Source organism: Mercenaria mercenaria, chromosome 4, assembly GCF_021730395.1.
Source record: "Mercenaria mercenaria strain notata chromosome 4, MADL_Memer_1, whole genome shotgun sequence".
Lineage (NCBI taxonomy): Eukaryota > Metazoa > Mollusca > Bivalvia > Venerida > Veneridae > Mercenaria > Mercenaria mercenaria.
The window spans coordinates 67986805-68058893 of record NC_069364.1 but is presented as its reverse complement, the minus strand read 5'-3'; the positions used below and the strand labels follow the sequence as shown (position 1 = coordinate 68058893).

Below are 72089 nucleotides of genomic sequence, written 5' to 3'. Positions count from 1 at the left end.
AGTTAGGTTTTTAGGTCAGTGATGTGTTTGTACTTTTTATAAGGCGTATAAATTTTTTTGTTTCCGGTATCCCGACCTACCCTAAATTTTTGGCCCGACCCTAAGTTATTTTATGGCCTTGGAGAATATGTTTTCAGCTTTTTAACAAAAAGATGTGAAAAATCAACTCGAATTGGGGGGGGGGGGGGGGTGCGGATGGGGGCAAGGAAGTTGAAGGGGAAAGTAGAACAAGGATGAACATACAAAGGGAATTTTACGTTCCTTAATCACAGTCACTTTAAAACGTAAGCCACAATAGCGCAGACACTCGTGTACCAAAGATAAACACACAACTACACCCAACACAATAACATAGAAAAACAAACAAGCAAGATACAAGAACATAGTAGGGCACCGCTTTAGACTCACAAGCACACATACGTACCTATATAAGCTGGAAAAAACAATTGTGTACCGCCTTAGGATTCCGGCAGCCAAAATAAAGGGGAGCCACGAAAACAGATTCAAAGTAAAGGGGGAGGGGATGCAAAAAAAGGAGCGCTAATGCAAGGGGAAAAGAGGGAGGGGTGGGGGCAATAGGAGGAGTGAGGAGGAGGAGGAGGAAAAAACGCTTACAACAAACAAGAAAACATACGCAACAGACAATACAAGACAGGCAGAAAACCAGTTGAAAATAGGGGCACCGCCTTGGAACGGTCAGTCCACGTTTTGTCAAAACTATTTGACATATGGCTTTTAAACTTTGAATACTTGCTTATCATCATGATTTGTATCTTTAGGCAAGAGTACAAAAAACTGACAACTATTTTGGCTGAATTATGGCCCTTTTTGGACTTTTAAATTGGTTCAGTTTTTCGTACAAGTCAGCGTTTTGTCAAAACTATTTGACATGTGGCTTACTTTGAACACTTGTATATCAACATGGTTTCCATCTGTAGGCAAGAGTGCATTTATTACTCTGTCAACTATAATGGCTGAATTATGGCCTTTTTTGGACTTGAAAACCAGTTAAATTGTTCATACCAGTCTATATTTTGCCTAACGTCTTTCACATATGGCTATGAAACTTTGACCTCTTGTTAACCACCACACACTATATTATGTAGGTAATACTTCATATGCAGGCCTTGGACTTTAACTCAGTTAAACCCTTTTTTAACATAGAAATAAGTTAAGTTTCTCATACCATTCCATATTATGTCTGAACTATTTGAAATATATGACTTTGAAACTTTGAACACTTTGTTACCATCATGGTCACACATTGTCATTTAGTGCAAGACTTATCCAAATCCACAAAAAGAGGAATATTGTTTGTCTAATCTATTGTTTTCTTTTGTCTGAAAATCTGTGGCAATATTTTGACCACATTCTTCCATCAATTCTTCGAATAGTCGAGCGTGCTGTCATCCGACAGCTCTTGTTGTTTATTGTACTTCATTTTTTATCGGCTTTTTTTATTTTTCATTTGTCATTTTTTAAAGATTTAAATTTATTTTTTCACACATACGTATTTGTGTATCTATTTTTTAACACTATGAAAAACAAACAATCCTATTTCTATTCTGAGGTGAATTGAGCTTATTATCAAAGTTTGTCAGCAAATCTTCCTGACAAAAAAAAAAGAAAGTTGTGTTGTTCAGTAAAAATGTCATGCTAACTGAAATGACAAAAAGTATGTTTTAATGCCGGTATAATTCTGGTGCTTATTTATAAAGGCGTAAAATACACTGTGATAGGTATTGACGCTCACAAAGTTTACTTATCAACAATTTTGCACTATGTCCGTACTTTCTTTGAGAGAATGCCAAGCGAGTTGATACTACATGTTCATATAGCTAGCAGGGGACGCGTAAATATGCGAAATTGGCCTTCACGAATGACATGAACATGCATATTACAAATACAATTCGTGCGTGAGGCATCATACAATTTTGTTGTTGTTTCTATCGCCAAAGTTCATTGAAATATTATTTGTGCTAAGCTTTTTGATATTGCATGGTACAAGTTAAAACTTCTACACGAGAGTTTTGTATTACGTAATTCATTGTAATGTTAGTATAATCTTTTTTTAAAGAACCTTGGTACTAATTTTACAAAAAATGGATCGTAATTGGAAACACTGGCTATCTGTGACACTTCAAAAAGGTTTTGCCCCTGGCGAGCTTTGAACGCTTAGTTGAGCCGAAAGTGGAATCAGCGACTGTTACTCGCAGGTACCTCAGAAAGTAAATAGCAAGACTGCAAGGTTCAAATCCCAGACGAAGCTGTGCTCTTCATCATATTGTAATGAAGGCTATATTTTTATTTTTCATGTTTTGTTTTATTTACCGATTGTATCTGGAATCTTTTACCTATATAACCCCCTCGGTAGTATAGTCGTAGAATGTCTATTTAGACTAATAATGGGTCGTGGGACGTAAATTTGAAACATGCCTAACTTATCTTTTACCATCACGGAAACAACCATAAACTAAATCTAAGTGGTTATAGACATTGCTCATGAAATACTTTTCCACTCAGTTTGAGATATCAGTTCAACAGTTCTGTTGGTTGCATTTGAACAGTCCACTTGAAAGACTTAAATGCATCATTGGAACATTTCTTAAAATAGGTTAAAGTTAAACACTCGGAAATGAAGAACACAACTTAATCGCTGCTTTCAGGGGCATAAGTGTACAAGTCAATATATGAGGTATGCCTATAGCGTGATCCCTGTGTTGCAAAAATGTTCGAAACTAATAATGAGAAAACTTCGAAAATAAGACGGTGACCTGCTGCTTTTTTATTATTATTATTATTATTATTATTATTATTATTATTATTCCACGTTCCTAGTATCAACTTAAAATACAAGAATTTTTAAACGATAATTATCGCGCCTGACAAATTGGCAAAGGCTTATTGTACTCACCTTATCATTTTTCGAGTAAAATATACACACTTAATTTAAAACTCTTATAAACGTTTTTATTTCAGTTTCCATATGTTTTTGTGAAGATCATGATTTGTTTCATCTGTTTAAACTGAAAACTGAGCTATAGTTGTAGTTGTAGAATTATAGTAGAATCAAGGAATTGCATATTAAAATCTCAATATTTTAGATATAAATTTGTCCAGTATACCCGAGAACACCTCACTCAAATGATTATATTTTTACTTTGAATCTACCGATTTTATAATTTATACAGCATTGTGTTGCCAATAACTTGCTCTACAATTTGCCGAAAACCGCATCTATAAATGATAAGCGGTTACGGAATTACATACGGAGTAACATTATATACTAAACGCCCCTCGTATTCTGCGGAATAACGTATGGGCGCCCAGACGTGTAATGATTTATTCTTATCACCTTATAATCGATGCAGTTTTATATCACCGTTCTGTGTGAAGTAAATAATCACCGTTCTGTTCTAACATTTTGGTTACAATGTAGTAGATAGATTAAAATGTAGTAGCACCCTTTCTCAGCGCATGTAAAGAGCGAAATAATACTCAACATTACGTCAGTATTGCAGTGTTTTAATGGAAATATTTAAAATATCCAACTAACATAACATGTGTGCTTTATGTATAAAGTTAAGCATGTTTTAAATGACAAATTGTAAAATGTGTTTAAATAATGTAAAGTACATTCATATATAAAATCAAATTTTGTACACAGACAAAGATCTAAAACACTCATACAAGTTTTATGAAAATACAAATCTTTTCAAGAAATTTACAGGCGTTATTCGAAAGTTTATATGAAACAAAGATGCACCATACATTATTAAGATGACATATTGAAATGAAATAAAAAGATTTTGTTATTATTTGGAGGTACCGTTAATTACAACGTTATATTTCAGGACATGCGTAACAATATTAAGTTTAAAATGAAACACGATTATTTCAAATAGATAAAATACTACCCTTAATATCAAATATTTATTAACGAGAATATATTCTTGTCCAAATATATCACGTTTTATTTACAAATCCTGCATCATTTTATATTTGGTGTCTGCCAACCTGACACTAGTATTATTTGTAAACTAATGGATACTGCTACATAAAACAAAGTTAAATATAAATCAAAGTTAATGGGAGTCAATGTTATACAGTAACCAAACTGGTTTAGTTTTCTCAAAACTGTGTTTTAAACAGAAAATATTGCAGGTAATGTTTTATTTAGGCTGGAATTCATACATAGTATTATTTGTCTGAATCATTTTCACCCTTTAGATTTATAAAAGTATTAAGGAAAAGAGCAATATATGTTCTGTCACTTAACCAAAAAGCAATGCTTACATATATACGAAGTTTAGATTATTGTTCAAAACTTAAACATATCCATCTCATTCAGTAACGACGCAATGAGTTAGTCTAAATTTGAAGTAATTTTTAATTTATTTAACTAATTAGATAGACATTGCTGACTGCCGTATTAGATGTTGATCTGTTCATAAACACTGCATGAAACTGGAAGCTTTTTCTTGCAAGTGTAATATGCGTTGAAATTTGATTGAGAGAAGTAATAAACTATGGAAACGTAACATCTTCTGTTTAAAATACAGTTTTGCAATAAATTATAAACAACTGTGGTTACTGTATACTGATACATCAAAGTTGAATATAAAAATGTCAAGTAATATTGTCAAACTAACAAATTACTTTGTTTGTTTGTTCTAAAATAAAATTACTATTATTTCCAGTTAAAAATAAAATTACTATTGTTTCCAGTTAAGCATTGCAGCTTGGAAAAAACATTACATGGTCAACATTCTGCTGCGGTTGTACATTTGAATTCTACAAATAACTTAGTACACTAACATATACGTCAAAATGTTCTTCAGAGGCATACGTATCCCTTTTATTCAATGTGGTTCCTTTGGCCTTCCTGTTAGTTGCAACGGACAGGATTTTATCTATCATCTTCGACGACTTTTTCTGTTGATGTGTCAATTGCTTTATCTCAGTTTCGCTACTAAATTTCCTTTGCCGTATTGATGCCCAAGCGCCTCTATCACTTAAGTTTCGTTCAATTGAACTGGGTGTGCACTTATCAATTCTTTCAACTGATGCATATCATGTCTGTATCATTTTCATACCTTAACCTGTATCTAGAGCAGTCCCTGAATTAACATTCGCTTTACCTCTGAGTCTCCTTTCAGTTCACTGCAAATGCCTGTGAAGTGCTACCTCTGAATAATCCACGTTAATTTACTTTTATTCCCTGAATTTTTATTGACATGGGATGAAGAATACATTACCTTTACAATTCTCCCTCTAAATTGTCTTTGAACATGCAGTGTTATCATTTTCATTTAGACACATGGAATTCCTTTCACTTCAATAACACATATAATTATCTTATAAGTTCGATCACTGAATTTACTTTCATTTAAAGCATAAAAATACTTTTAATACAACTTTTGAACTGTCTTACATTATTTTCGATGACCACATTCTTATTTGTTCAGTGTGGCCGCTTATTGTCATATTCCTTTGCTAATACATGCAATTTTAGGACTCAGTCTAGACATAGGTACAGGTTATTATTCTTTTTGTTCGGTCTTCTGTTCTTTATCTCACCTGACATGCATATGTATTTGAAGCTTGTATATGCATTGACTGTCAAGCAAGGTATACATGCAATTATCTTTTCGGATTGTCTCTAGCGTTTCCTGTATATTTTTAGTCCATCATTTGAATATACTTTGTCCTAAAGCACACAAGCGTTTTCACTTCAGCTCTATGGGTTTTTTATCCACAAGTAAATGAATCTTGCTTACATTAGAATATAAATGATAAAAACGTAACAATAAACTGTGAAGACAAAACTGTTACAAAATGATTATTTCTTATCACTAAAACATTTGATTATGTTGAAGTTGTATTATTGTATTGTCGATATATCGTTTTAAGAGGGTGAAACAATTTGACATGTGTACTTATATCAATTGCAAAGACACTGGAAACTATATAACGTGTTGCGTAAGAAACTTTGTTGAAGTTATACACTCTGAATATCACTAACCTAATCTATTTCGGGTACAGCGGATTTTCATAAAGCAATTTGATCTTCAAGTCTGTTCGATCGTCATCATTATGTAATTGACCAGAAGCCTCTTCCGAGAGTCTTTGCAAGTTCTCCGTAACAACTTCCAAAGCATGTTTTAAGTCTTGTTCAGTGAAGTACACAGTCATTACTTTATATGCCTTTAAATACACGCTGTTAGTTTTAGGCGATCGCGTATACTGGTTGCTTGAACTTTTATGTTTATCTCTGAATGTTTTTGTACATTTTAATTTTGAATTTTTATTTTAACGTTTTACATTAACTTTACTGTCATACTTTTTTGTATGGAAAATGATACCATTCTTTTTCATAAACTTCAGAACCGGATCCGTCATTGTAATTGTTCTTTCATTTTCAAAATATGTATCGAATTCGTAAAAGTATTATCCATTTTTGAAATTTTCTTCAGCATAGAAAGATTTCAGCTTGTTTCAACATCATTGTCGTCATATTTTTTAATACTCGGTAATTCTCGGTTGGTGATATTTCACTCTAGCAAAATGCCTTTAATAAAAGTTTTAAAACAAAATATTTTCTTTTCATGATACTGCTGACTGTTTTTCATTGATAGTTACAACAATAACAGTGTACAAATTGTCTTAATAGCAAGAAATGTTCTCACTGTAATTTGTATATTCAGTGCTGTATTACAAATCTTCTATAGAGTTATTTTTTCTTTCGAGGGAGTTCTATTTTCCTAGAGATACATCTGTGTAACTCTTTTTGTCGACGAGACACTCCCTTATTATTTTCATTTCGGGACTTATTCCTTAGTGATGCCCTATGTTCAAACGTGTCAGTTTCAGTATACAAAGAACAATGTGGACAAACAATTAAAGCTTTTGAATCAGTCGTTTTCTAGAATACTTTGCCATCATTGGCAAATATTATGATGTCCAGTACAGCTGTTTCACAATAAATCTATGCCCGCTGATGTTTAAAATTATTACAATGATAACAATACCAGTCAATTGAAAGATGTCTTAGGACTTGTCTCTTCGTGATCGATTACACACCTGGTTGATTTGGTCAGACAATCTACAACAAAAAAAAGTAACAATAACAACTACATACAATTGATCCATCAATAAAACAAAACGGAAATAATGCACAATCAGAGCAAATTCAATGAAATCATTTTAACTGAAAATATTCATAAATGTTGAAATCTTATTACAATTTTTAAGACTATTTATCGATTGAAGCAGAAATAAGAGTACTATCACATGTGGAAACATGTTGCCAATGCTTAAATGCGATTGATCAAAATTCCGTTTAAATAAAGAAAAATCAATTATTAGTTTAAGTATTCATGAAAGTAAAAGTCTATACAAAAACAACAAAAACTTACCTTAAACTAACAAATCTCTATTATACAAAGAACTCTTTCCTCTGTTTTCCAACCGAAGAATGCAGACTTCTCAATCTTGTTTATAACGTTACTAATGTAATCAGTTAATTCCTGAAAAAAGATATAAACTTAAGTGTGGCGATAGATTTACAACAACAAATAAAATACATAAGACAAAAGCAAATGACACTGTTCGTTATTTACAAACCATTCGCATACTACGTTGTTATACTTAGGGTTATCATGAAGACAAGTAACAGGCCGTGAGATTTGCTTCTGACGTTTATTCACGTTTATTTAACACTATCTGATTTTGCTCTGATAGTATAATACCAGTTCTCCCTGAGAATAACTATTTTTAGGTATATGAACACTAAAAGATAATAAGCATATAACAGCTAAGTCAATAGTCCCTGACTACCGAAGACACTACATAAGACTATGCGGGTATTTTGTTATATAATAAAAACGTCAATGAAAATACTGTAGTAACGTCTGTGAGCCTCAGTTTATCAGGTTGACAGTGTAGAGCAAAATAAATATAGTCTCAGATGTATCCATATGATCCGGGATGCTCTTCTGCCACCTATCACCTATCATGTATTAAGAAGACGTTCTAGAAATACAACGATTACATTCATAACACAGATTGTTTTCAAATTACCACCTTAAAAACGAAAGGTGAAAGGAAAACCTACAAAGTGCATATAAATAAACAAGAATATATACTACTTCCGCTTTCACTTATCGTTACCTTCAGGAATAATTAGAGGACATATTGTGAATGGGTTTATTTTAAGTATGATAATAATATTCTAGAAATATGTAGTCCAAAATGCCTCAATACTGTCATTATAGAAAAATGTTTATAAATATTGACACTACTTATACTCTGAAAATTTATTTAAACACTATATTATATCGCCGGTAAAACATATGAGACGTTAAGTGTTTACAAACTATAAACAGCTAATCGAAACCGAAAGTATTAAAGTGACAAATTTGTTTTATGTTTTTTTGTAATAATTGATATTTTCTAAGAAGTTTGCCTTAGAAAAACATGTAATCATTACCTTTTGTAATAATTCTACTAAAACTCCACTAAATTATTACCAATGAATAATCGTTAAGTTTAAGTACTGATTTGTTTTTTCCCCCGATATTTGACAGTTGTATACACGTCCTATTGACACATACATATATGTATATTTCGTTAAGATTTTAGACGGGTTTATTTTGAAAGGGTAGTCAGACATGTGGACTGACTGTCATATTCTGAATGCAATATACGGTATACTGTTATCTGGACAATGATGACATAGCTTAGGAGCTTATTTTAAAAAATGGTCTGGTTTTAGATCAATCTCAAACATGTTCAAATCCCGTCCTGATGAACATTTTCTTTTTAGTATTTCATGCAGTATATATCTTTATTTTCAATCAGAATCTATGAGATTTTACATTTTGTTTTGTGTTATCATTATTTTCTTCCTTTTTTTTCACTAGATAATTAATTATTTTCAGATTTTCATCTCATTTCCGTTTCATGTGACTGATCATTTTCAAGTTTTTATTCTACTTTTTCTTGCTGTATCTGTGTCATCTTTACAGAAACTACAGGAACATCTTCAATGCAGTATCTGTTTTCAATGTTGTGAACATTTCTACCCAGTGTTTCCCATTCAATAGCGTTAATCGTAATTTATATCGAATCAAATAAGTTAAAACGTTAAAACAAATGTTAAAACGCTAAACCAAATAATAAAGACCGGGTAAATATGGCGGATTTTGTTGCCAAATCATCACACCAAGGCGGATATTTTGCCAAGTAAGCGAGTGTTTTTTTGTTTTTTTTTTACTGTGGTAACATTGCATATCAAGCCTAAGACAACAGCTATTTTTACTGTATGTTCTATATAGGCACTGGACAAAAATCCAGCCATAATAAACATGGGGTTGACCGACTCTTTTTCCACCATTTTGAACCAAATCACATCCGTATGAAGACTACTCCCTATATGCCCTAACAAAAAGTCATGTTATGCATATTCTGACATTCTCATTCAGTCAAATTGTACATGTACTTACTATCTCATATCTCCTCTATTAAATTATGCCATTTATTGCAGGCAGGTCTTTCAATCAAAATTCACTTATATTCACCATAAAACAGAGGAACTATTTTCCGCGTAACCACTTCCAACCAAGGGCAAATAACTGTGATCTTGTGCCTGCATGCATGGATATTTTGACCACGCTATTTATCTCCTCGCGACAATTAACCCCCGGGTCTGTATTTGGCGTCGTAAAAAATGTTATTGAACGCTATATACGGAGATAAATAATTCATGTCCTGCTCAAAAGATAATAGGTAAGGGTAGATTTCTTGGACAAACAGGGCACCACTAACACAGCCTCAGAGCCAGGCATTTGCAAAGCAGGTGCTGTAACAAAATAACAAATACAGACGGGTTGCTTCAAAATTCCAACGCGTACATTTTAATTATATACAAAATATACATTGAGGGGAAGGAGTCTAAGTCCACTTTTCCCACAACAAAATGTGCAAAAACAGTACAAGGCCAACCAAATTTACAATAGCCAAGGCTTTAGTTATATAACAGAAATTCAGGTTCTCCTTTTATGGACATGCTTCATTTAACCGAGTCTACTCTTATTTTATACTATGTGCTCATAGATGATCTCCTTATTAATTTATAGAAATTAGAAATTTCTGCTAAAAACTTGCCATCTGGAATAATAGGTATGTTGTATTTATTAGAAGGGGGACGGACGTGTGAATATTATGTATGTTCGAAAAGCATTCAATCGTTTAGGGGATTTTGTTTATTATAATAAGAAGGATTCAGTTTAAGAAAAAAACAAGAAGACAAAACGTTCGTCATTTATTTATTACGTTGGTTTTAACGTCGCATCGACACAATTACAGGTAATAAAAGTCGGTATCAGTTAATTTTGATATGACAAACTTTTGTCAATGCCTACCTATGTCAGTAATAATGAATTTACTGTACATTCGTAAATGCTTGTACAATGACTGTTTTTTATTGATTTTATGGTTGCCGATTTCCTGGTAATTTAATCAAAACTAATAAGCAAAAGCACCATGCAATTTTATGCCCGCGATATAAATTGATAACAGCCACAGGCAAATAACATTGTACAACACTCTTTCATTATACGGCGTAACAGGACATCTATCTAATTCAATTTGGAAATCATAGGAAGGTATTCTGAATTTTGCTGTTGCATTTTGTTGTTGCATTGAGGTACAGTTTTGGTTGTAGGGTCTTAGGGGCCTCTTTGGGCGAGTGGTTTATGGTGTCGACTTTGCATCACTTGCCATGTACCACTATTGGTTCGAAAACTTTGGTTGAAATATTCTTTTAAGTGCGGAAGCCATCCTTATTGGTTACGGAAGGTTGGTAGTTCTACATATGTCCCGTGTCTGAAGTACTAGCAACAATCAATTTAATAATGTAGGGATAATACACGTGTATTGTCGCTATTCTTGCATAAAAATATATTTCACGACGATTTATGTATTGTTTTCATACGTGATGACTTGACGATTCCGGTACATTTTTTATTTGCCATTCCAGTTGTTCTTGGAAACGGTAAACATGTTTTAAATATCCGTATCCAGGGCCCGGAAATAAACAACACTATCAAAAGCACATCCTGAAGGTTTTTAAGCGATTTTTTTATCTCTCATTATTACAAACATAAAATTACCAATAATTGTTCATATCATTTAACAATTTGGCGGACTCGATCACAATTTCAAGAATAATAACTTAACATTCGAGTTATATTGAGTACGGACACGCAGTTGGAGGACGGATGAGTACGAACGTAGTGTCAAGTTTCCAAGCTGTTTATATAAATTCTTCGAGAAATTAAATAAAAACGTACTGACTGATACTTACCGAAATCATAGATATGATACCTAAAAACAAAGAATCGCACAGGTAAACACGCGATTCTTCAACATTCATGGTTGTCTACAAAATCTGAATTGACGCAGAGTTCTAAAAGGGAAGTAAACAAGGGAAGAAACGAGTACGAACAATGTTGGGGGCAGCGCATTTGGCGTTAGTTACTGATACGGTAAAACATTCTATGGTTTAGACTGCATCTTTAATGCTTTAAGAAGAGGTTTTTATGAAAGAAAAATGACGCAGATATCAGATGTCAATCTGCGCAGAATTACATATACGTCCCTGGGAAAGCATTTCAAAAATAAAAATCGGGTATTAACAGCACGTGAATTGCCTTGTTTGCACACGATTTTTCTCCCGTTAATACATGGGCGGATCCAGTGAAAAAAGAAGTTTTTATGCAAGAATACGAAGCAACACTGGGCTTCCCTTCAAAAACTGAAGAGGCGTGTGTCGGTGTGACGTATCTACAACAAATGGTATTTTGATAAACTTTTGAGATTGCAGGTTATGCATGCTATCAGCTACCGAATTCATTTTTTGTTCATGTTCTTCAGTTTACTACTTATCGTGTTTGCTTTTATTTTCGTTGGTTGCATTTGTGCTTACAAAAAATCTTCCAAAGGATCTTTTTATAGAACTGTTGTATGATATAACGGTAACGGGAGGCTGTATTTGTATCACCCAATGCTTTAAACGTTTGAAGACTCCCACAATCGCTAAGCCATACATGGACGCGAAAACAATTGAATAAGCTGGCTGGATGGCTTCATCACCTGAAAGAATTCTACACCCCATGCCTCCTTCTAAATCCCCAAAAGAATATTTCTTTCCTGATTTTAACATTGCGACGTCATAATATTTGCCAAGCACGTTCCGTTTAGTGTGTAATAAATACTAGTATCATTTGTTTAAACAACTGAAATGAAATTAAATAAAAGAAAAAATGCTTGTTTTACATTTACATCAAATTTTAGCTTGCATCACTCGTAAAAATAGTATATCTAATTGTCTGTCAATGAAGGATATGTTTCATCTTCTAGCACTGTCTTAACTGTTGAACGTGTGCTATAGGAAGGAGTTCGTATAATTAGTGCGGATATTGAAATAGAGCGAGTTTAAAAATAAAAGAAAACAGTCAGAATGTGACATGTATGGATAACACATCATGTTTTATTTTCGTATTTTTTTTTCGAATTATAACACAGTCTATGCAGCGATCTTGCGAGCCAGTTGCCAATTTGCGACATGTTTCAGAATGTATATGTTTCGTGTTTTAAGGTAAAAGTCATACAATTTAACGCTTAGTTTTCTTGATAGAGTCTTAGATGTCAATATTTAACACTTTCAATATACATTTTTTTAATATATCTGTCTCCAAAATATTTAGGATAACAACTTGCCAATTCGCGTGCGAATTATCTACTGCCTGTGGTTACTCGACATTTTTCAAGAAATCATTTTTTAGTGGAAAATAATAAAATCAACCATTTAACTACAGTAAACCTCGCCTATAAGTAACAGCTTGGGACCTCTAAAAATTGTTCCTTATAACCGAGGTTCCTCATATCCGTATAAGCTCCATGTGGTTCTGGGACGATCTGTGTATGAAAAGAATTGGAACCACTGCCTTACCCTTGCATGATCGTAAGAGGCGATTAATAGGGTCTTAACACTTGGTTTTGCTGTAACTCTGTGATTCCAGCAGGTATACAAATTTTGATTCCATACCTCATGTTTTTATTTCGATGTAAATGAGATGTGAAACCAAAATTTGTAGTCCTGTTTGGCGCCATATAACCTATACTGTGTTGGTGCGCCGTAAACCCAAATAAATAAATAAATTATATCCGTATAGCGAACTAGTTCTTTGTAACCGAGGTTTGTATAATGAACACAATTTGTATAGCAAACACTATTTGACTGACGTTTGAAAAGGGCTCACCCTCACACTCCGGACTGACCATGAATCTTTACGTGAGAAAGTTGCTTATCTAGTACAGGTCCTTTCCTAAAGAGATGGTGAGGTCTGCATGTATATGACTGAGATACTGTTGAAACACGTCGTTAAACCTAAACTAAATCAAAATGTACGTAGGTGAGAATGGCCGTAATTTGTGTTTATTTTTTGTCGGTTATTTCTGTCTTCTTTTTAAAAGAGCGCTTCATTATGACATACTGTCCATTTTAGCACTTGCTTTATTTTTTACAATTGGAAATTTGGTTAACTGGACTGTTTGTCATTGTTAATCACGCGTAATTAGCACAATTGTTCAGGATAGTATGACCGTGACGGTGACTGATTTTCGTTCACTATTATTAACATGAAATACCCCAATACATGTGGCCCTAGTACATAATTTTGAGTAAATAGTCTATTGTCTTCTAGTATTTGGTAAATGTTAATGATGCTGTTATATATATATATTTTATCGCATCCATGAATATCGTAGAAATGAAATCCTTTGTGTTTATTCCTGTGCATGAAAGCGCGTTAAAGTGCTGGCGTTACTCTGACGTCATCAGCGATTCTGCTGTTTATTTCCAATTTTCAATTATTTTTATTCTTTATGTCTGTTCGCTATAACCGAGGTGTTTTCCATTGAATTTCATACTTTGGGACGGGAAAAAGTGTTTCTTATAACCGAGTTCCCTTTAACCGAGGATTTTTACATTAAATAAAGAAGGAATTAGATCGGGGAATTCTGTTCCTTATAACCGAGTGTTCCTTATATCCGAGTTCCTTATAAGTGAGGTTTACTGTATAGTTAATTTGTGCCATTTCGTTCTGTCGGTGCGACAGAATGACACACGTTGTTATTGCTCCCCGCTGAACGTCTCGATTGTCAACCTAAGGAACGTCGTCCCGCCTATTGCCGCCCCGCAGAACGTCGCCCCGACAAAAACATCGCCCCGCAAAACGTCGCCCCGCTGACATTCGCCCTGCCAAAAATTTAGCAACATTTAGTAGTGCACTTGTTTGTCCCTAAAAATGTGTTAAGAGAAGAAATGTCTCACTTTTATCCTCAACCTCTTACAACTACCCCACCCTTCACTCCCTTACCCCTACTATCACTATTAATCAATCAGTGTGTCTATCAGTGTCTGTGCCAAAATGATTTGTATATTTGACATATTGGTATTATACTTGAGCACAGATAGTGCTTGACTCCCTTTTTATTCTACCATTGCTATAATTATATTTGAACTGCTGTAAATAATAGGATTTAGGCCATTTATGGACGATTCAATTTGGGGTTATACCAGTATGGTAGTTGAATGCTTCATGTGATAGCATATAGTCGCTGAGTATCCAGGGCAAATATATTGAGTTTCAGCGTTAATTAGAAGGAACTAGTCTGAGCGTCTATGTGGTAGGACTCGCACGTTGTTGTTTAAAGACATTGACTGACGGGAACTCCGACAAAAAGACAAGTCAAGTATAGTATCTTCAGCCTATAGGAGTTTGAGCTGATTTAATTAGTCGAAAGTTGATAATTGAAACATTGAGTGATTTTCCCTGATCCCTGAAATTATCTAGCTCATAACTGAAATCAATTAAGAATCATTGGTGCACGAATCGTTTGGGCAAGTTAGCCGAAGGAAAATTTTATATATGAGATATATGGTCCCACCAGCTATACGCTTTGAGAATGGATATTCTATTTCGTTTGTCGGCTGGTCTAAGACGTAGTCAGCTTAGCGATTGGACCAGTTTCATTGTTCAAGATTCTAAAGACATAGGCACTTCCCTGGGTCATATAACTCGTATCCTAATAGTCTGTCTGTACGTCAGTCCGTCCGCCCGTCTGTCTGTCTGTTAATTTGAAACATTCAAGTGTGGTATGAGCAATTGGAAGGTTATTAGTAATCCAACATTTTTCAGAAAATCAGTGTTTCTGTCGAAAATGGTAATAAAAGTCATCCATTTTACTCTTGGCTTGTTCCTAAAGATTAGTATTACACCATTTCAATGCATTCAGCAATCTTCGAACTGACCTTTAGAAATAGTTTTCAATTCATATGTCAGAAAATCTATTTTTCACAAGGTCAGATTTTAACGAGAAATGTCGAGCATTCCCTGTTTTGATTATTGATTGTGTCAAAGCAGTGCCCTCAAATTGGATTGTCTCCCTTAAATTAGCTACAGTCGTATCATTTATTGACCATATCAATAGTTCTGTGTCATAGAGTTTGCATTGATCTTGAGATTGACTTCTGCAATACATTGAAATAAAGCTCGCATATTACTCTATGGAACAAATTACACTTTCTGCATCTAGGTCGTTTTCAAGATAAATTATTATGTTGTTTGATGGAAATGTTATTTTTCTACAGAAAAACATTTCTGTAAAAGCATAAATATTATGTTGGCTTATGATATTATGAAATTTGTGTTTTCGTGTAACAGAATATGAAGGCATTTATATATTGTTCCTCCCTTTGTTTCGCCATAGATTGAAATCCGAGGATTATTTTATATACGAGCTTTCCCGAAAAAAAAATGTCTAGTAATTTTCTTTGAGAAAAACGAGACTGATGTGAAGATACATGCATTTCCATTTTGTTTGAATGCTCTAGTCCATATAACAGTAGTTTGCTCTTTAAAACATGATGAAATGAAGTAATTTATCCTACCTTCATGCAAAATAATGTCAAAATTCAAGACATGATAAATTTTGCTTTATCAGGTCAGTGACTTGATAAAGCTTGGCGAACTAATTTTTTGAACTGTTCAAAAAAATAACAACGCCATCTTTTTTCTTTTAGAATAACTGCTAAAGACATATTTATGCAATTATTTTTATAAACATGTTTTTATTGGCTATGTGAGACCATGTCATATGCTTACCGTATTTGCAATTACCACAAAAGGTTTTTATAACGTAAATGCTTTGAGAAACGGAAAATGACTCATCTACAGCGTTTGTTCAGAATTTCAGATTTCTGCACTTAAAGTATTAGATCACTAATAGAGAACCTCCTTTTTGAAGAGTATTCAATTCCTACCATAAACCTACTTTTACTGCAATTCTTAGGGGTGCGTAGGTTCAAGCCCTACTGGGACCAAATTTTTTCCTCTTATTTTCCTTTTTTACTAATAAGTTTTTACTTCTTTCAAGACTTATTATTGATTTTTTGTACAAAAATGGAGATGGATCTTATAAGCGATTTCTTGGTGTTAAAAGTGAAATATATTTAAAAATATTGAGTTAACGCGGTGAAAGTTCTCTATTTTGCTTTCATTCTTAGATTATATATTGTGGAAGAAATTTAGGTAGGTGTTACATCTTCCCTAAGGTTATTTTTAAATGGAGTTAGCAAAATTCAAAATAGAAACACATCAATCGACCTTATTTTTTTCAATGTTGAAGTATGAATTCTGTCTCATTAAATCTGTTTACTTGAGGCACCATAGAAAAAATGATATTGACATTTATATTTTGTGTTTTATAATTGTTAACCAACAGTTTGATGTTTCTTCTGTTGAAATTAATGGTAAAATGAGTTTTCTGCAAACGTTTTGGATAGTTGCTTTCACTTTGAAATTTGTCTCTACTTGAGCTTGAGGAGACACCATAAGTTGTTCAAAATTTATAAAAAAGGCACGGTAAAAGTTGTTTAAAATTTGCAAAATAGTACAAAACACGGTTACTTTTCAGAATATACCAAGCAAAGGCCATTTTGTAAACATTACTATTAGTGACCTAATACCTTAAGGTATATTCTATAGCCAAAATATCGACATTTTAGTGCCTTTCTTTACTACCATTTTGCGAGTTTTTACTGAAGAATTTCACAATTTGATGAATGACACGCCTATTGAAATTGATTTAGCTCTCTTTTGAAGTATGTATCTTGAAAAATAAATGTCAACTTTTACCTGAAAACCGGACAGAAGACAGAAAAAAATATTTTTAGGAGGTCATGTTTTTTTTCAAAATCGACAGCTACTATACGCAAGCAGTATTCTGTTTAAAATTGTGTCCAAAACCTACCTAGATGAATGATTTACTTATTGCGAGCAATCATTTTTTAAATAAATTTGATGAAAAGGCCTGTTAGAGTCGATCATTTCAGATAACTTTTATTTTCTCTTTTTTTCATACATACATCACCATTTCACTATTGATTTGAAATAAACATGTGCATTTATGATAAAAATTCATAATATCATTACAAGGCCAATATACATAAAAGTCAGATGTGTCAATTTTATTTTTAGAAACGGTTGCGGTCACAAAGTAATTGACAGAAATAAATGTAAATTTCAGCATATTTTTTTACACAAAAATGTGTTTGTGCGTAGAAATGTGATCAGGCTAAGCACATGGTCTTATGGATTACATAATTTTCGGCGCTTAACAAAAAAACACTTTAAGGACGGGATTCACAAACATTCAATTTATGCTTAAATGTATATGCGATACATTATGCATATGAATATAGTTCACGATAGTATGGCATATGGAATTTACTGGAATAAATTTGGACTATTTCCTCCGGATGTTTACATGACTGTGCTGTCAAAAGGCCTCCCATGTGTTTACATATTTTGACAGGTCGAGTTGCTCTTGCAGGAACGACGATAAGGTAAATTTATAAATTAATTATTTTGCAACGAGTACAAAACAAGGTTGATAATCAGTCGTCTGTATTTCAAGACCTGGAAACAATTTGCCCAGTCATTTAAACGGGTGGAGAACATAGCATGCATGCAGCCTACTGTCACCAGAGTTTCTAAAGTCTAGTAAAGATAAATCATTAGATGCAGAATTAACGCATTGACCCATTTGTTTATACCCATATATAGTAAATCGATCAGAATGGGTCATTGTCATAGCAAATAAAACGTGTATGCACTTGTATCATTCGAATTGACATAATTTGAAACTTAGAAAGAAGACGATCAGAAACCCTTTGCATAAATTAATACATGTGTGATTGGACGTGAGCCTAAATCATACGGTTAGCTATGACGTCTTGTGTTTGTTTCAGATGAATACCTGCACCATGGAAATATTGTAGATCTAATTTGTAAACTGTCGTGGAACCAGTGTTCGGCTCGCACATTTCCTATTCAACAGGAATGCATGATGGAGACCAACAGTACAGAAAGGTAATTGTCAATATTCATAGAGTCTACATACATTGTATATATATTCTTGTATGAAAAAGAAACGATGTCTGTGAGTAAGCAAACGAAAGGATACCTCTGCATAGCTGAAAAGGTCAATGGTCTGAATGAAGCATGGTTTAAATATTAACAAATTGATACAAGTTGACTGACAGTAACATAGATTACACCAGATTAATAAATAGTTATTTTTTATGGCATGCATGAATTGTTCAACTACATCAATTGTACTGTAGGCCTAATTAAAGAAGTGAAGCTAGATCTACATGAGTAGTTTCAAAATACATTAATTCACACTTGTCTAGATTCCATTTAATGTTAATTTCTAATATGCATGCATGAATTGTACAACTACATTAAAGTTTGTACTGATGCATTGAACTGTGCTGTAGGCCTATTTAAAGAAGTGAAGCTACATGAGTAGTTTCAAAATACATAAATTCACACTTGTCAAGATTCCATATAATGTTAATCTTTAATAATTATTTTTCATATGGCATGCATGAATTGTACAACTACATTAAAGTTTGTACATCAACAGTGCTGTAGGCCTAATTAAAGAAGTGAAACTACATGAGAAGTTTCAAAATACATAAATTCACACTTGTCAAGATTCCATATAATGTTAATTTCATTAAACTCATAGTTTTGTTAAACTGTACTTATTTCAGGTGAAGAAGTAAACTGATCCAAATAAACAATGGGACAATGAATGTTATAAATACCAAGAAGAAGACTGCACTTTTAAACAGGTAGGTGTTAGTGTTTTGAAAATAAATGTGACTATAATAATTGATTTTAGATTCTAGATTGATATATTTCTTAAAATTGTTTTAATATAAAGTGTCAGCAATTCAATTTTAAAGAGAAAGCACATTTAATTGTGAAAGTAAAATTTATATATACATAAATGTGCATGTTGGTCTTTTATTGCAGTTGAAGTATGATATGATGAATAAATACCCTAAATGCAGCCTTATGGAGCTTTGGCTAGACCATGAACAGTAGACATCAAAAAGGTACAGGATAGTTGCTGCTTTTATTAAATTCTTTCATGTATATACTAATTATCAGTTCATATGAAACTTGGTACACAACATCAGCATTAAGTGGACAGGGCTATCAAATTTGATTATGTGTTCCTTCAATTAATATGCCATTTGTTTATTTTTAACTATTATATCACAGCTACCTTGATACCTTGTGTATTAAAACTTCTTCTGTAAATTCAATCAGATTCAAATGGATCATGGTATACTTCATGACCAGGCAGCAGACATACACATACTATAGTGAATTTTACATCTGGTTACCCTTTTCTAAACTTATGGCCCTTTTTGGACTTTGAATTAAATACATTCTACAGTATGTACTCAGCTCCTCCTCCACTTTCTATCCAATACCCTTGTAACTTGTTATACATATTTACCATAAATGTCAGGGCCCTTATCTATTTCAGGGATGGTATGCCCCCTTTTTAAAATATAACAGTTATATTTGTATTTAATGTACTCCTCTCCTCCTGCAGTTTTCATGCTGTGTCACAATGGAATTGTAAGTTGAAATGAAATTATCAACATGAAGTAGGCACATATTGCCAGACTTCAATTTCAGGTTACTTTTTCTTGAGTTATGTCCTTTATCTTCAAAATATCACAAATACACTTGTGCATTGTGTATGCCTACTCACAGTTTCAAACAGTTCAAAAGAAATAGTTATATTATCAGCATGAAGTGATCATGTGCATAGTGTTAGTTGAAAATGAAGGTGTAGGAAGACATAATTATAGACAAATATATATCATCTGTTAAAATTCATATGTTTTAGTCTTCATTACTTCATTACTTGTATAGGGTACTATTTTACCACTTCTTAATAAAGTCATGACATTTTCTTAATAATATCTGTCAGACTGATATTGTTATACTTCTAAGATATAACATTTTAGATTTTGTATTCTAAAATTTGTAGTTGTTATGAACAAATGAAACATGTGGGATTTATACTAAGAGTAAAAATCACTATTTTTTCTCATTTCAGATGCTCATCTAAAGGGGCGCAAGTGTTCGAAGCATTGATAAAAAAAAACTGAACCATTTGATGGATCATACAGAATGTACAATCAGATTTCCAGAATCAGAGAAATAGAAGTATCAAATGTTAGGGAGATAGGAAAATATGCATCTTGCATGAAGAACCTGCCTTAGATTAATTTGCAAAATACATTGAAATCTCACAATTGCTAATGGAAGTTAAGAATGGAGTACTCTTCTGGAAAATATGTGTCCAGACAATACTGTAACAACATTGTTTCATTTTTATCAATTTTCTGAGCATAATTCTACATAATAATTATACATAAAAATTGTAACATGGTTACATGAATAATACAAAACGTGTAATCATAGATCTATTTCCAGACAAAAATTGGGAGAATCAGAGAAGAAATATCAAGAATTAGGGGAAAAGAAATATATGTCATGCATGAGGAACCTGCTTTATATAAATTTACAAAATACTTTGAAGCCTCAAAACTGTAAATGTCATTATTAATATGGAAGATTAGAAACGCGCATTTTGATAAATCATCTACTGGCACAATATTTTTTTTTCAATTCACTGAGCATAGTTCTACATAAACAATGTAACTTAATAATCTAGTCTTTGAAAAAGTATAAGTCTTTCGTACTTGTTTTATACAAAACGTTTCATGATGTTTCAATGTAAATGTGCTGTTGCTTTTTTCTGTGGTGTGGAAACTGAGATTCAGATAATGTTTTTCTCATTGTCAGTATTTTTTTCCATGATTGGGTGGATTTTCAAATTACTTGGCAGGGTTATTAAATATTATATTTCTATGTGACACATGCTAGATTCAAATGATAGTCAAGGTCCCAATTAAGTAGTCAAAAACTAAACTTTTTCTGTCTTTAACTTTTTAGCTCACCTGAGCACGAAGTGTTCAAAGGTGAGCTTTTGTGATTCCCCTGTGTCCGTCGTCCGTCTGTCGTCAACAATTTGACTGTTACCACTCTAGAGGTCACAATTTTGGGCCAATCTTAATGAAACTTGGTCAGAATTTTACTCTTAATTAAATTTTGGACGAGATTGATATTCGGTCATCAGGGGGTAAAAAACTAGATCACCAGGTCAAATCAAAGGAAAAGCTTGTTAACAGTCTAGAGGCCATATTTATGACTATATCTTCATGCAACTTTGTCAGAATGTTAATCTTGATGGTCTTTAGGTTAATTATGAATCTGGGTGAGGTGAGGTCACCGGGTCAAATCAAAGGAAAAGCTTGCTAACGCTCTAAAAGCCACATTTATGACTTATCTTCATGAAACTTGGTCAGAATGTTAACCTTGATAATGTTTCAGTCAATTTTAAATTTATGTCATGTGGAGTCAGAAACTAGGTCACCAGGTCAAATCAAAGGTAAGCTTGTTACACTCTTAAAGGCCACATTTATGAATATACCTTAATGAAACTTGGTCAGAATACCTTGACGATCTTTAAGCCAAGGTCAAATCTGGGGCAGGTGGGTCAAAAACTAGGCCACCAGGTCAAATCAAAGGAAAAGCTTGTTAACACTCCGGAAGCCACATTTATGACTGCATCTTCATGAAACTTGGTCAGAATGTTAACCTTAATTATCTTTAGGTCAAGTTTAAATTTAGGTCAGGTAGTCAAAAACAAGTTACCAGGACAAATAAAAGGAAAAGATAGTTAACACTCTAGAGGCCATATTTATGATCATACTATAATGAAACTTGGTCAGAATGTTAATCTTGATTATCTATACGTCAAAGTCAAATCTGGGTCAGGTGGGGTCAGAAACTAGGTCACCACGTCAAATCAAAGGAAAAGCTTGTTAACACCCTAGAAACCACTGTATCTTCACGATACTTGATCAGAATGTTAATCTTGATCAACTTTATGTCAATTTTGAATCTGGGTCATGTGGAATGTGACCTACTGACCTACTTTATTTGTTTTTTTAAGATACAGCCTTGAAATTTGGATGACATATTCAGTTTTGCTCACCAGTCTTAAAACTGACTTCAGTGACCATGAATGTGACCTACTGACCTACTTTCTTCAGGTTAGTAATACAGGGCCTTCAGGGCCCTCTTGTTATGAATGTGTTCCAGCTCACATAACTTGGCGCAAATATTCATCATAACAAGATGACATGTATGTAAAATTCATGACTCGGACATCTAGCTCTAGGTTAGGGATATATATAGAAGCTCATTTTAAACTAGGTTAAAATGAAACCAGCTTACTACGTTATGAAAACATTTGAAGCATACTTATTCCAAGATATATAATAAACTCCTTTTATGTCTACGATGTCAAAGAACTTAAGCCATACAGTTGCCATCAAATTCATATAAAGCTCAGTTTACATCATCAACATGAATGCATCGGGACTTCTATGCCTAATTATTTTTTTTCTGGAGTTGTTGCCCTTTTGGACCTCGAAATAATTCCATCACATTGTAAACTTAAGTCCTACAGTTTCCATCCAACTGAATTGAAACTTGGTATACATCAACGGCATGAAGTGGATATGTACATGTTGTCCTGACATTTATCATCGATTATTTTGTCTGGAGTTGTGGCCGTTCTTTGACGACTAATGACAACTACATTGTAGTTTCCTACATTTCTGTTCATTTCAATTAAAACTTGTTAAGCATCATGGACATGTACATTTGTTTTGTGTTCAGTTGTTTTAGTTATGTCAGTTTTACTTAATAACATTATTGAGCCGTCGGTATACTACATGATTGAATGAAACATTTTCTGTCAACACCATTCTAGTTCCTTTTGCAACCTCCATGAAGGAATATTGTCAAACTGTACAGATAAGGGGAAGTAACACTGTTTTGGAGTTCGGTTCCTTTTGTAGCACAACTTTCTATGTATAATTGTGTATTGATAATATATATTTTAATATGTGTGGACATGCATGAATTTGTTATGCTGCAAAATAAAACTGTCGTCATAAATTACTTAACTTGCTGTAACTTTCATTCTTTTTATCATTAATAGCACAGGCATTAACAGAAGATGCTATATACTAACACTTTTTGTTTGTGAATATGTTCTACCTAATTATAAAAAAGGTAATCTTGTTTCCAAGACCTTGTTTAAAAAGAAATCCTACATCCGTGTGTCTATCATCAGTCTTGTACAGAAATGCAAGGCCGTCTGCTTAGCTCAGTAGGGAGAGCGTTGGTCTACGGATCGCGAGGCATATGTTCTTTGTGACAGTTTGATTAAAGACATTGTGTCTGAAATCATTCGTCCTCCACCTCTGCTAATTCATGTGGGGAGGTTGACAGTCACTTGCGGAGAACATGTTTGTACTGGTACAGAATCCAGGAACACTGGTTAGGATTACTGCTCGCCGTTACATGACTGAAATACTATTGAAAAAACGCCATTAAACTCAAAACAAACAAACATAAATGCAAAGTATTTCAAGTTCACAAAGAAGAACACAGCTAGGCAGTCAGGCAAAAAGTACTTTCAGTTTCAGTTGTCGGTAGTTTATAAATGTTGCGATTTCGTGACTTCTCGACAGTACTTGTTTGTGTAGAGGAACAGCTAAACAATTAATGATATTGGTTTCCCAAACTTATTTTGTCAGTGATATGTTTTTAAAATAATTCTGAGATAAACCCGAAGGCCTTGAAAAACCGTCCAAAGTAATGCATATGTTTTAACAGCGGAGTGTCCTATATTCATCAAAGTTGCACCCAGCTATTTTGGCAATAATATTTTCTCATAATTTAGACCAGAGGCTACCATTACATATCTATATTTCAAACTTTTGCCGGGGGAGAACACCCTGAAACGTACTCCCGATCGGAGCTATGCGTCTCGCTGGTGGCACATTCATCCGGACCTGCCCTTAGGCATGACTAAGGCCTTTTAGGTCGCTCTCTAGTGTCCGAATTGCTTCTCCTAACCTCAAGTGTCGGAAACGCTATTTGCAATGTAGAAAATTTCTTGTGAAGAAGCTATCCAACAGACTCGTGGAAATCGTAAGGATCACTAAACTGTACACACAAAGTTCAGATAGGCACTCCTTCATATAACCCGGACGAGAGATCTAGCAAAGTTTTACAACATTTTAGCTTATCAACGAAGTCAGCGGAGATCATAAAATCAATCTATTGTCAGACTAATGATTCAGGCGTGCTAAAACCCCTAAATGAAGACCTTTATTGACATAATTACATTATTCGATATAATAGAGCTCCGAATATGGACCATCAGGTTTGAATAGTTTAAATGGCTGCGATATGTATTTCTGTGTACAGACTGAAGATTTAAACAAGTTCAAGCATAGAAAAAGTTCCTTCTAGGGCACATCTATATAAATATATAATGATCATCTTGTAAATTTTGGTTGCAATTTCTTCTTTACATATTGGTCATCAGTATGTGGAACACTAGGATTGGACGCAATGACAAGACCATTCTACCTTATTGGCATTCATAACCTCCGTTTAAGCGCCCCGGAGGCGTTACATTTGCACCAATGGGGGCGTTTATATCTGCACCAAAATACCAAAAAAAAAAAACTAAAATTTTGAAAAAATACTCTATGTTGTTTTCTACTACCTGAAAAAATGTCAAGTCCTCTATTTCCACAGTAATTACGCTAAAGTAAGTTAAATCCAACAACAAAGTAAATCCGTTACCACTTTTAGTTGAGTAAATACGGCAATTAAGAAACACTGGCTATACACGTTGACCCGATTTAAACTCGTAATGTTCACGTGTTATTGGAAAATCGTACACTCGTGTAGATTTTTTGAGAAGTTTATAGAGATGATATAGCGGACAATTAAAAGTGAATAGTGGATATTTTACGGAACATGGTGTTATTGTTTTTTCTAACATGTAAAATGGATATTATACGCACGTGTTTGGTTTTAATCAGTTACTTTTTGAAAAATGTTCATCCCTTCAATAGCTGGTGATGGGATCCTAATTCACTAGTGATTTGGGCCGCCGTGATTTGATGCGCTAACATTCTTCGACCTCGCACACAACAAATTTAGCGGTCATTAACCAAGTAATTCATGGCTGTAATTTAATAGTATCTGTCCTAAACATCCGGGAATTCGATTCATGAATTTGTTGTGCACAATGAGAGGGTCGCAATGGGGTTTGTTTTCACATTATTAAACATGCATTCGAAGGTAACGACGTATGTTAACCTTTGTGACAAATGAGATGTTTGGCCTGTTTCAACAACTCCACGTTTAGTAATGTAATCTGCAGAGCGCGTTCAGCCAGAGAGTCGCCTCAATTAGGAAAGAATAATTTAAACGTCAGAGGTTATTTCTAAGGTCACGGAGTATGATTGGCCAGCTTTTAATGACAACAACTTTCAAGGTCAATACTCAGTCAAGTGTGACTTACCCATTCCAAGTGTTCCATCTCAAGAGATGGAACAATGACTAGTCTGGTAGTCGAATTATTCAAAAGACCTAATGGTCTTGAAAGTAAGAAATTTTAAGTTTGGAACGATAACACTTTTATTAAATTAAACAGACCGTTTGAAAAAAGTAAGATAGTTCGATGAAGCAGATGAATTAGATTTCATTTGAGGTTGTAGAATATTTTGACAAAAAACAAAACAAAACAAAAACCTGTTAATTATTCTTGAAATATTTTTTTACTGTACTATTGGATCTTTCACACCTGTCGAGAATGATTATCGGGATAAAGAACTCTCCCTTTAGGTAAATGTCGTGAAGTACTATCCTTTATTATATTTTGCGGGAATCGAACACGATTTCTCCGTGCAATTGTCATATTTATAGCAACTAAAAAAGTAGTCCGTCATGTCAACAAAGGACGATGTAAACAATCGTTTGAAGCATTCTGAAGTGTATTTTTAAACGTAAATCGTCAGCCTTTTGAAAACAATTAGGGTAATTTAAAGGGTGGCAGGAACTAGATACATGTCTTGTCTGTCTGTAAATACATTTTAAACGTACTCCGCACGTATTTTGAAACAGCCCTTGATTTTGAAAAAAACATGACCAATTTTGTTATCAAATTCGTTATCGTACGGCTTATGAAAGGACCGTAGTCGTAGTTTGACTATCTCATCGTATACTTCGTTCCAAGACGAATCCATTGGTATATACTTTTTATAACTTTTGTTCAGTAACAAACCCGCAAATCTAAATTATTTAGACCCACTCTTTTTCCGATAGAATGAACCTTAAATCAACAAATATATTGCACCTGGAATGAAATGTTATTGAATAAAATTATCAAGGAAACGGTTTGCCTATTGTTATGTCAAGCGCAGTGTTTAACGTTTGCTTATTGAGAATGGGTATCCGACTTGCAACTGGACTTCAGATAAAACTTCTATTCGCAGCAAATCAAAATTATTCATTCATGTTCAGCAGACCAGAGAGGTCGGGTACAAAACAAAACAAGGTTAGCCTTTTTCTGCGTTTATTTGATAATATTTGGGATTTTATAAACCTGTTTGTGTAATTTGGAGGGCGAAGTAATTTTTAAATTTCTATGCAAGACAGATTTAGATCTATTTGGTGGTAAATTTTGAATTTTAATCTAAAATGATTTGAGACCAGAAGCAGGATAAATAGCAAATAGAACAAAGGTTACTGTATTATAAATTTAAATCTATTAACTTCGTTTACGAATAAAATAAAAGTCTCGGCTTGAGCCTCGACTTTATACTTTCTTCGATTCACTTAATAGATTTAAATTTATAAGACGGTAACCTAATATTCTCTATAAACTAAGCAATACGGTATTTAATACAGACATTGAAAAAAACAACAACTGTACAACAAAAACAAACAAACAATAAAACGAACAATTTAACTAAAAATAAGCATGCATGTTATTTAAACATGAACGCACATTTGACTAATTGTCACTTTTATTAACTAGCCTGCACCCTTTCTGCTGTCAGATAACTGTAAACTGCAAGGTTTTCCATAGAAATCATTTTTCTATACATTTTAATGTATGCCTTTTAATGATAATTGGACTAAGTTCGAGATAATTCTACTTTAAGGACTTATAGAAAGCATATTATTATACATGTATTTTCTCAAGTTTGAATTTCATTTCTAAGAGAGACGAGATATTGCTCGACTGGTAATTTCCCCATGCTTTGTACAGCTATGGAATTCGCATTTTAACTTTTATTTAAATATATAATCCTTCCACCACCAACCAGCTATCAACTAAATTGCTAATATTTTTCAAGAATCTGGTTCTTATTCACGTATTTCTCGTGTCGCAAAATGTTTCAATAGTCTAGAAGTATTAACTTTCAGTTTGAACTAATGTAATTTATGTTGATTCGTATTGTTATCAAACCCAACAGTGGCAATTTCTTAAGCAGCTGTATGAAAATCAAAGATCTGTTCTATTGTTTTCTGTTTTTTATTTAAAGTTTTATAAAATGAATTGTATAATTTTAAAACCGTAGATTGAATCGTCGGTTGCTGGTATATGCAGTTCTGTTCATTAACACCGTTTAAGTTATACCAGAGCTTTCGAAATCCAACAGTTTTAGCTTATTTATAAACGTTGACGTTAAATAGAAGCAAAAAGGTTTTACCCTATTACAATTATAATCAACTGGCTGCGAGGACTGATGAGGGCAGTGTTTCGCAGTCTCCAGACTTGAAGTGACACATTCTTGCTAGGAAAGGACAGACAGACATTAGTCAAACTACTGGTGTATGGCGAGATATAACTCCTGTCTTACAGTGTGATATCTGCAACAAAACCCAAGGTTAATAACTTCACATGCTGCATAATATTCTTGAAATGCTTCATAATATTGCGACAAATATTTTTTGAGATACATGCTACACAATCTTAAGTCATTTTATGCATACTTTTTACTATGTTAAGGGCCATAACTCTGGTCTGATACAACGAGATCCAATTTAAACCCCTGGTGCACAATTTACTGTGCAGAGTAACAATCACATTAGGTTTAATGACTCTGGGTCAAAAACATTTTTGTAAAGAGCGATACAAATTCCAACAGACGGATGGGCAAGAACACCTTTTAGTGCCGTCCCTACCCATCCTCCAGAAAGTGGGGTTTTTTTTGTGGGGGGGACGTGGGGGAGGCATAAAAATTGGAGTGGTAGACCATAATGCTGTAGCATTAAATGCATTTATGCAGTCTTGGTCAAATGGACTAATCTATCTTTTCCCTCCTTTCAGCGTGGAAAGATAGGCATAATAGAACAAAAGGTAGCTATAATTATTGCACCAACATAGCCGACACAAGTTTGGTTCCCGCAAATGAAAAAAAAATCAAATGTGCATAACATGCCTTCTTCTGTTACCATTGCTAATGAAATCATATTTAGCAGAGTTTTAAGTATCAAGAGACAACTCAAATCCAAAGGCTGGTCAAACAACGTTACTGATATAATTTTGCAATCATGGAAAAGTACCACAAAAACTCTGTTTGGGGGTAATTTCTAAAGATCGGTGTCGTTTTTATGAACGGAATAACGTTCCATTTTCACCACATATGAACAATGTTTTAGAATACTTAGCTAAGTTGTAAAAGTGTGGATTAGGTATACATTAATACTGCAAGGTCAGCCATCAGTTCGTTTGTCATGAGCGATTGTCTAAATTACCCTGTGGCTAAAAATAATTTGGTGCAAAAGATTTATGAGAGGGGTTTTCTTGTTACGACCGGCCTTGCCAAGGTATACTGTTACATGGAATGTAAATAGAAATCTCAGTTACCTTGAAAATGTTAGTATTTATAATAAGAATAACAGCTTACAATGAATGTTGTTACGTTATGCTTATTGTCTGGCAAAGACTGCATTTTTTTTGCATTTGATTCATTATGTAAAAAAATAAGGTACGGAGATCTTTTCAACCAGTCCAGGCCAAATGTCATTTGAGTGAATTATGTTTAAGAAATATTCATTCAAAACGTTATGTTTTGTTTTTCTTCTTCAGCAGTATCTTAAAGTGACAGTACAACTTAGAGGGAATGAACAATCACAGTTTATAAATGTTTCATGCAATATAAATGTCATACAAAGATGTTTACAGGTGTGTAGCAAGTTGGGTATTTTGTAAAAATAATAGTAACCGTCAATTGTAACGCTTGCTTTCGTTCTTTCTTTTAATTATTTGCTTTAATTATACATAGGCCTGCGTGCAATATACCTTTTACAAACCCAAACTAACCTGTATGGTTTAAAACAAAGAAGCATGTAGGTAAGTCAGTGATCATTCTCGGAATGGGTATACATAGTGTTTATAGACCTGTGCCTAGGTTCACAAATATTAACGCCATGCAATATCTATTATTAACAAACCAGTAATCATAAAGATCAGGAGAGCCACTTGCCAATTCGCTTGCAAATAACAAACTGCCTGGTCATTCAAAAGTGGTGAAATCATTCAGTTCAAACCTCTGGTTTATTGTTGAATATTAATATTAAACCCTTTAAATGCATTCCGTAGTCATTACAACGACAAGGATAACCAGTAGTCATTTCGCAGTGTATTATTAGAAAATTTATTTTCAGTCATAAAAAAATAAAATCATAAAATTTAACGCGTAGTTTGTTATAAATGATCAATATTTAACACATTCAATTCAAAGCATTCAGGATAGCCAGTTGCCAATTCACGTTAGCAATTGTAAAATAGTTGGTTATTCAACATTTATAGGAAACCAATATGTCAGTCGAAAAAGATGAAATCATTAAATTTAAGTTAATGTATTTTGCACAGTTGGTAATTATCTCAGGAAAATATTTTCTACAATCCTTAATCGAATAATTCCGAATTAACTGTTCTCACCGCTACTATTATATATTTTAAGCGCTTAATATTGATATCTAATAGAAATCAGGCGTTATATCGGATGATCTGGTCCCTTTAAAAGAGGTACAGATTTGTTCAGAATTCAAATTAGCAACTACATTCCAGTAATCAGTTGGATAGTCATGAGAAATGAAGACTGATAGACTTAGACCTCCTGGTTGACAACATATCCTAGAACGAAATTTTGAATAACAATTATTAACGAATTATAGTTGGTTATTCAAATGTTCAACTACCAATTTTACTGTCGTAAAACACATTATGTTCTATTTTCATATCATAAACCTTGATAATTTCGTTCGTAAAGAGGACTCCGTGGCAGAGTGGTTAAGTTCCTCAACGATGTGGGTCTAAGCCTCCCTTGGGAAGTTGAAGTCTTTATATGAGGTAGCCATCAAGCTGGCTTACGGTCTTTTTGTTGTTTCATCAAGGTACCCGCCTGTGATGGGTACCTGGGGTCATCCTCCAACATCAAAAGCTGGAAAGTCACCTTATTACCTATTATTGTATTGATATAACCTAGAGGTTAAAGTGTTGGCCACTCAACCCGGGAGTTGTTTGTTTGAGCCCTACTGAGTCACGACCACGCGCCTGCATTACAGTCGCCCCTTTGAGCACTATTTCCGGTATATGCGGGCACCTGAGTAGAAGCACCGACCTTTCGCAAGCAATCTGAATAGCTTCCTTATATATAGGCACAAACATTAAACAATCCGGTTTTATTATTATAACATTTTGTCATCTTATAAGCTAAGGATATTCTTCACACATTATATTAAAATAGTCCAGTAAACAAAGGTGATTCTCGGATAAAGTACATATGTGACCACGAATGTTCAATACTACAATAGTCAGTTTACAAAGTTCAGCGCATCATACGTTTTGTCAAGTTTTTGTTTTCAATTTCAAATTCTTTTTGTCGTTTTTAGTATTATCATTTGTAACATATGAAATAAAAAAAAGAAGTCAGTGAACAATGCGTATTCAGGTATTAAATAATATTTGACATATTCAAGTATAAGGAAACAAGGAAATAAAAGGAACGTAAAAAGATTTTTGTTGAGATTATAGAGCCAATTCTCATTAGCTTTCACTCTTTTTAGGTGATATCGCATTTGAAAGAAGTGAAAAACTTGATAAGTGGTACGAAAATATCTTAATAATAAGTATATCTAACCTAATGAATGTTGTATTTTAAAACATCTTCAGAGCTGATCCTTTCTATTAAGATAGCCACCTTTGTAAACTGGTATTCCAATAAACATGCGGCAGTCACTTGGAAAAAACATTTGTGTATGTTAACTCAATTGTTTGTATCTGACTGCGCCTCAAGGCTTCTTCGAATGTTTCAGACGAAACCACAGATATACGTAATTTATTTTTCTGTTTGTCAGATTTGGTACCTGCATCTACTTTGAACTGCTCAATTAAGATAACATAAAGTCCATAAACCCAAAATTCTGAACCTCCAAATACTTCAAGGTATGTTTTGTACATGTCACTACAAACATTAACAGTATCATCATAACTAATATGTTCAGAAAGATATCCGTTATTATGAAGACTATTCATTAGATCTTTTGAAAGTGACCGAGGTGCTTCCGAACCTAGTGCAATCATTAATTCTTCAGAGTTTTCATGCAGTTTTAACATTTGACGTAAATCTTTATCATCGATTTCAGATAAAATTGTTCTTACTCTCTCTGCCTTAACAGATCGAGACGCTGAACCTTCCATCATTGAACCATTTTTCATTGTATTTTTTACGACTGCAAGAGAGAATAAACTTTCATTTAGTTGGTATTTTGTCATCGTATCTTCTATATCTGTGTTAGAAGCTGACCTTTTCTTCAATAAACGTTTAATTGATATATCTTCTTTGGTGACAGTAGCAGCTGAACTTTCCTTCAATGAAAATTGTGTTACTGTATCTTCAAGCACTTTATTAGAAGCTGCAGTTTCTGCCAATGAACGTATTGGTACCGTGTAAGAAGCTGAAGTAACCATAAATGAGCGTTCTGTCACTTTATCTTCCACAGCCGCGTGCGAAGCTAAACGTTGCTTCATAAAATCATCTGTAGGTTCATCTTGCTCCAGTATATCAGAAAATGTAGAGTTTTCTACCTCATTTGATTTGTTTTCATGCCTACGCTCGCATATTTCATTTTCTTCGTAAAATGTGGTATTTTCGTATGAAAAACTATTGTTCTCCTTTGCGGATTGAAATTGCTCAGGTTTATTCTCTTGATTTAGTCTGTTTTCATATTTATTTTTTATGAAGTTTTCTGCAATTTCAAATCTTTTTCTCAACCATCTTAAGAAAAAATATAAATGCAGAAAAAGCCATGTTGACAACGTATGGAAGATGGACCTGTCGATAGAAAATTGAGAGCTTTTTAAATTAAATGACATAAATATTGTAATTTGAAAAACATTTAAATGTTTTATTTGACAAACATAGACAGAAAAATTTAGAACTATTGCTTCAATTTGAAACGTTACCTTTTATATATAACTATGACGTATGTTTCAATAAATATTTATCAACGATGACGTTGTTTTTATGAACATGATTTATTCAATGGGACTGGCGATTTCTTTATCATTTTCCATATATGTATTATTTCTAATCTCCGTGAAACATTATTTAATATCAGTGTTGAATGTAGACACTCCTAAACGTAGTTTTTAGGCTGATGCAAGGAGCGTGAAGGTTATTGCACTGTTTTTTAACCTGTCAGAACAGAAAAATCTCATACTGCTACATTTGATGATCATTCATTTTATTTTGCTAGGTTTTGTTTTTTCCTTCTAAAAGATCTCCTTCTGTTTGTACCGTTTGAGAAATGTTTTATTTCCTTATTAGCGAAGAACATGTCTTAAATGGTGCCCTTTTTATTTAGATGACAGTCATATCAATATCGTTTCAAATATATCTTAACACACAGTGTTTACAAAGGATATCTAAATACATTTGTGATATATCAATTTTCCAAAATCATGATATGACTAATACATTCAAAAATATGTCAGACTCTATTTTGATATACGAAATAAATATGCGTTAATCCTTTAAACTTGTGAAATCTATCTGTATTTTCCTGATTAAACATTTATGAAATAAGCATGCGACAATCTCCGAAGTTTTTCAAAAATTATTTGGAAAAGTTTAAAGGAATATTTTGTATATACAAACATTTTGGGTTTAATCTTGATATTATCCTAACCTGAGCTTAAATAAATAAAGTAACGTTCCACTTTTGCTTTGATTATGAGGTCAATAATAAACGATAATATCACAAATGATCTACTGAATTGGACAAAATGAAAACATCCTTAATGATTTACAGGTATAACAAATAGAAAAATACAAAATGCACTTATTAATACTGGAATATGAAATCGAAATCCGGTATTTATTACGTAAGACGCCAGATAAATATGGTAAAATCTTTAGAATTTCTAGTCAGTCTAGCAGTATTCTCGAAACATTTAACGAAAGCTTTTGTATTTGCACCCGAAATTCAACATCAAAACGAATGCGCGCAGACTGTTTATACCGTACAAACGTCACATAGGCACCAATGAAAATCAAGACGATGTAAAATGAATGCTAATACGCTCAATTCCTATCATAACAAATTTTGGGTAATCTATGACTCATCGAATAAGCAGTATATGAATTCTGCAAATATGCATTCAGTTTTAAAGAGAAATGTATATTCAATGTAATTAATAATAGTAAAATCATACACACACCGAGTGCTTGAAGTGCAAACGGAAACCACTCAAGTGTTAAATCTGTATGAAGATCATTAAATTGAATCACGGAAACAAAGATGTTACATATGTATGTACATAATTTTTATTAATAATACCATGTTAAATAGTATTTCAGTTTCTGAAATACATCATAAACTTTTATAGAAAACTATTCCAATCTAAACACATGTTAATTACTAACATGATAATCGTTTTAAAAGTTGCATTTACCACATTCATACTTTGAACGTAGAGTAAGTTTTAAAAGTTTATTAACATTCTTTTTTTTTTTTGTTTGTTTCTAATTTAAAGTTATTTGAACCATTTACCTTTTAACAGGTTTTAATATTGTTTTGAGTACAATAAGCTCTTAATAATAATGTGTAATAACTTACCTATTCATTCCCTATCTTAAAATTATCGCCCGCCCGCTTAGCTCAGTAGGTAAGAGCGTTGGTCTACGGATCTCGGGGTCGCGAGTTCGATCCACGGGCGGGGCGTATGTTCTCTGTGACTATTTGATAAACGACATTGTGTCTGAAATCATTAGTCCTCCACCTCTGATTCATGTGGGGAAGTTGGCAGTTACTTGCGGAGAACAGGTTTGTACTGGTACAGAATCCAGGAACACTGGTTAGGTTAACTGCCCGCCGTTACATGACTGAAATACTGTTGAAAAACGGCGTTAAACCCAAAACAAACAAACTTAAAATTATCACTGTAAAATACGCATTCCCCTTCTCAAAATAAACTGCGTAATTTTATCTTAATTTTAAACATTGATATTACTACAGTAAACTAATAGGCATTTCTAGCCTATCACGATGCTGACTTGGATGTCGTATGCCGATTAAATATTGGGGGTTTTCTCAAATGCATTTAAGTATGCGCATGTAAATTGATACAGGGCTGTAGCATGCGATTATATATTTCCAAGTATCATTATACATTGGTTTAGAAAATAAAACAGATAGACTTGTTACTATATCTAATTGAAAATATAGCATTATTTTACTTCTTTAAATCGTTCGTGTCTGCAAACAATTAAAGCACACGTATGTTCACTGTTTTTAGGGTGCCTCAACACATTAAGTTCGGTGCTTTCCAATACTTTTGAAATATATTGTTTGCGTTTAAATATATATATATATATATATATATATATATATATATATATATATATATATATATATATATATATATATATATATATATATTAGAACAACTGTATGTTTAAATGACTTCAGGTATTGGTATTATTACAGACATTTAAGGATTTAATATTCATAAATCGAAAAAAATGACTTGAAATGATATACGGTGACTGATTTGTGATATTTCGTTATTTCGATCTGTCGCAGCGATTTAACGACAAACGTTGTTAAGGCGTCTTGCCAAACGTCGCCACGCATAATGTCGCCCTGCCAAAAGTCGTTATGCCTCCCGCCGAACGTCGCCCCGCAAAACGTCGCCCCGCCGAACGTCGTCATGGTCCCCTGCCAAACGTCGCCCCACCGAATGTCGTCCCTACAAATGTCATCTCGAGAAACGTCGGTATAGCGCCCCACTGAACGTCGGTCCGCAAAATGTCGCCCAGTCAAACGTCGTTTCCGCTTTCCGGAATGTCATGCCAGGATCAATTAAATTGGAGATAAAAGATTGTAAGATTTTAATTTTGATGGAATGAAGTGTTACCAGAGAATATTGCTCAATCTCACCACCATCCCCTCCACATACCTTCCTACCCCACGATCTTAAATTACACGATCATTTCTTGGAATATAGATAGAGGGCAATATGCGTGCGTGCCCGCGTTTGTCCGTCGGACCGTCTTATCTTTATCGGGATTATACTTTTGTCTTACATTGGAACCGCACCTTACGCTTACCTCAGCGGGATGAATTGTCGTGCGAACAATAGATCCTTCTCGAAAGGTCAATGCTACACTTGAGCAAGTGGGTTTGGCAAAACTTATGGCAAGTATTACCCGAGCAGTAACTTTAATACTAGTAGAGAAATATGTTTTACTTCCTCAATGATACGGCTAGTGCTATGCAAAAATAAATGCTCTGAGGTCAGGCGGGGCGTCCTTTAGTAGAGCGACATTCGGCAGTGAGACATTCGGCGGTGTGAAAGTCGGCGGGGCGCTATAACGATGTTTGGCGGAGTGACGTTAGGCGGGGCGACGTTTGGTGGGGCAACATTCAGCGAGGCACATTTGGCGGGACGAGACGGTCTGAGAGACGACATTTGACTGGGCGCCATAACGATATTCATAACGTTTGTCGTTATGTCACTGCGACAGAGCAAATGCAATACAAAAATGTAGCAGAAAATACAGTGATATAAAGTGATTCCACTTTCCTTTTGTGTGAATACGGAAATGATATACGGTCGGCGCATAATACGAAATATTTCACATGGGTTTTAGCTATCTAACCTGCGAATGTCGGTCGATCGGCCTGACATGTGACTTCCAAAAAAGAAAATACAGATTGTCGGTCGATCAGCCATATGACTTTCAAATAAAAACTACGACCAAAGTTTCGGGCGGTCACCATATGGCTACATAAGTGACATTTTGCGTGGACAGTGCGAAATCTGGAGATATAACTTGCAATGCCTGTTATCGCAATTCAGTTTTATCATAGAATTGTTAAGACGAGATACTAAGTCGAAAATTTGAGTATTAGATATTAGAAAATCCTAGTTTTGAGTTATTTAATTCGAAATGCCGAAGCAGTATGACAAAATTTACAGCAAGGCATAACAAATTGTTCAAAATAAGGGTTAGAAAGGTATGTAACTCGAAATTAAGAGTTACATACTGTATTGAATAACACATAGCTGGCATTAATGCTCTTTCGTATAATGCAGCCTTTTCAGTACGCCTAAAATTCTATAGTTCATCTTTTTATTCTAAGTTTATCCATAATTTTACATTTATCTTTGTTGAAAATATGGTTACACAAGTCTGAATTCAAAGCGACTTTCCTCAAAGCTCGGGAAATTCATATACGTGTGCAACTTCACTTTAAAACGTTTAAAAACTAAGAGATGACATATCCAGAATAACATATTAACCACTAGATTGGTATGAAATAAATACATAAAGTCATGGCATTAATAATGCTACACTTAACCTCGTTATATCACTTGAGTATTTTGAGATGTCCCCTTACAGAGGTAAACAGGTAAATACGTTCTTAATCCGGTATACAACTCGTCATCGGGATAGACTAAAAATACCAATTAAATGATAAACTTTGAGAGTGGTAGTTGGGTCCAATAAGATAAGCGATAACTTGATATTTACAAACATGACAATAAATAGATTAAAATTGAACGCAGGGAATTACACATTTTTCCATCATGTTAAAATCTAAAAGTTTTCCATTTCAGTACCAATTACAAATTAGCTCAGCGGTAAATTATAATGTTCACGTTAAACATTTCTTTTGCCATGACTTTTTTGTGAGTTCGAAACTCAGCATCGACATTTATTTTTATTTTTTTATTTCATTCTTGCATAAAAAATTAAGATTTTCTAATGTGCTCTGTCACAACACAACAGAGAATTATCTAAAGCCAATATGGCAGATGAGAATGGTTTAGCATCATATCATTACATGTTTGCACTTGAGCGAACAATGAGCATAACATTATGTTATATAAAGACATATACGCAAAAACAAACCATCAAAGAAAAACAAAACGCAAACAAAAATGGGAACAAAAATGAAAACGAGCAGGAAAAACAAAAGAAAAACCTGAAAAAATATAATCATGAAAATTCGAACTCCCGAATATATTTGCTGATATTCAATTGTTTTCTGCATTTGAGTTGCAGTATACTAACTGGATAGTTAAATATGAAACAAATACTAATATTTACTTATCAAATAATGTGCAGGCATTATGAATTGTTATTTTATCAGTTATTATTAAAGGGATTAGTAGATGAGTAAAGGTTAACTGAATATTTTGATCGTTTTTAAAATGTGTCACAAATCAAACATTTGTCTCTCAATAAATCTGCAAACAATGTTCTTTTTCAAACAGATTCTGCACACAATCTTAATTTTATTACATGAGCATCTAAATATAGAAACAACTGTCTGTTATTCGTCTCATTGTTTGGTCATATGACTATTTGCCCTGTTATGTTAATGTGATTTAAAAGCTACGGAAACAAAGTAAATAAGTAAATGTCTATAATTTGTTTTATGATCTAGGTTTCAAATTGATTTTCTTAAAGATTTTATTGATATATTTTTTTCATGTGTGTGTATGTTTACAATCGTTATCTATTTAAATAAATTTACACATTCATATTGCCATATGGTCTAAATACCGATTTATGTGTGTTATTTCTGGTTGTCAAATATACAGTTTTACCGTTGTGTAGGTTAAAGGCAAACGCCATTGATAGGAAACAAAAAATCGCAATAAGATTGTTTAATCTTAAAATACATATATTTTAAAAGAAAAACCATGTAACTATAATTATGCACATACATTGTCTCGTAGGACTACATTAGTGGAAGTCATAGATAGATGTACATGTGCTTTGCCAATAACGAGGTTCAATCACTTTGTGCCTAATCAGTTGTTGGAAAATTGGCATATTTGATTTCATTCACTTTTGATGGTTGCTAAGTCTAAAGCTGTCCATACAACTAGACATAGACATATAAGGATCTTTGAAATATTCGGAATTCTGTAGATGGTTGATTAAATCTTAAAGTAGCTTCGAATTTTGTTGATTTGATTGATTTGTTTAGAACACTTAAGACGGATCCATTGACACTTAACTAATATTGGCCGTGAATATTACAGACGTTAGATTTTCATTCTTTAAGTACTTTTAAAATATGACTTTTCTAACCAGGATAACCTACAAAGTTAGCACGTTTTCGCATGAATGAAAAAATGATAAAACACACAATATGAAACTGTGTTACATTTGTAAAATATTTCAACTAGTGATAGTATGTTCAGAAGCAACCCATTAGAAATTTAAGTTAATAAAATTATTTTACCTACCTTTTGTCTCTTTTAGTCATGGCATTGTCTTCTAACTTCAATTATTCAACTGTTTTTCTAAAAGCTAAGTCGGTATATTTTACACCTGTGAAATCAGAGTCATAGCGTCACAGTAAAGTAAGTCGTTTACAATTTAATCAATACACACCTAGCTTTCATTTTTCTATTGTCATTTTATAAAACAAATGCTCTTTGTACTTAAGTTAATCGATTAATCGTGTACAAAACATCGTGGGAACCCGATAGCATTACAATGCGAAACAAAACAAAAAAAAAAAAAAAAAAATATTTTTTTTTTAATGAAAAAAATTTTTATAACACAAGAACACTTCCGCGTGTAAATATATTTTTGATGTAAGTAAAATAAAGAAATAAGTTCACACTATAAAGAATGGGTTTCAAACATTTTTAATTTTACAACTGCACCTATTCGAGATGCTCGAAGTTCTGCTTCTATATTTCATGACTTAGTTTGAAGCAAAACATAGTCCTTTTTTATGCTCCCCGGAGAGTGGAATATGTCCTCCCGTCGTCAATCTGTCCTTTTTAAATCTTTTTACAAATTGTATGATAGAGCTCATGTAGAGGAAGTGCAGTAATAAGGAATCATAACTCTAGGTAGTCCGATTTTTTACTAATCTCCCTTTTTTGAAAACCTTGACCGTGGCATACTTGATATCTATGTAAGGTATTAACTTCATACTTCACATACTGATAGAGGTCAGTAAGGGCAAATGCAGTGACAAGGAATCTTATAACTCTAGGTGGTCATAGTTTTTGATAATCTTCCTTTTTTTGAAAACCTTATCCGGGGCAACTCAACATTTCTTTCTTGATGGTGTATAATTATATTGTTTAGTGACCATAATCAAAGTTTGACAACTGAAGAATACTGTCGTGTTAATTTCAGACATTTATATATTACATTACCCACAAATTCTTGTCACCTAACTTCATCAAGTATCAAGTCTACTGCTTTATTCTGCAATAAACGAATTTGTTTTCAAATAAAATGCATTTTCTTCATTTCTTTTATTCCCACATCTCAGGTACATTTCTCCTTAACCCAACCACCTTGCCTGAAAATCCCATTATGCTATTGTAACTGTGGGGTCAGCGGTGTTACCGATTGCACTAATTTACCGTAGCTCAGACTGGAGCGTATTTTCTCTAGTCCCCCCACAAAAATATTTTGTTTATTTTCGTTAGTTAATGTTGTAATCATTTATCATAAAAGAAATGATTTAAATACATTAAGAAATTAGACCCGTTAACGGTTCATAAACTGAGCCAAAATTAAAGAATGACTTGATTTCTTAGTGGCAAGTGGAATGATTTCACAAACAATTAGTCGAACCGTACCAAAACCTCATCAGAGAAATATGGGTCGGTTTAGCTGATGGGTCCTCTAATGCGCCCACCCCAAGCCTTTACACTCTTGCTACGCCAGCATAAAACCAATATAAAAGTAGTTGCTAGTAGCATGTACGTACATATCAAACCCATTTCAGTAGAAATCTGTACTTTTAGCAGTATAAGTTACAATACAAACATTTGATAAATCAGATACCACAACAGATAAAAATTTGCAACAAATTAAAATGCTAAATTCATCATACCTTACCCTATACAATTATAATGCGACAAAAGTAAAACACGCCAATAGATATCTATTGCTACTGCTCTTAAAAAGCCAAGCAAAATCAAAACAGTCATAAACAGTTGTTTGAATTTGGAGATATTATCAAATTAATTTCAAAAACACTTATTGTACAGAAAACAATTCAACGGGTTATTTAATTTGCACACACAGATAATAAAACAAAATTTTATATACAGGTCAAAGATCTGTGTGAGTGTAAATAGCTTTTGTAAGTCCCATAATGCATTTGCTTCTATTTTTATGTTTTAATGGTGACTTAAGTGTAGACTTTATAGAAACATTTGTTATTTTTAAACTATTAAAAGTATTACTGATAAAATAAATAACAGGGTTACTACTTAGCTATTCCATACTGTTCACCACACGAAAACCATAAAAAAAAATTGTACATTTTTACACTCGAAAAAGCATAATCAGTTACATGAAAGCTAGAACACACGCATTTCATCTTTTGAAAAACGATAATACAATGTAAGATAAATAAACATTGTGTGCCGCGCTAATAAGGTAGATAAGTAAATATAATTTCAGACATTCAGGTTACATTCTTTTACAAGAAAAACAAATAAAAACATCTTGAGATTACATATCATACAAATATTCAAACTAGTTCAGGTATTGTAAATAAGGCTATTAATAGTAATATTATTTCTTGTAAACGAAGAGGAATGTCACAATACTCTGACGGAAGTTGGAAGTCGGTAGTAAGAAGTCAGGAAGTTGGAAGTCAGAAGTACGGAAGTTGGAAGTCGGAAGTCAGGAAGTTAGAAGAAGGAAATAAGAAGTCAAGAGGTAGGAAGTAAGAAGTGTGGAAGTTGGAAATCAGAAGTCGAAAGTCAGGAAGTTGGAAGTCAGAAGTCCGGAAGTTAGAAGTCAGAAATGTGGAAGTTAGAAGTAGGAAGTAGGAAGTCAAGAAGTAGGAAGTGAGAAGTGTAAAAGTTAGAAGTCAGGAGTAGGAAGTACGGAAATCGATTGTCCCTCCAGGTCTTCCATAGTAAAGGGGCATCCCTCAGACAGTTTAACATAAAATATCAATTGTTCAAGCTTCATGCAAAATACTAGTATACAGAATGTTATGCAGTCTGAAACAAATGATCAGAAAAATATAAATCATCGACGAAACCCACCACCGAAATACAATGTAGTTATTTTTCTTAATTGAAGTGGTAATACTTGATCCACATGACTATTAGCATCATCATATTGTTGGAGACAAGTAAATAATACTTGTTTTCGGTGAAGACACTTGACTCAGTGTCATACTAGTGAAGAATACCGCCTTTATACATCTTAAACTTGTCGGTATTTCTTCAGAAATTCCTTTTTTGTAAGACACGCTTACGATTCTCTCTGTCGCAGTTTCATCGTGCGTTTGAATATTCCGTGCACTGTGTCACAAATTTCACTTTTTCATTTAGTTTCCTGACTTAATGCACTGTCATATCAGTTAAGTCAAATGTACTTTCGTGACATAAAAAATCTAAATCGCACAAAGTTACAGTTAAGATGTCTTCACTGAAAGTGTCATTCAGGCATCGCAATGTAAAGACAACGAATACCACAACAATGAGACAATTCAAATTAACGATACAGAAAACAAACTTATGGCATACGATAACTTCTACCTCGCTCTAACAAATGATAATAAAGGTTTAAACAACGATAAAAAGATTATTATTTAAAATGAACTGTATGCTACATATCATACCTAACCCATCGCCTACAACCAGTGTGCAATGGTAGGATGGTAGGACGACAGGAAAGCAGGATAGGCGATGGTAAGATAATAGGATATTGCCATTCTCCTATTTTATATTCTACTCTATCATCTTACTATCTTCTCATCATATTATCCTACCACCCCACTGCCCTACTATCCTGCCAACTCTTTGTGTCCTTTTCTTCCCGTGGTGGTAGGTCGGTAGGATAGAAGGATGGTAGCATAACGATAGTACGATAATATGATAGTAGGATGACGATAGTAAGATGGTAGGATAGCGATGGTAGAATAATATGATGGTAGAATAGCGATGGTAGGATAGTAGGATGTAGGATAGTGATGGTAGGATAATAGGATGGTAAGATATTAGGATGGTAGGATAGCGATTGTTAGATAGTAGGATAATATGACGGGAGAATGGTAGGAAAGCGATGGTTAGATGGTAGGATAGCGATAGTTGGATGGCACTATATCATTTTGTCAGCTATGGATGTCCTACTATCTTACCATCGTCATCTTATCATCCTACCACTGTCATTCTACTATCTTACCATTGCCCATCTTATTATCCCACTATTTTTACTATATGAAAATAAAATATATATTATCTGGACTATCACTGAATGTGTCATATTTCCAAATGCAAAACAAAAAAAAAAAAGAAAAAGAATGTAGGTCAAATTTATGATGAATCAAATTAACGATTCAGAAAATGTAGTAAACATTGGCGAGTTTCCAATATGATTTAGAAATCAGTACATCGCTGTCCATATTAAAATGGTTCTACAGAATGTCAGCATACATAAAATCCTCATATTAATATACATATTCTGCCAGCCCAGCTTTTCAGTTGTAAATATATATTCAAAATATTAAGAATGATTTAATCAAAAGAATATTGTATCAAAATATAATTAAGGGACGTTTAAAGGTAGCTCTACATGTTATAACTATTTTCTTCCGTGTCAAGCTTTTAAGAACATCATGAAAGAAATGGCAAATTGATTGAAACAAAAGGTTGTATAAGATTTCAGTTTTAAGATCTGCAAATGTTTTAAAATCAATAGACGATAAGATTTATTATAAAAGTTATAACTGATAAAATGCTACTGTGCAAAACAATGCAAAGCTTTTTAGTAGATGTAAAGATCCAAACAAATTTCGTAAATATTCTTCACTAAAGTATAAGCTTATTAACCATTTATACTTTTAAAATCTCAGTGTATTGTAGTATCTGTGAAGTATATGTATAAGCATAGTTAAAAATTTGAACTGAAATTGATAAAAACTAAATTATTTAATTCAGTCGTGTTAAGAAAAACAAATCTTATAAATATGACCCTGCGTCTTTATAATACCAGTCATTCATGCGAGAATGATGTGAATGATCGAAATTAAAGTACTTCTGTGCTATTCTTGTTAGCAATACTTTTTTCCAAATGACTTTTTCTTTTTTTCTGGTGGAGATTTCTGCTTGGAGTGTATTGGAGGGTACAAAGGATGTCTATGGGCCACTTTATATTTTAATTCTCGCTTGTCATCCACGTGAAAACATTCAGATTCTGTGTCCTTCTTGTTCGTGCTTTCCGCAGCAACATTTTGTTTTCCAACAGTTTCTTTGTCCGTACCAGTATCCTTACTTCCACATGACAATTTTGACTGAGCCATAATCATTTAACATGAGGTAACTTGGTAGATTTCATTTTTCGACATTTGCAGAAATAAAACCAGTAGGTAAATACGGTTATTTCCTCAAATGAAGAAAAGCAAAACTTATTTTAAGGTCTTAAATAATAAGCACTTCAATATTCAATCTTCTAATTTCTTCTAATTCATTTAGAGTTGTTTAATTTAATCACAAGTAAGCAATAGATATTTGTCAGTGTACTTTTCAATTTCTGCGACCTATGATTAAAATCTCTATTGTTATTGCTATCTGTTTAAAACTAAACTTAGTCATATTGTCACAATGGAAAAAAAGATGTATATGTCTAGAAATACATCAATAGTTTTCCATTGTCCTTAGTAATTTCGTTTTATATGTAGTTTATCACTGCATCTAAAAACCTTTCCAAACGTTCGTTAGTATTATTTGCTTCATGTGCCAGATCTGAAACATACAAAGAAAAGAAAACAGAACTCCAATATAATTACATATATGTAAATACCGATCCATTGAGATTTTGAAAAGTGAGAACAATCGAGAAAATTTAAATGAAACGGCTAAGGATCACGTTCAATGCTCGAGGTGTGCACGGGCACTCGATTCATTTTACTCGTGCGGGTGGTGTTTCAATGAATTACGCCACGGTCGTATTTTTGACATGTACTGGAGTTCAGTTCCTACTTTATTGTTCAATTAAATTATTCATTTCTATTCCGTTGTAGTCTGTTGCTTCAAAATATAATATGTGGTACCACAGTTGATATGTTTTGGTTACCTATTTACCTGTGATTCAGTAAAATGTAACCAGCACTAGTTTGTAATGTTTTATATGAACATAATTAATATTATTACATGTATTAATCAATTACTATTTTACTTATTAACTGTTACATCATAATTATTACTTTTAGCTAGAAGCGCGAAGGAAAAATATTTCATTTTTCACTAGGTTACAGAAATCATTATTTTCAATGTAATACTGACACTTACCATACAGCTTGTCGTCTGCTTAATTTTAAGCGTTGCTGGCAATTTCTAGAAAAAATATCAGTCCGAACGCCACTTCAAAATTTGTTTGTTATACATGTAGGAGCAGACTATATTTCAGTCTAGGTCAAACCTAAAACAGAAATTGAATATAGTGAACAAATGTGAAGTCTGATGATAACTTGCCCTAATAATTCACCAGTTAAAGACCACAAACAATTATGATTTATACATTCACTTTGGCTTTCAACATCCCTGTATGAATATGGATATTTACAGACCAAATAAAATATACAGGGAAGTATGGTGACCGTTGGGCAATACACTTTCATAGTTTTGTTTGGACTATTTTCTACCTAGGTAGAACCACAGACCTTCCGTAAGCCAGCTGGATGGCTTCCTCACATGACGAATTCAGCGTCCTAAGAGAATCTCGAACCCACATCGTTTTTATTTGTTTGTTTTTTGTTTGTTTTTTTTCTGTTTTTGTTTTAGAAGAATGCATTTTTCACGTTTGTCAGCAGTCCATATCACAGAACCTAGACATGAAACGAAGTTAAAGCGTTTACTGTTCAATCAATTTTGAACCAGCCATTTAATATTTAGTTATGTTACAATTGTAACATTTTGCTCTCAAAATAAGTGCAAGTTCAGAAGTTTGTAATAAAATCTTTATGTGAAATAACTATAAGACGTAATATCAGCAAAATAAATGCTCTTTAAGTTGCGCATAATTCTTCTCCAGACACAATTGCCCTCGCCCCTCTTACTTATTTTACACTGACAAAGGAAAACAGAATTCAAATAATTAATCAAACTAACCCAGTTTATACTGATATATCAATATAACTTTACCGTATCGCAATTTCTGTTGATTAAATTATGGGACAGGGTTATTACTTTGTAATTGAAACGTAATGTACTCGTAAGAATTTATCTGACGTATTAAAATATATAGCATACTATGTGATTGAGTTTGAAAGCCAATACCTTAAAGCGACTAACCCACACATTGTGAATTGTATGTTTTAAAAAATGTATCACCGAAAGTCAAAATGACGCCACTATTTCATATATATACATGAAATTAAATGGTTGATAAGTTTCTAGTTTCCAGATTTACGGGAACATTTGAGTTTTCGCAATTTTTCTCTAGCATTTCTATAAACCGTTCCAACGCTTTATTTTGTAAACATTGGATTTATTTTGATGTTGCATAACTTTAAAAAAAATCTGTAATCTCAACTCATTTCCTTAAATACGCTTGTCTCGACATTTATCACACAGACAATATCAATTAATGACGTCACTGTGGAGCGTTCATCATGACATCACAATGTTTACATGCCATTAGATCATTTCTTGGAAAGGGTTACAATACACTTGACAATTTACTTTCTTGATTTATGCATGACTTAAGGCATCCCTTTTTGTTATTTAGTAGCAAAAAATGTTTGTGTTATTATTATTTCTTGGATCAGTGTAAATTAAGTGATTACATTTTTAAGTATCTCTGAGTCTGGAACTGGAAGTGAAATTTTCAGGGCTTTGGACATGTAGTTGTCTGAGTCAAATGTTTAATAATGTGGAAATAAAGCATGTTTTGATTTATTAAAGATAATGGTTTTTAGGCAGATAAGAGTTTATTTCATTGATATTATATTTTTATAAGAATATCAGAAAGTCAATAAACATTGTCGAAGTTCTGTATGGCTGCCGTATTGTTCCGTTCAAGTGTTTCAGGGGCGGATGAATGTCCAAATGCGTAAAATATGAATTAATCAATTTCTGTTTCAGAAGTCAACCTTTACGAAATAAGAGATGAGGACATATATTGTTCTAGGTAGGTTGTATGAGTTACATGATAAAAATAGAATAACATACAACAGTCTTTTGATATCAATGTTATCAGGCTTGGCAGATATGGGCGGAAATGATTTGGTTCTCTCATCCCTTCTAGGTCAATACTGAGCATGCGCGGATCCAAGGGGGACCCCCTGGAAAATCCAAAAAGAAAAAAGAAAAGAAGAGAAGAAGGGTATAAAATGGTAAACAATAAATGGTAAAAAGGCAACAATAGGACGGCATTCGAAGTGTATGTGGCTGCTGTTAAATAAGACCTTGACGTAATCCATATTTATGTTAATTATCTAAAAAAAAGAAGAAATCTACTTTAAAGAAAACTTAATCTTATTATTTTTCCCAAATTTAACTGGTGAGTTCATAAAAACGTGAAAATAAGGGGTATATTGTTTATAAAATTCCAGTGGAAAGTGTGTTCTTAAATGCTCCTAAAATGCCTTAGAATGCAGGAAATGAAGCATGGAATTTCAATTTTTTCCGGGGGGGGGGGGGGGGGGGGGGGGCATGCCCCCGGACCCTCTAGCTGTTCGGCAACTTTTCTATTTCAGCCTGTTCAACAAAAACTTATTGGCAACCCTGTACTTGTAAACGGCTAGCATCCGCACAAGTCACATCAAATTATTTAGTGTTTAAAGACACATGTTTTTCATAGTGAAAGTTCGGCCGGAACCCCTCTGAGAAATGTGGCTGGATCCGCGCATACTAAGGACAATAGTGTGCTGACTTCATTTAGTTACATTTTCAAAACGTCATGACACTATGCGATACCTATACTTGTACGCTCTATTGATTATCATTTTTTCACTGTCACTTGATGTTTGCAAGGTGCTCGCTGAAGGCCGGGATTCCGTTTTATTATAAACCGAAAAACCTTTATCAGAAATGGTAAACGGGTGTTTTTATTTTTGATTTATTAGGAAAACAACGATTTGGATAGAATTCGATGAAAAATACATTGTTAGAACATTAAATATGCCACTTAAAGTTCAATGTAGGTAAACGTTTGATTTCATAAATTATCACACCACGATATGTGTGGGTAAGTCGCATTAAAGGATATTTTTTTTCCTTTTAATTTGGAATTCTTTTGTTTTACTGGCTAACACAGTACGTTGTACCGACAATTTCTTTCTTTATCTTCATATCCATATATTGTTGACAAACATCGCCTTAAGTTTGTATGAAACTTAAATTTATTAAAAATGGCTATAGAAGTATATACATTTGTAAACTCCAATAATGCATTTTATTCCTGGCAGCTTTGTTGTCTTCTTTAGAGGTTAGGAAATGGATCAATTTACACCTATCCGAAACAGATATGTTTCAACATGTTTGATATCTAAGTGGGATACTTTTTGTCCAGGACATTACTCTTTTAAAGGTCATATTTAGATAGTCCTAAGTTAATTCAGCTTTTGCACACCACTGACAAATGAAAGTGTTAAGACAAAGCCTTTTTTTTTGAAAGCGGTCTAAATTGTTTTGGTCTATTTCAGCATGTGTACTTAAGCAAATAAAAGTGATTCAAAGATTTTGAAATAATGACCAGTTTTTAAAATCATAGAATTTGATGTTTAAGAAATGGGTAGATTATTATGAGCAGTCATTTTGAAGTTCATGACGTCACCGAAAAATTTTAAGACATCTGTATATTATTTATAATATAATCAATGTCTTTGGCTGGCTTATTGCCTGGGTTTCAACTAAGATGCACTTAAAATATGATTAAATATCTAAGACTTTTGTAAAGCTGACGCCGGCCGTTTTCATTTTCTTTCTTAAATGCTGATTGAAATACTACGATAAAATATGCTGACTCTTAGTAACGAACTTAATGTCAGGTAGCAATTTTACATCAGAATTGATATCATAATGATCTCTCACCTATCCGCGCATCGACTTTTCTGTATCACAGAGTATACAACACGTTTCCATCATTATTGTGCTAACGCTTAGCCTTTCGTAAAGTACTTGATTTTGGTTATGCGGAATACAAAGCCAGACGATCTTTTAAATGTGTTTGGTTTAATTCAGCAATAACACAGCCCAAAGTAAGAGTAGCATTACACTAGGTGTATAAATATGAAAATGGCTCCTCTTCTAGCTATAAGTAACGTCTTATGTGCAGTAACTTTAACATACTCACGAATTGAACCAGGATATTCTTACTCCATTTACAGTGAATACACAGGATACATGTGTCCTTTGTTTGTGGAGCAAAATGCATAATGTTTCAATAAACTTTATTATCAAACGAAGCCGTGCTTGTGTTGTTTTCAAACCATTTTTAGTTTAACGCTACTATCATATTTCTCTTCATTTAATAAACGGATACATTTATTTCAAACAGACACAAGTATGATAATTACTACAAGTAAACCATTATACATTCAGAGGTTTTCCGGGCATTGCTGCTGTGACAGTTCTTTTCTCTGGCTTTTTAAAGTCACAACTAATATTAGCTAACAGTAATAATTTTAATATATTTTCTGCATATAAATGGTAAAGATTTAGATAAGAACTTAAAACAAGGTAACATTCGAAATAATTTATTCAAGCTTTTGTAGTAACGATAACCAGATGCATTTATTTTGTACTGCACAAGTAAATTTAAAGTGTATACATGTACTGAAATTAAGTAAAGTTGGTTACATGTAGCAATAGCAATTTTTAATCATTAGCAAAAATAACATTACATAAATGGCAATGAATTAACTTGCATTAAAAGCAATGCTAAATTGTAACATATGATTTTTTCAAAATTGTCAACAGTCCTGCCTAAGATTCCACCGTCATTCAGAGATTTCTGTCAATGATAACCATATGTTAGTAATGTAAGCTTTACCAATCAGTGGTTATTTGCTGAAAATAATTTCATAAAGATTCAAATATGAACGGCATGTTAACAAATGAAAGCTGTGACATGCATGTAATATCTCAATACAGTAATCATACTTCAAAAATATGATTTAAGTAGCAATAATTGTTCTTATGAATAGTTTACTGTTAGTTTGTCTGTGTAAATAGAAATTGCAAGTTTCAGACACCACTTGAAAGCATCGGTTGATGACAAACAGATATCCTGTAAGTATGGATATGGTAAAAATTTGAATCCACGCAAACTAACGTCATGATCACCGTCATCCTTTGGCGCAGTATAGATGACAACTCACTCCAGTAAAAATACAATGTACCTGTTTTGTGATCACACAAAAGCTCATGTATTATGAATTACAGCTTTGTAAACATATATTTCATGATTAACACTCATAGTAACTAGAATGTCTAATTGTTCCAATAACATGAAGCTCCGTTTTTTTTCTGAATTCATAATACATTCTTGTTGAAATGCCTTAACCACTTTGAGAACCACTTAATTCTGCAACATCATTTGCACTGACCAATTTAACTGTGTACGATCTACTTCTGAAAGCATAAAACAATAATAATATCATTTTTTTAAACTCCTATTTAACAATCACTGAGACTGCACAATGACACTCGAAACCGTGTAAGCTTAATGTATTTGACTTCAACAACCGTGATTTCAATGTAAACAGAACGCTATACGTTTCTACTTGTAAAACGAGAAAAAACAACAACGATTACCAAGCATTTCCTGTGCCCTCTCTATGTTTTCAATCGCTTTTGAATAAAATAAGTTGAACTCGAGCGCTTCGGCAATATGACCAGTGTTCCATAAGCCTGCTACGCAGTTACACTTAAAGCGAAAAGTTACTCCGAAACAAGAACAATATCACATTGCTAAATTTCAGTCCTGAAACAGTGGATGATTCTTTCCGACTAGAGACATTTGCACGGTGATATGGTTAACATGGAACTAGGTATATCTGGATAAAAGTATGTTTTTTCAGTAAAACTACGGGAGAAAATGTGTTCCGCCAACTATTTTGGATATATTTTAAAGTATATCATATAATATAATGCATAAGTACCTTAAAATTAGTACATACTTATTCTTTCAGTACGCAATAAAGCTTCGTTACTTAGTTTATTCAAAGCAATAATAATTCATTGTAAAAGAATATTTGATCTGACTAAAGTACTTGATCTTCTAAACGAAGATCTGAGAATGACTCATTTACATTCGTCTTCTGTATATTTTGGATTTCCAATATTGCTATTTTTATTTTCGCAAATCTATTTTTATTTGAACCAATCAGACGACTTGTTCGAATGTCAAAGAGTAAGAAAAATGTGCAGTCAATCCAGGGTTCGAACCCGGGACCCCTCTGATACAGAGCAAGTGGTTACAGAGCAAGTGGCTTACCGACTGAACTAACCGGCTATCTGAAATATTACGACACAATAATTGTAAATATAAAAAAATATCAAGGCTAACTATAGATTTGCAAAATGTTGTAAGTTAAGCTCTGATTGGCTAGCGAAAGGGTCGTCAGAACGAGGCTATCAATAGCCCGTTCTCAGATCCTAAGCGTAGCGTAATAGGAGATATACTTTAGTCAGATTGAAAGAAAATTCGTTTTAAGAGCAGACCTCTTGTGCATCGTAGCCGGAGAGGCTATAATTTATAGACTGTTATTGTATGAGGTAATTTTATAAGAAAACTAGTTTAGTCAGAAAGAGTTTTTTTTTCAATTTGCCAACGTTTCATAATCTATGTTGCATCACCGGTCTATATTGACTTAAAAACACAGGTGAACATTTATTTGTGATGTTATGTTATAAATCTCTTACTGGATGGCTGACAGGGCAATAAGTCATTCAGTATGTGTGTACTGGTGTCCAAAATATCATCATCATTATTTCGTTGTGCCTTTAATGTTCAGTTTCTCCGCAAGACGTTGATAATGACGACGATGATGATTATGTTTATTATTTGAATCATCATTTTCACAAAATGTAGTACTGTACCAAAACGACGTTCATGCATCCTTCGAAATGTGCATAAATAAGCAGCTGGCTAGTACTCATGCATTGAACAGCTCAATATATTTTGTTCTATATAACATGCACAGTGTTTTCACATATAACTAGACCAATCTTAAGAGTTTATATCCTCAAATAATTTTCAAGTATAAGCTTAAACTTGATATGCAATGACTTATTGACTGAGGCATGTAACATCTAAGTCACAACTGGTCACAGCAGAATTTCATCAGATTTGAAATGATGTTACATGGTACTGTTATACGGTTGTTAAATCCTAGCTCCACCGCCAACACGTGTTGACAAGTTAAGGACCCGTCGACATTTCCCTGGTGTATATATGATCGGTTTCAAAATGTATGTAGATAAGTTAAATTCACATTTTACTATATATTGTTAATCTGCACACTTCAAAAACCGTTGAGAGCTGCACCATGGAAAGCCGACATCACCTTTCCTTATAACCACCTTTTGGTGGAGAAGCTAGTGTTAAGTAGCCGTGTACTACTTGCACTGAAAATTGGTTTAAATTTAACAAATACAACCTTATCAAAAATATACATATATGTCAAAATATACCAAATCAAAATTTAAACAAAACGGATTCTTGCGTGAAAAAGTGAAAAGTGGTCTCCTGTTACCTGGTCACAATCAAGTGACTAGAATACTAGGCACCCTCGCTGGTTCGCAGTCTTACGGAAGACAAACCCGAAACCAAAAGTACATTTCAGAAAATTTCTGCTTAAATCAAGAAAAATCTATGGCCCTACAATAGTAATAGCACATTTTCTATTTCAAAAGCAAACAACATTACTTACTGGTAATATATTCACTGAAAATCCACAAATGAGGTCATCTGTAACATGTCGACTTTTTGAAATTTAAAAATAGAATCGATGTCATATTTACATAAATATACACCTGTAACAATTGTTACCAAAATAAAGTAGGTGTATAAATAGAAGAAATCAATACCGGCTTTTCTATCGTTAAAACTGAAATCATGTTCAGGTCCCAGAACAAAATTCTTTGTTTATTTTCTCTCAGTCCTATTTTTAATCCCCCGCCACAAGTGGTGGGGGGTTATAGGAATGGTCTCCGTCCGTCCTTCCGTCCGTTCGTCCGTCTGTCCGTAACACTTTCGAGCCCGCTCCATATCTCCTAAACCGCTTGAAGGATTTTCATAAAACTTACTAGGTAAAATTATCACCTCATCAAGACGATGTGCACAACCCGTAAGTCAGCCTTGTCGGCTTAAGGTATTAGATCACTAATAGAGAACCTCCTTTTTGAAGAGTATTCAATTGACCAGACGCCAGGCTCCGCCTACAGGTCACGTGGTACCACAAAATACTAAACCTCCGACATTTAGATCGATAATGGCTGCTGCTGCTACTTTACGCGATATTTCTGAAGAGATTGGCAAGAATTTTCTGTCTTATTATGTGTCTTTAAAACATTTAGATGAATTTCGAGAAAGTACTGTTAGGAGTCTTACATTGATAGTTTTGGGATTTTCCGACATTCGGGGACGGAATTAGTTGAGAAAGCATGTATATTCAGAAGACAAAAGAAGACGGAAGAAGGCTACACGACGACAATTACTAATGATATTTATTGTTGAAAATTTTGTGTTGCTTCTTTAATAAATCACTGACAAGTTTATGCGTGTTTTTATTGTTATAAAAATATTTCACGGTTTATCATTCAGTTTGATATTTTCTTAGTATTTTCTCGACTTGTACTCTATCAGTACTTATGCCCCATGTGCAAAACTGGAAAAAGTGCATTGAAGGATAATGATACATTTACATTTTAGGTATAAATAGCCCTTCTCCCTCAACCTAAAAAGAATTCACATCACCGATGTCTTTCCACGTACATGTTGATCGAGGCAACTGAAAAGTTTGGGAACGAATAATGTAGCACTTTTAGTTCATATTTTTGCTACTTGAACATTTTGGCACTTTCTCTTCACAGTTTCTTGTTATGTAAATGCCCAATAAGAAGTGCTATGGCTGAGAAATAAACCAACAATGCCTAGTTTATCTTTGGCCTACGATGTGTCTGCAGAACCCGTAGACTGCCCGTATCATCCTTTCTGTGTGACTGCGGAGGCAGTGGGGGTGGGGGAGGGGGTTTGGGGGTTGGATGTGCGATTTTCGTACGGGCTCCGCAGCCTCTACGACTTTGTTTAGCGAAAAGTTATACATATTAGAATTAATTGAAAGCCCGTAGACCGTAGACATGTCGTAGGTGGCATTGCACAGTCTCCGCACAGGCATCGTTAGGAGGTCATGCGCTGATCGTGCAGCCAACGCACGATATTCCGTGGACAAAGTGCCTAAAAGAAATCGTACGGAGATTGTAGACACCCGAGACCTTCGCACGGCACTCGCAGAGCTGCCACAGGGTTCCTGCTTGCTGCAGTACCGAATGAAATCGCCTGGATATTGAGCAATCATCGCGCGGCCACCCTACAGCGGCCGCATCATTTCCGTGCGGCGGCCTTTATATGGAATAACATTTTTCAGATGGTTATATATATTGGTCATCTCCAGCACGTAAGAGTTCCGTTGGAAGCCTGCGGTGACTGCAAGAAAACTGCACTGAAATTGCAAAAAAAAAAAAAAAAAAAAAGAAAAAAAGATACGGCACGATGCCCGTATTTAATGTAAACACTTACACCGTAGCTCGTAGCCACCTACGGTGCCAAATTTAGACTAATTTATCGCACGGCGCCCGGGTCAAATGTGAATTAAGTGAAAACTAGATATATTAATACCATTGTATATACAAATATGTGGTAGTTTCCGTCGATTTTATCCACTTTCAATTGTCTGTGAGGACGTCCACAAGTCTTAATCCAGCGAAGATACTTCTCAAAACTTTACTTAGGTTTTGGAAAAGGAATAATCTAGTCGTTCTGGGAAGCGACTATCGGACTTGCAAAGTCCCCACTGACATCTTTTTACCATTTCTAATAAGTTTTACTTGTATATATAATCATTTTCAAAACGAATTTATCAGTTATTTTTATCGGTGTCGAGATCGCAATGTCGGAGGGTAATATTTACATTAACACCGTCTGGAGGTGTGCGTCGAATCAAGCGCATTGATTGGTTGATCGCTTATCGATTTATTGGTTTGATTGACAGCCGGCGTCTGGTCAATTCCTACCATAAACCTACTTTTACTGCAATTCTTAGGGGGACGTAGGTTCAAGCCCTACTGGGACCAAATTTTTTTCCCCTTATTTTCCTTTTTCCTAGTAAGTTTTTATTTCTTTCAAGACTTATTATTGATTTCTTGTACAATAATGGAAAAAGATGGATCTTATAAGCGATTTCTTGGTGTTCAAAGGGAATTTACTATTTAAACAGAAGAGGTAGAGTTACACATCTTTAAAAATATTGAGTTACACACGGTGAAAGTTCTCTGTTTTGCTTTCACTCTTAGATTATATATTGTGGAAGAAATTTAGGTAGGTTTAACGTCTGCCCTAAGGTTTTTTTTAATGGAGTAAGCAAATTTCAAAACAGAAACACAACATTCGACCTTATTTTTTCAATGTTAAAGTATGAATTTTGTCTCATTAAATCCGTTTACTTGAGGCACCATAGAAAGAATGATATTGACATTTTTGTTTTGTGTTTTATAATTTTTTACCAATAGTTTGATGTTTCTTTTATTAAAATAAATGTTAAAATGAGTTCTCTGCAAACGTTTTGGATAGTGGCTATCACTTTCAAATTTGTCTCTACTTGAGCTTGAGGAGATACCATAAGTTATACAAAATTTATAAAAAAAACGGCACGGTAAAAGTTGTTTAAAAATTGCAAAATAGTGCAAAACACGGTTACATTTCAGAATATACCAAGCAAAGGCCATTTTGTAAACATTACTATTAGTGATCTCATACCTTAAGGTCAAGGTCACAGCTCAAGGTCAAAGGTTTGAACCTTCCATTTTGTGTCCGCTCTATATCTCCTAAACCCCTTGAAGGAATTTTATTAAACTTGGAACAAATGATAACCTTATCAAGACAATGTGCAAAACCCATTCGTCAGCCATGCCGGCTCAAGGTCAAGGTCACAACTTAGGGTAAAAGGTTTGGGCCTTCCATTTTGCGTCCGCTCTATATCTCCTAAACCCCTTGAAGGATTTTCATCAAACTTGAGTTAAACCATCACCTCTTCAAGGCGATGTGCAGAACTTATGAGTCAGCTATGCCGACTAAAGGTCAAGGTCACAACTGAAGGTCAAATGTTTGAGCCTTCCATTTCGTGTCCGCTCTATGTCTTCCAAACCCCTTAAAGGAATTTTATAAAACTCAAATGATCACCTTATCAAAACGCTGTGCAGAACTCATGAGTCAGTCATGCCGGCTCAAGGTCAAGGTCACAACTTAGGGTCAAAGGTTTGAGCCTTCCATTTTGTGTCCACTCTGTATCTCCTAAACCCCTTGAAGGATTTTCATCAAACTTGGGTCAAATGATCACCTCATCAAGAACTCATGAGTCAGCCATGTCAAATCAAGGTCAAGGTCAAGGTTTCAGCTCTGTATCTCGTAAACCCCCTGAAGGATTTTCATGAAGCTTGGGTCAAATGATCACCTCATCAAGACGTTGTGCAGAATTTATGAGTCAGCCATGTCAGTTCAAGGTCAAGGTCACAGGTAAAGGTAAAGGTCTACCCTTTCACTATCCATAGCAGTGGCGGGGTATTTAGCTGTCTTTCAGACTGCCTTGTTCAATATAGAAAAAAGTAGGTGTTAAAGCGATATTCACTTGTTTGATGACAAGTTGTATGGCAAATGAACATCAACAACATTACAATTAATAACAGTTTTATGTAATAATCATTACATATATATTAGATCTACTGTAAACTGAATCACAAAAGCAAAGTACTTCTATTTTTCATTACATGGGTTTTTACTTCGCCTTATGGTTATATTCAAAAAGAACCTAACTTGCAGATTAGCCTCATTCTTTAACTTCTGTGTTTTGTAAAATGTTGCTGCCATCCAGGTCTTCGTGTACAAGTGAAGCTTACAAAACGTGTGCAACTAAATCTAGTCCAAGCTCTCTATCTTTTACGCTGTTTTTTTTTTTTTTTTTTTTTTTTTTTTTTTTTTTTTTGATAGATTTCATTATTATTTGTTTCATTGTTATTATTGAGTGGTATTACCAAGTACTTAAAATGGTAATTTGTAAGCATACTAAAGAACAAAACAAAAAAAAACTGCTAGTATACTCTATTTCAGTGTGCCTGTTCTTTAGACTACAATGGTAATGAAGAATCCGTCCATGTCTGAACTTCTTTTATTACGCCCTTTGAACGTGGAAATTAACTATTGCTTAGACCGAATTGTTATTATGATAAATGAAATAGATATTTGTTGGTAGATATTATGTTTTGGTACCTCTACTATATACTGTAAGTGTATCAATATTAGCGGAGTACTAATTTTTGCGGTATTAGCGGGATTGGGTATGCACTAATTCAGGTCTACTGCTAATATTAGACTGAAATGAAAGGCTTTCCTGATAGAAAAGTCACATTTTGTAAATTATGTTGCATTTTTTTTTTGTCTTCGCCATTGTCCGTAAACATCGTGTATGACACCTTCAGAGTAGGTCGCCAGTTTGTCTGGTCTGTCACCAAAATTTTTACTGCTTTGAAAACCAAGTGTGAATTTGAAAACAAACAATTATCACCAATTTACATTGTATACATGTATGCATTTACAGTGTACAGCTTAACACTGATGTAAACGAATGAAGATTTTATGTTATACTGTTTGATGGCAAAATCCCGTAGGATATTGTACATGTACAGAAGTTAGCTCAACATTTCCAAAGATCGCGTCAAATAAAGTGTAAGGAAAATAAAATAATAACATTTATATAATACGAGATTTTTTCACAGTAAGAGAAGAAAGAAAAAGGAAACAGATCAACATGTTCAATATATATAATGCTTTTATTTTAAAAAATTACTTAATACATATGCAGACTTTATTAAGTAATATTTTTATATATATATATATATATATATATATATATATATAGTCCCGGGCAGAACTGATACAACGGTCACGTTTGGGCCATTCCGTATTTCATCGGAAAACCTCCAATTGGTTATTTTAGCGCTGCTGATACTGCGCTAATACAAGTACGTGCCAATAAGTCGAAACTACTTAATTTAAGGCGTTTGCGCTAAAATTTAGCTGCCCTAATATTAGTACACTTACTTATAAAAAAGTGAACAGAAAAGCAAAGTAATGAAGCATTGTAGTTCAAGTGTATTTAAAACTTAAGACAAACAATATAAATGAAGCTGTTTAGGTAAGACAGCTACATTGATTCCAGTTTAGACATGGTATTTAATCAATTGTTATATTTCCCTTTCAAAATTATAATATTCATATCAGCCCAATGTTGGTGGTAATAATAAACAAGAAATATCTTTAAAAAAGATGGTCGGCATGATGTAACTGAAGCACAAGTTATATATTGGCAGAAACCTGTATTTCAAATCTTTTGGCAATTTTGGAAGGGGACTCTGTGAAGTTTTGTATAAATGAGGACAGTAGTTCTGAAGAAAACTGTATTTAGAAATTGTGGAGGGACACCCGATGGACACCAAACAATCACAAAAGCTCACTTTGAGTCTTTGGTGCTTAAAAGATGGTAACAGTAAGCAAACAATATTGAAATAGGTTCTATAAAACACTGAGGCAAACCGAGGCAATAGTCTCGGTTAAAATTTGTGGAGTCACACTGATGAAAAATTCAGTTATAAAAGTTCAAAAAGGTATATTAATCTCATTACAATATATCAGAATATCATTTGCCTCATGACATCATTGATGCAAGGTGAGGCAGAAGTCCTAGCAGTCATATTGATAGCCTTACCAGGCCCGGGCCTAGGAGGCCCGTGCACCTACCCCCATCCCCCAAGATGGCAGAATAGCTCAATAATGACCTACACTCATCAAAGTTGCACCTAATTATTTATTATCAGATGTAAAACCCAAACACGCACCAGAGGCCATTATCTCTTTATACCGATATTTCATTTTTTCCAGAGAAAGAGTCTTCTAACCCCAATAACATGAGAAGGTTCCTCCTACAGTACCTCAAAATTTAGACGAAACAATGCACCATAGGCCACCATTTCATACCTGTATTTCAAAATTTTCCAGGGATGTTTGTTTGTTTGTTTGGGGTTTAACGCCGTTTTTTCAACAGTTTCAGTCATTGTAACGGCGGGCAGTTAACCTAACCAGTGTTCCTATATTCTGTACCAGTACTATCCTGTTCTCCGCAAGTAACTGCCAACTTCCCCACATGAATCATCAGAGATGGAAGACGAATGATTTCAGACACAATGCCTGTTATCAAATCATCACGGAGAACATACGCCCCGCCCGGGGATCGAAAAGGATTTTCAAAAAATTCTAAGGGAACACCCCCTCACCACTCTCCCCGATCACAGAGCCTCCCTCCCGAACCTACCTTCTCTCGGGCTATAAACTAATAAACTACTATAGATATACTTTAACCTTCAAAAATGACCTTTTGGCGAGTTCATTAACTAAGGTGGATCTGGTATTCGGATCATCTCGGCTGATGATTTACGTAAGAAATAGGTATATAATGTAAGAAATTACCCGAGTTGCGATCAAAGACTGCACAGTGTATTGCTAAGTGTGATTGCCCCTGATACATGGCATGCACGCAACCTGTGAGTTCGAACCCCAACACAATTTCTTTTTATTGTATTATGAATTATAATTCAAAAACTACGTATCATATTTTATTGCCCGACTTTAATATTTACTGTTTTAAATGATTTTTTCTTCATTTTTTCCCATTCGTTTTCTTTTATATTTTTTTCTCTCAAATTTTATTTCATATCAAAAAAAAAAATTCAATTCACAACAAGGTTAATCCTCTGAATCATCAACGTTAATGACGACCTTCGTGAAAAAAGCTGGACATTGTACAATGTATTTTTCAGAAAAGAAAAACAAAGTCTTACCTTTCCGGGATTCGAACCCACACCTACACTTAATACATTGTATGCGACGTTCACTCTAACCTACTGCGCCAACGAGACAGGTTTAATACCAGCCATTGGTTGGTGTCTTATATGTATAAAATATGTATTCAGTAAACTATAGCACCTCTTTACTTGGATTGGTTCAATATTAAAAGTACATTTACGCCCGAATGCACAACGTATATCTATAGTACAGTCCGTGTCTGATAACTTCGGAGTGACGTCACGTTTGTTTATGTTTTCTGGACTTACAAAACTATCAAAATAGGTAAAGCAGCTTACATTAACAATAATATTGGGTATATTTTATTGCAACACGTCTGTCAGTCCCGGTATTTTTCCAGTTTCTCTTTCAGGGTAACCACCATAATCATTCATTTTCCCTGGGTTATATTAATATATTTAGATAGAAATATTATTAAATTAATTTCTATTTAAAGGTGACCAGCCAGCAGTTCTGTGTAAACACATCGTAATTATGAATGCATAGTCACGAAAACATTCGGAAATTTCGTGCAGGTTAAGTTCTTCTCTGGTATATTGCCAGTATTAGTGTAGTCAACATGTCCAAGGCGTGAACATCTGTTGTTGCAAAGAGAAACATTGTTCAATATAAGAATGATGCTAATGCATACTACAAAATTTCCTGAAGGTTATTTCAAGCATTATCATTTTTCCATATTTCAGTTCGTTATTGTATACCGTAGTGCTGTATTACTGCATTTTGAATATTTTAAATTGTCTTTGAAAGAAATGTAACTAAACCTAAATAAAAAACAAAGATTTAAAAAAAGTATAAATCACGGCGGGATTCGAACCAACGCGACAATTAAAATAAAAAGAATCGCACATGTAAGGCTAATGCTCTACGGCCGGTACTAATCTTCTTCAAAGTAAGCATTGCAGTTAGTAGTATAATTTTATAAAAGTGTGTACTTAGATAATGATAATTATCGATTACCCTCCTGACTAGGACTCGTCCAAATAGTCACTCCGAAATTATCCGACACGGACTGTAAACTGATAAATAGCATGTTGTTGTATGTATTTACTAATGGTTTTCTGATTTTATTGCCTTTCAGTTACAAAAATAATTGTATCCAACCATATAAGACTAGGATAAATCCCCAATTATCCTTGTTATCAATATAAGTTTCTCTTAAGATATGAAAGTAACTGTAATAAATAGGGCTAAAAGGGCGATTTTTACTGTGATATAGCACAGTCTGAGAGTGCTCCAGAACGTACCAGAGACGTCCTGGGGAAACAATTCGGGCAAAAACTGTTAGCAAATTTTTGAAAAAGAAACACACTTATAAAGTTAAATAATTATGTTATGTTTGCGCAGGTATAACTGAACCAGTATTTACTGCTAACTAGCCAGAGTTAGAGTTAAACACTTTATGTACTTGCAATGCGTTAGCATATGCCCTACAACTGAGTATTGAAAAAAAAAGTTCTGTCGACTCTGTAGCTAATTCTTTACAGTAAGTCTGACGACAGTGCACATATTATCTTGGTACAGTGCGCTATGCATGTATCCTGACGATTGAATAAGAAGACGACGTGAAACAGAAACTTACATCGTCGCTGATTTTCTTATCATTTTAATGTGTTAAGTATAAAGTGAATGATTTCTCATTAATTTTTGGCGAGAGGAGAGGCCGTGTGGACGGTTGCTTCATACATTTTCAAGAAGATCCGTTGGAAATATATACATACGATACATTGATGATCATTACAGTACAATATATAAGCATGTAAGATTTATGAAAACTGATAAAAATACACAATATAACTTCGTGTAAACAAAACGTTGATTTCCTGTTCAATTATATGTAAAAGATCGAGTCACATGCAGTAGGTTAGCCAAACATCTGGCATAAGGATTAAACACGTCATTTCTCTTTCAAGACACAAGAAAGATTATATAATTTTATTATAAGACTGAATAAAACTGGGAGTATACAGGAGTATGTATAGATTATTTGTCTATATGTAGTGATAGTAGGTTTATAGGCCACTTCCAACAACCTTGCTGTTGGGTTAACCCTTTAGCGACGTGGTTAGAATGTCCGCGGTTCGAGCCCCAGTAGGGACCTTGGTATTTTCTCTCCCAGGGTTTACTTTAATGGTGTCAGAAGTGTTTGACGGACTCATGCAGTGGGAATAGAGTGTCATTCTGGAGAGCTGGTAAGCTCTGAAAAGTAAAGGGGGAGAAGTGTAGTGATAGTAGGTTTAAAGGCCACTTCAAACAGCCTTGCTGTTGGGTTAACCCTTTAGCGACGTGGTTAGAATGTTCGCCTACGGATCACGAAGTCCGGGGTTCGAGCCCCAGTACTTTATATATTTAGAATGGGTGAGAGGTCAGTGTCACAGCGGCTGTTAATCCAAAAAAAAAAATGTTTCTGTTCAATATCCTGAGAATGTCTTAATGTACGACCACCACGCTTAGTATGGACCATTGAACATGTTTAATGAATGATTGAAATAAATGTCAGTGCACGTGGGCCAAAAGTCCCAGTGACTGTTATTTACAAAAAAACAACAACTTTTCTGCTCAATACACTGACCTGTAATCCGTGTACCTGTCCGGAATATTGTTCATTGGCAGTGAAAGACTTATATTGATTCTGATGGCATAACAAAGGGTAAAATGTCACACTTAGTGTTTGTACTACAGCCGTTTCCTCTTCATAGTTTGTGAGCAAATTGACCTGCGACGCTAAAATGTCAGTTTCACAGTTACAGTTAATACTAAAATCTTTCGCCGCTAAATATGTTTAGAACAACCTAACAATCGACTCTCAAGTTCGACATGCACAAAGAAAACAATAACAGATGGTCATGGGCGCTTGACATCCCTTGTTACAAATGTAATACTTCTGTCAAATAAACAAAATCTAATTTTTAATAAAATTTTATCGAAAAATAATCCAGTGAATAAAGCTGTTTGATAAAATATATATGTGACCACGAAAACCGCTATTCGACTTCAGTTTTGTATTTCATGTATTAACGTACATTGTCAAGAGCGTGACTACCTATTGTTGTTGATTTTTCAGTAAACATGTCTATATCTAATGCGCAAGAATAGAAAATATAATACAACCAGATCAAACGTTGGATGCTGTGAACTCATAATGTTTTATACACACAGGTTTACAAACTTCAAGTGCATAACAATTTTACCTCCTACAGTTATTCAAATTCTCTTTCGCTTTTGTAGTGTTATTAATTATAAAATGTTTTCTCGCAAACAGTCACACTACACTGACTTGCATTACACGTACAGTTTTTATTTTAATTTTGAAACGACTTCAATAGTTTTATGTTGGAATATCAATTACCTGTCACTTATTTCAGGTGATACATCATCAAGTAGATTAATCATCCGCATAGATAAGGAATGAAAATAATAACCTATCCAAGGACCGGAAAATATCGAATTTTATTAGTAGTGTATGTTTTTTAAGAGCAAAATTGTAATTATTATAATATTGCATCTCGTGTTCATTCATTTCGCTCCGGTAATAAAATAAACAAACAATATCCTCTACCAATTAACCAGTGGACATCTATAATGTTACGGGATAGAATCTCTCTGTTTGGTTCTAAAGTACATGCATTATTGCTCAGAATATTAAAATATAAAACATACGTGATCACAGAGTCTAGTTAGCGAAGGACATTAGATTTGAATATTACAGAACATGTGCATACTTTTAACAATATTGTTTGTATTATCAAAATACAGTAAACTTTGCAAGGACTACCACGACTTTGCGCCTTTCGAGTAAAATACTATAGTAAAGAAAAGTAATTAAATATGTCAATAAAGTAAAATGAAGTTGCTTTTGCGTTAAATTACTTAACGTCAAAGGGCTCTCCGTGTGTAGCTAATTTTTTCCACTACACATCAAGTATCCTAAAAGGCAAAAGACACGCTTTTATAGTCAATGATTTTTCATTTCTCCCTCTCGAGAGAGAATGGTTGAAGGATTTTGAAAACTGTAATACAACCGAGCGCTATTATAATTGCATTTACATCTGCCTTCCATTCAACTGTCTTTTATTGTTGCTTAAGGTTCATAGCTAAATCAAATGGAAAGGAAGTAGCTGTCCCAATCAGAGATTGATTGAATGTTTAGTAACAACATGTCGTACATACGACTAATATATAGTCTTGGAGATACCAGTAAAGTTTATCCTGCTATTGTGAGAAAACCCTTTATGAAACAGAATAGGGGGCCTAATAAACAATGGCTTTACAAAAACTTCACATAAGATAAAACAGTTAAAACAAAGTCAATGTGTATCACCCAAGTGTCACAATGATTTTCTAAAAAACATCTTTTAAAAGATCCTATTAAAACGTAAAACGCAACCAAGCAACATAATAGCAGACTCGGTTTGACTGAGTCTGTTTAAAAGAGGTAAATGAAATATGAAACACCTCTTTTGCTTCCTAGCATCGGTTTAAGCAGAATTCTAATACGAGAAAATTGAGGTGATCTTTATAATATCAAATGACCAGAAATATATAACAAGACAAATTCCAAGGACGGAGAAATCTCGTATATCCGCCACATGTCACTTAACGGCTGCTATTTTTATAGTAACAAATTTTGTGAAGTTTCCTATGGGCAGGGATGAAATGGTCTGAATGCTCAACAATTGTAATAAACAATTCATGTAAATAGCATATGCAGAATGTTGATATAGGATACTAGTCCGATTGTTTTATGGCTTTGTTATCAAACTAGGTCTCCGGTCCACTAGTTTTGACTATCTGACATTTTAAATTATAGCTCCAGCATATATATGTATGTTCAGTAATGTACCGTTAGCTCTTTGATATACCAAAACCCTCTCATTGGATCAACTGTAGTAATTAATTCCCGTTCATAGATGATTATTACCAGGAAGTTATTAAGGGATATTTAAAGGGCATTCAAGACATTTACATTGCTACATTTTGTCATTTACGAACATTTGAGTGCACAATTGAATTATTTTGTTATTTTTTGTTGTCCTTTATTTTTTGGTATTTTTCTAGTAGCAAGTTTTAGTAAAACTCATGTGTACACCTCGAGTGGTTTCATACTTAAACTGTGTGCTAATAGTTGGTGAATACCTGCGTTACCATTTATACATTTATATATTTTGTAGGTCACTTCTGTATATTCCAATATTAAATAAATGTTCAAACTTTTATAAAACGAAGGTATCATTTGTGTCATGTTGTCTAATTTCATTTCTTTATTTCAATAAAAATATTTCATCTTTATTACTAAGGGCCTCCATCGACGAATGGTTAAGGTCGCTGACTTCAAATCACTTGCCCCTAATCGATGTAGGTTCGAGCCTCACTCGTGGCGTTGAACTCGTCTTGTAAGGAAACCATCCAGCTGACTTTTAGAAGGCCAGTGAATCTACCTAGGTGACCTCTCATGATACAATAATGCATGGAGGGGCATCTGGGGTCTTTTTCAACCATTAAAAGCTGGAAAGTTGCCATATGACATAAAAGTGGGTCGGTGCGGCATTAAATTCAACAAAACAAAGATCTACATTACTCATTTGTACAGTGTTTGATTGTATCAAAATATTCAAACATGTTATTTCTTTCTATGAAATGGTTTTTACGTGTAGAAACAATTTCCATTTTTCGTGAGATTAACATTTTGAAAAAGGAGAAATAAGAAAAGAATGTGTGATTGTCTAAACTTAAAAGTACAGAGCTCGAAAGACATCTGCGATATGTTGCACTTTTCATATTTTTCTAGCTAGATGTTTTAAGTACTGCAGACGAATACTTATTGTACCAATAAACTCGTGTAACTATGGATTATTTTGAACTTACCGTGGATTCATGTGGATGCAAACTGACTATATAATATCTGGATGAACAAACAAAAAAACTAATATTTATCCGCGATTAGTACATAACCGGTCACTAAGGATATTTTTATTAGACATTAACGGGCTCGTACAGTATTGGACTGGTAATTGTACATGTACCATGATCTGATCAAATTTGATGGGCTACCATATCAATGTAATTCCATGAAATTCATCTAAAGGCAGCATATCAATTTCAATGTTTCGAAAGCTTGTACAACAATCGGCCATAGGATAACAGGTCTTCGATCAAAATCGAACCTTTAGCCTGCTCAATTTCAAAAAGGACTGGCCCATCATTCAATTTTGGCAATATCATTTATCATTCAAAGGGGTGTTCACTGACTGACTGGATTGCGAACAGTGCAAGCCATTGTCGTTTAGAGTGTAGTGCAAAACGCCTGGTGTATTATTTTGTTTGGCTGCTGTCTGTACTTAAAAAAAAAGATTTTTACTGTGTGTATTTGAAACAGGTGAATACTTTGTAGATACATAAGTGATAAAAACTAATGTTAATAAATAGCATAATGCAATACACTTTTCAAATGAATAAATTCATTTTGGTATTAACGTTTTAAGATCTTCAAAGCTGATCTTTTCTATTAAGATAGCCACCTTTGTAAACTGGTACTCCAATAAACATGCGGCAGTCACTTGGAAAAAACATTTGTGTATGTTAACTCAATTGTTTGTATCTGACTGCGCCTCATGGCTTCTTCAAACATTTCAGAAGAAACCACAGATATACGTAATATTTTTGTCTTTTTGTCGGATTTAGTAGTTTCATCGACGTTGACCAGTTCGATTATGATAGCATAGTCTTGTATGATGAGTCCATAAGCCCGTAATTCTGTACCTCGAAATACTTTTGAGAGTGTAGTGAGGAAATCATTACAAACGTTAACAATACCATCAATATTTACAAAAGGACTATTCTGACCGTTGTTGCGAAGTCTGTTCTTTAAAACGTTAAACTGTGACCGAAGTGTTTCAGAACTGATTGCTTCCATTAATTCTTCTGAAATATTGTACCGCTTCATCAGCAGATGTAAGTCTTTATTACTTATTTCAGTAATAAGTTCTGTTACAGTGTCTTTCTCAACAGCATGTAAAGTTGAATTTTCAGTCAATAAATGTTTTGTAACTATTATTCCGATCGCTGAGCTAGACGTTAAACTTTCCGACAATGCACGTTTTGTACCTGTATTTTCCAAAGTTTCTTCTTTAGAAGCTTCTAAACTTTTCTCCAATGAACGTTTTGTTGCTGTATCCTTTTCAACTGCACGGAAAGGTAGAAACTGCTTCACAGAATTGTCTGCATCTTTTTCCTGTGTGTCAGAAGTATTTAATTTTGTAATCTTACTAAAATTGTTTTCATGTTTTGACTCATTTATCTCATTTTCTTCATGAAATGCTTATTTTCATTCCCCAAATTACAGTCCTCCTTTGCGAATAGTCTGTTTTCATATTTAACTTTTATGAAGTTTTCTGCAGTTTCAAGCTTTTTTCTGAGCCATCCTAAGGACTTATATAAATGAAGAAAAAACCACAGTGACAGTGGTTTGTAGTTGGACCTGTTGAAAAGAAAATTAATATTTTTTTAATAAAATTAGTAGAATATTTAAATGCATAAATCAATATAACTGTTATAAGGCTAATATGAATGCAACTTCGAAATACATTTCTTCTTATGAAAAACAATCTGTTATACTATATCGTTTTTCAAGGAGTGTTTATCAAACTGTATGCATAAGTAACGCGTTTCAATATCATATACATCACAGGTCATATGTAAGTGTATGAGGAAACCACATATAAAGTGGTTAATTGTACAAACAAAGTCCGATTGTAATACATACATTTCAGAACAATTTTGTATATGCGAGTGTCGTTCACAAAATACGGAGACTGATGCCTTTGTTCGAAACTAGGCAAAAAATCTTCTTTTTGTTTTTCATCTTAAAAGATAATGTATCTTCTAGAATTACACCAAATCTGAAATGGTTACCTCATTTTATTAAATATTTGGGTACGCATACATATTCATGTCAGCAACATCTTCTTAACCGATACTTTTCGTGATTAGTTTTATTATTTTGTTCAATTTATAAAAAATACTTAACGACTTTTCGCAGTATAGAATAGTGTATCATTTATAGAATAAGAATACATGCATACGACATATTAAACTGAAGCATGTAAATATCAGACGTTTTTATTACTCATTTTCCTGTAAATAATGAAACAATCTTTTTGAAAGTGAAACGTTTTCATATCATGAGAAGTTATTAAAATTATTACCGCTAATTTACTGATGAACAATCTTTTAAACTAGGCGAATCACAACTCTTGTTTGTTTTATATCGGTGCTATAACGTATTCTTGCAATTGTAATGTTGTACTTGTATTTCCAGATGTTCAATTAACATCATTATTATGTCAGAGCACATATGACTACCTTAGACAAATCATTGATTATTTCAGCCTCAAATAACCAGCTGACATTAAACTTTAAGGAGGAGCCACGTAAATGTTATAAAATGTGGTTATTGATGGTTTTACATTTATGGTGACAAAACGTTACGTAACGTTTCTAGCGCCTTATGTCTAATTTTGTACTGTATGATGTCATTAAGCACAGCCGCCAGAGAACATAATACTGGTTAAAACGGTACCAGTTATACTAAGGGGGGCCTCCGTGCCCCAGTTGTTAAGATTACTTACTTTAAATCACTTTCCTCGCGATGTTGGGTCGAGCCTCACCCGGGTCGTTGAATTCTTAAAGTAAAGAAGTCATTCAGTTGGCGTTTGAAAGGAAGGTGGTTCTACCCAGGTCTTCCTCCACCGTCAAAGTTGGAAAAAGGCCAATTGACCTATTATTGTGTCGGCACGACGTTGAATCAAACAAAACCAAACAAAAAAGTTATACTAAATTTCACATAACGGGAACAAAGTTGTGTCTACGTATTTATTGAAGAACCTTCATATCTCATTAAGTTTTATTACAAAGATTTCATAGTCAAAATTCGGTTAATATCGCCGAAAGACCACATTATATGTTTGACATTAAAGACATTTTTGAAGTAAAACTCGTCAATTCATACTTGTGTTTAACTTCATATTTATTGATAAAATCCATCAATTAATAAGTTTGTTTCTCTCTCCATTCTTCGTGTTAAATCAGATGTAATATTTCTACAATCATAAATACTCATCACTACAAAACTACAAACTTCAGTATGTTAAGAAAAAAACTTACCCATGCATTATCACATTTATGTTATTTTTTTGTTGCCTATAATTTTGAGATTAAACTGTTTAACTTTCGTACTTAAAATTAATTAAAATACAATGTAAATATATGTGTTCTACATGGTTGTTGTCACATAATGGTTTAATACACTACTGATAACAATCATGTGACCTGTAGTATTCAGCGCTTACGTGGATTTGTATCATATTACAACATGTTTATGATAAACTATTAAATAAAAGTAAAAACCTATATATAGGAGTGTTATTTAATAAAACCATATCTAATGGCGACGTGTGTTAAACCAATGTGAAAGGATTAATAACATATATAAAAAATAAAACAAGGATGGGCGTTATTTCAGAATAGAATGGGCTTTGTTGGACACTTCTTTATTCGCTTATGCCTTTAACCGCAGTTAAATGTGCATGAAGATACGCAATCCGTTGGTGTTCTTTTGGAGAAATATAGTTGTAAAATCGAGAACTTATTTAGATTAAAAGAAACCAAGAAAAGCGCTACTATAACATTACGTAAATGAATATGTTTATGACATATATCAAACTTTAGATTTGGCCGGAGATGGAACAAATAATGATGAAACTGTGCAAGGATTTAGACACTATTTCTTACCACAGAAAACAATGTTTGATTTGAATGCTATGACACAAACATCGTCAGAAACAGTTGACCAGTTCTCAACGAGATTATAAGGCAAAAAAGCAGGACATTGTGAGTTTCATAATATAGAGGCTGAATTAACATCGCAAATTATTGAAGGCTGTATTTCAGAGAAGATAAGGCGAAAATGTTTTGAACAGGATAAAGCTTATCAGACATGTTAACTAGAGCTGTTGGCAAAAACTATTGAAAATATTGAAATGGTGTGCAATCAGACGAGTAAAATGCAAAACAACAACAAACAGAAATTGTTAAAAAGGAAAAGAAAACTCCAAGACAATGTCCGCGTACACGTTATTTAGTTGCTATACAGGAAACTCGTGGAACATTTCGTAAATGAATGTACAAGATACGGTAGATTACATCTTCATTCAAAAGGTCCGTGCCCAGCTGATAGTCAGATTTGTAATTCTTAAGGAAAAGGAAATCATTTCTCAATGTACAGAGCACAGAAAAAAAGTAAACGCATTCAAGACCGAAATCGATCACAGATGCGACGAGTCCTATACGTTCGGAATAAACGAAAATGAATCAGCACAATAACAAAGTTACCGCATGTGAATGTACACATAAATTATACAAAAGTTGATATTATTGTCAATAAAGGTAGTACTATAAACATTATCAATGACAAAGAAATGGCAAGAAACGAGGAAGAATATCCAACAGGGAAAGCAGCGTTCTAAATACACAGCCTCCCGAAACGCGCACACGATCAACACACGCACACCACACACACAAAGCAAAGTGAAACCCTAACATACGCAAAGGCCACAGAAGGCATGTAAAGTAAATCACAAAAAGAACCTAAAACGCATGAATTCAATGCCTTCGCTGAAGACAGAGCAACAAGGGAAACACCCTTAAGGGCCCGATGAAACAGGCCAGAAGACGGAAAGCAAAATAGCTCAGTCCTGGTGGGATTTAAGAACTACTTATCATAGAGTCCTCCACCTATTCCGTCAGACACAATCAAAGAGGAAAGCGTAGCGTCCAACTGTAAAAGGGCTGAACATCAAACATGCGGTGTGTCTCAAAACAGTTGGGTCAGAACCTATTTCAAAAAAAATGTTTACTGACTTTACTAAATAAAATTGAAAAATTGCCATGACACAAACTCTTACGAAGTTTGTAAACCACATCTCCATAAAAACAACAGGTTTTGATATACCTTCTCGCAGAAGTGTCTTTAAATTGCTTTTGTATTTCAAAACCAAATCTGAATTACGATAGTAAAATTTAGCAAAGTATTTAGTAATTTACGTAATTTATAACAACGGTAGCCCTGTTGAAGAGGTTTATTTGTAATATATACGCTACGTTCATTAAAATCGTCCACATGACTACACACTCTTGCAAACCGAACTAACTGAGAAATATATATATATATATATATATATATATATATATATATATATATATATATATATATATATATATATATATATATATATATATATATATATATATGGACTTGCTGTGGCATGTGCGTGTTCGTTTGTACTGCTAGGCGCTTTGCCGTAATTGGTCTGGTATATTGTGGTGGTGATTTAGTTCGTATTAATTAATTCTCTCTACTATATAATAATTTATAATGCGAACTTGTATCCTAGCGGATCTCACGTATGGGAAAGTCAACTGTTCTGAATATAATTATATCCCTTAACGCAAATTATCTATATATATTCAATGTATCCTCGAGATCCAGTTAACTTTCAGAGAGAGAAAATATAGCTTCTCTGGTCCCAATCAGTTATATAGACTAAAAAGTCACTACTGATTTGTGAGACATGAAAACAGAGATTTGAGTATATATATGCAAATGTTGAACCAGTACGAATGTGTAGTACAATTCGGGCTCGTATATAAAGCAGTATCGAAACTAATCTTATTGGGTTAGTGGACTTGCTGTGGCATGTGCGTGTTCGTTTGTACTGCTAGGCGCTTTGCCGTAATTGGTCTGGTATATTGTGGTGGTGATTTAGTTCGTATTAATTAATTCTCTCTACTATATAATAATTTATAATGCGAACTTGTATCCTAGCGGATCTCACGTATGGGAAAGTCAACTGTTCTGAATATAATTATATCCCTTAACGCAAATTATCTATATATACTGACGAGATAAAGAAAC

The 72089-nt window shown here is 33.8% G+C and overlaps 1 protein-coding gene and 4 long non-coding RNA genes across 5 annotated transcripts; 1 reads left to right on the top strand and 4 right to left on the bottom strand.

Moving 5' to 3' along the window:
* Positions 1-5725: 5725 nt before the first annotated feature.
* On the bottom strand, positions 5726-8622 carry LOC123552058 (uncharacterized). The gene is made up of 3 exons (XR_006686538.2): positions 8492-8622; positions 7419-7529; positions 5726-7105 (listed from the first exon to the last, which is right to left on the bottom strand). It is a non-coding gene; the product is annotated as an uncharacterized LOC123552058 (long non-coding RNA).
* Positions 8623-19187: 10565 nt separating this feature from the next.
* LOC123545772 (uncharacterized) lies at positions 19188-21791 on the top strand. The gene is made up of 3 exons (XR_006685438.2): positions 19188-19270; positions 19455-19537; positions 20560-21791. It is a non-coding gene; the product is annotated as an uncharacterized LOC123545772 (long non-coding RNA).
* A 9907-nt stretch (positions 21792-31698) lies between these two features.
* LOC123552054 (uncharacterized) lies at positions 31699-34992 on the bottom strand. The gene is made up of 3 exons (XM_053542257.1): positions 34906-34992; positions 34584-34610; positions 31699-32797 (listed from the first exon to the last, which is right to left on the bottom strand). The coding sequence occupies exons 2-3, from the start codon at positions 34589-34591 to the stop codon at positions 31699-31701; spliced, it is 1107 nt and encodes a 368-aa protein (XP_053398232.1). The 5' UTR covers positions 34592-34610; positions 34906-34992.
* Positions 34993-39576: 4584 nt separating this feature from the next.
* On the bottom strand, positions 39577-52982 carry LOC128556435 (uncharacterized). Its single transcript, XR_008370660.1, has 3 exons — positions 52863-52982; positions 45274-45403; positions 39577-44727 (listed from the first exon to the last, which is right to left on the bottom strand). It is a non-coding gene; the product is annotated as an uncharacterized LOC128556435 (long non-coding RNA).
* Positions 49667-52854, bottom strand: LOC128556436 (uncharacterized). The gene is made up of 2 exons (XR_008370661.1): positions 52686-52854; positions 49667-50559 (listed from the first exon to the last, which is right to left on the bottom strand). It is a non-coding gene; the product is annotated as an uncharacterized LOC128556436 (long non-coding RNA).
* Positions 52983-72089: the final 19107 nt, after the last annotated feature.